Source organism: Pagrus major, chromosome 5 (genome assembly GCF_040436345.1).
Source record: "Pagrus major chromosome 5, Pma_NU_1.0".
Lineage (NCBI taxonomy): Eukaryota > Metazoa > Chordata > Actinopteri > Spariformes > Sparidae > Pagrus > Pagrus major.
This window is the reverse complement of record NC_133219.1, coordinates 11,814,679-11,886,767: the sequence shown is the minus strand read 5'-3', so window position 1 is coordinate 11,886,767 and position 72,089 is coordinate 11,814,679. Positions and strand designations below refer to the sequence as shown.

The 72,089-nt window shown below is 41.0% G+C and overlaps 1 protein-coding gene across 1 annotated transcript; it reads right to left on the bottom strand.

Moving 5' to 3' along the window:
* Positions 1–32,368: 32,368 nt before the first annotated feature.
* tmem161b (transmembrane protein 161B) lies at positions 32,369–52,491 on the bottom strand. Its single transcript, XM_073467064.1, has 12 exons — positions 52,309–52,491; positions 47,536–47,639; positions 46,328–46,408; positions 43,117–43,214; positions 42,845–43,001; positions 41,240–41,391; positions 41,075–41,135; positions 40,820–40,960; positions 39,091–39,204; positions 37,821–37,995; positions 35,782–35,878; positions 32,369–35,697 (listed from the first exon to the last, which is right to left on the bottom strand). The coding sequence occupies exons 1-12, from the start codon at positions 52,309–52,311 to the stop codon at positions 35,408–35,410; spliced, it is 1,473 nt and encodes a 490-aa protein (XP_073323165.1). The 5' UTR covers positions 52,312–52,491; the 3' UTR covers positions 32,369–35,407.
* Positions 52,492–72,089: the final 19,598 nt, after the last annotated feature.

Here is a 72,089-nt window from a genome sequence, read left to right as displayed (position 1 = left end):
GAGGGTGGGGAGCTTGTCTAATCATACCAGGAGGTCTACAGACAGATAGCTCTAATTAATCAACGGGCTCTCCTTAAAAAAAAAAAAAATCTTTCTTTCTTTCTTTCTTTCTTTCTTTCTTTCTTTCTTTCTTTCTTTCTTTCTTTCTTTCTTTCTTTCTTTCTTTCTTTCTTTCTTTCTTCCTTCCTTCCTTCCTTCCTGTCCATTTATGTTTATTTCATTTTGTGAAACAGCATATTAGTTTGTTCAGTGTCAACTGTTTATTACTGCGCCTCGGCCTAAAATGGAACAAAAATGACTTTATTTTTAAGCCGAGATCAAATCCTCACCGGTTCATCCTTACTTCATTTATTTTCAGTTTCCCACACTGCTCACAAGGATTTGTGTGAAAGCTGATAATGATCAAGAAAAAATCAGAGGGGTGAAATGGGAAAATCAAGGAAAAAATTAACATGCATGGATGCAAATAAAAATACACATAATTATTTGAAGGGGTAAATGTTTTGCACTGTACTCCTTCAATCATCAACATCATTACGGATGATAAAATAATACAAATCGTCTCCCACATGTGCTTAAGGCCTGTTAAAACTTTCACATGCTTATCATAATCACGTCTTGAAGTGTGGATTTTTAAACACTCCCGTCATTGTTATGTAAACAGCCTTTTTCGCATGTTAATCCTTTTATGAGCGAACGTTAGGGAGACGCATGACGACATGGGAAATGATTTGTAGAGAAGACGCTGAGGAGACTTCAAAAATTTGCATGTGTGTGTCTAGAGAGAGAGAGAGAGAGAGAGAGAGAGAGAGAGGTTCTTCAAGAATCCATAAATATTGCATTTCTTTGTTTGACGGATGTGTGACACATTTTCATGTTTCCTCAACAAATTCCACTGTCATATTTTTCCTTTTGTCAGTCATCTTCCAAACAGCAGATCCTGACAATTATCCCAGAGAAACTCCTGATCAAAACCACCTTATTCTGTCTGCTGCTCAGCTTCATCACACACACACACACACACACACATACACACACACACACACTGATTCTGCATCGCTCTCTTCTTCCTCTTGCACAATCTTTATTTGATTCCAGCTCTGTATATTGCACCACTCATCAGTTCAAATGCAAAAATTACATTTACAAAGCGTTTGTGTCATCTATATTTCACACGTTTTGTAATGTCTGTTTGTTGATGCACGGCGCGGTTATTACAGTGTTGCAGCCGAGTGATTGTCGTGAGGCGTCTCCCTCTCGTACTGTAACGAAGCAGCTAATTCACAGTCTGAACAGAGGAGGGCATTGTGCATTTGGCTTAATGTGGGCCCCTCTTAATGATGGACTTGTCAGCAGAATATTGGCTCGGAAAAAGTTGTTGAAAGGGTTTACCTTTTCAAGAATATTTTGATTTTTTTATTTTGATTTCGGGGAATGATATTTTAAGGCTAATTGATTCAAATTGAAGCAAAATAAAATCAAATCAGAAACTTTTTATTTCTTGATTAATATTTCAAGTCAGAGGCAATTTTTTCAGAGTGATTTGGTCGTTGAGCTGCTGAATTTCCTTTAAAAAAAAAAAATGACCGAATTCAAACTACAAGAAAAGCCTTTTTATCCCGTCAATCCCGCAGTGTTTGAGTAGCAGCAGAGTGAAAAATAGAGACAGACAGGTAGAGAAAGGCACTGAGGAGGCCCTCAGGCTACAATGAGGGTCTTGGGCAGATTGGCTCTGGGGCTCCACAACGATCCTCCCATCCCACACATTTATCAGAATAGGGTTAGCGTACCACACTGTGCCTACACTAACACTGTGCCCTCACGCAAACACGCACACACACGTTTAGACACCCGCCTACACCCGCTGTAAGCCTTATGGCCTTTTTAACGTCTCCTCGGTGCACCTCTTCCTCCCACTCTACTGTTATTAGCCTCAGACAATCAGACATACCTGACTCCACCTCGCGGCGTGTATATGAGTCAGAACGCAGTCTCGGTTATTTTCAAGAGCCTAATTGTTCTGTGTGTATGGCATCAAATTGCCACTGCAGATTCAAAGAAACGGTGCGGGGATGGGGGGGAGAAGACATTAGTAAGATATTAGTGAAATGTCTAAGATGGTGAAATCATTAGAGATTTTCCAAGATGGTGAAAAAGCACAAAGCAATATGTTTGTAAATACAGTTATAGGACTTTTTTTTGCTTTTGTTCTTGTAACTTAAAGCCTTTGCAGCTCAGCCTGAGCCCTGTGATTTTTTTATCATGTCATATATGGTCAGGGAGTCTTATTTAGCCTTACACAAGGCAAGTGTGGCCTCAGGCGCATGAAAAGAGAAAATTCAACTTTTGACAGCGAGTCAATCTCTCTTTCATTTGCACCTTGTACATCTCTTTGCTCTTCGGACCCTTTATGCTTATAGAAATGGACATTAATCGTACCTGGCAGGCAGCGAGTGGGATAAGAGCAGGGGTCTGTTGATAAATCCGGCTTGGTTCGTATAGTCAGACTAACAATGTCTACGCCGAGCCCTCGGAATGGAAAGCTATGAAATACTGTTTCTGTGTACCGCTGCTGTTCTGCATTCACCCTGCTGATTTATTATAGATAGGACACAGTGTTACTCTCTGCCTACAAGTCTGCTTTTCACATGCAGGTCAGAAATGAATGACCACAAGCATCAAAAAGTGTATTTGACAAGTGGTTAAAAACAGGTTTAACTCATTGTGTATTGTCCCAAAAAATGCTTTACCTTTTGGAGAAAAATCTAATCTGTTGTTTCACGTGCGTGGAGCAATTTAAAAACATAGAAACATTTTTTAAAAAGTTCTGATTTACGTGTTTTCTGCAATAAATATGAATGTGGAATCAAGATGGTAGTGAAACACTTTGTCTATTTCCGCGCCTGACAATAACCGCAGAGACTGGCAGTCTCGACACACCCCTTGTCCTCAGCTCCTACCCCCCCAACCTCGTCCATGCCCGCGCCAACCCACCCTCAACAAACTGTGGTCCTCCGCAGCACAAACAGCAGCACGTTGTCACACACCCCACCCTCGGTGTCAGCACCGGGTCACGGAGGCTGACGACGGGCTGTGTGTACCATCAAACACACATGTCAGTGTGAAGGACTGCCAGATTGTCAGTAACTCTTCTCATCCAACCCGAAAATATCGCATAGTCCAACACACCCCCCTCACGCACACACACACACTAACACACACACACACACACACACACACACACACACACACACACACACACACACATTGCATAGACTGGCTCAATATCCTGATCTGTCTGACCCTAGTGGATGTGGATCAGTGCAGAGGCACTGACAACTCAGGCTCTGGCATGCCAACAAGTCTGCTGTCGATGAAGTGATGCTTTGAATTAAAAGTATGTTTGACGCTTAAAAGGAGCTAACCTGATTTGACTGGCTAACGTGATTTGAGTGGGCTCAGACAGAGATAGAGTGCTACAGTGTGTGTGGAGAGGAATGGATCTCCGCCAGCCGGATCTGCTTATTCAGTCGATAATGGAAGCAAATGCAGCCAAATGAACCCCGAGGTTCAGCATGGAGCTAATCTGAAATGTTAACAGTTGCCCTTGCATTGATGCCATTCTAGGTTTTATCATTATGGTTATCTAATAGCCTCTGCTAAATGCTCTTGAGCAATGCAAGTATTTAGTGTGGTGATCACTGGCGAACTCTCAGGGTTTTTTTTATTCATTCAGTGTTCAGTATGGAAAGAAATGGAATGCTATTATGTGTGAGTTTTAAAGGTTTAATGGTTTGTTTTTTTGAGCGTTTATGTTCATCTCTACGGTCATATTTGTTTAGCATGGGATGTGTTCACTCTTAAAGCCAATTTCTTTTTTGTGAGAAAAGCTTTTGACGAGAGAGGCCGAGCATCTGTGGTGGTTTTTCAGAGGTGAGAGCGTGTCAGAAATGGTGCGGTACAAAATGCAGAGGTGTTGATTGGGGATAGAGGAGGTGAAGATCTGGAGAAAAAGATGTGCCTCTTAGGATGCCCACTTACATCTATGAAGTACCAGCTTCCAGTGTGTTTCTCTCACACTTTCACTGTTTGTGTAGGAAGTAGAAGGGTCTTTTGCTTTGTATGTAAAGCAGCTGAGGTGCTGTACACCCCCCCCCCACACACACACACACACACCCACAACCACCACCATCCTCAAAGAGCATTAATCATTGGTTCTCAAAGACGCAGTCTCTCTGAGGAGCAGTCACTCACCTCGCAATGACGAGACACACATGAAAGCTAGCAAAGGGGGGTTCAAGATAAGGTATGGCGAACCATCCTGCAGGAAGAAGGGGGAGAGGGATTTCCCCTCTCATTAAAGATCAACTGCTCAGCTCTCGCCTAACTAGAACTCCTTCTTGAAAGCAAACAAACAAACAAACAAGCACTCACTTGGAAGGAACCATAAAAAAGAAGAGGCTTTCCTCAGTAACGTCAACTCTGTACCTCCAGTGAACTGGATGGGTGCTGTCTCTGTGGGGTCATCGGTCACAGGTGGTCTCGGGGGGGGAAGCGGACCAAAGCCAAGCCTTCTTCTGCTCTGCTCGAAAATGCCTTCATGATCTCCAAGCATGAGGCCTTGCTCCTGAAGACCATCCCCCGCTGGGCCCTCTAATCCTGTCTAAAAGAACCAGGAAGATGGCTCCTCTGCTCCATCTCTGGCCTTTGGGTCCTCCAACACCTCCCAGTATATGAGGGGATTAGCAAAGCTGGCCCTGAGCACCCCCGCTGTCTCAGTGTGGAGCTGACCCTGGCAACCCTGTGGCCAGGTGGAGCTCTGTGATGGGTGGATACCGAGGACTGAATAAGCCTCTCTCTTCCCCTCTAAATGAGGTGTCCTGACGGGCGCCAGGTAAGACAGGTCACGAGGGGTCGACAAACCCCCGTGGTCTGACACAAAAAGAGGCAGAGGATCACCTGCCGCTTGCCAGATCAAATGAGGGCTTAAATAGGGGGCTCCTCTCTTGTCAAATCTCTCTCCATGAATACTCAGCGAGGCCAGAGACTACTGTATAGCCTCCCCCAGTCTTGGCCTCCTGTAGACCTGAGACCCTGTTGACTGCTAACACCCCTGTACTTCAGCCCAGGTCCCCTCGCAGTAGCCATCAAGCTCTTAATTCCTCCTCTCAGCCCATCACTAAGTACTGTGTGCATAATGGACCTATAATCAACCCCTGGCCAATGGAGCCTTTTCTCTCAGCGTGTCTGCACTCATGTTGAGCTCGCATGTCGAGTTGCAATGAGATGCTAATTAGACTTCATATCTACAGGGCTAATCTGTGTGTTCACATTCAGGTGCTTTTAATCCACTCCATAGCCGAGCAGCTTGCTAATTTGCAGGTAGTATTACCATAGTGGTCAAGGGAAAAGGGTAAAATTATCTTATGAATTATTATGATGTAGACACGTTTGAAGGTAGCTATTCTCATATACTAGAAGGCAGTAATTTCTATGTGTATATACAGTATGTTCTGTGGCTGTGAGGTTAATGGTCAGATCCTATTCTAGCTACCAAATAACCTCATCAAACTGCACCGCATGACAGGGTAAGTGAGGGGTGTGGCGATCTAGGTGCCCAACACAATGCCCCTTGTCAGTCAGCCTCATTCCTGGGGGTGAAGGGGGCGAGGGAGGGTGCGACGGAGGCAGCCACAGGCCATTGGGTCTCTGCGATTGGCCTTAATCCGCCAGCTAATAAGTTCAGAGAGGGGCCATATGCTGCGGTGCAATGTGTGGGGAGGGGAGTGTTGCCTCATGTTACTTACACCAGCCCGGCGCTTTCTCAGGTACCGCCCTCCCACGGTCTGTTCCTTTGTACTGGGGGATCAGCCCTCTCCACGCTGTGAATGGTCCGAATTGATTAAACCCCACCGTATAATTGTCAGCAAATCCCAGCGAATCATTTCCCATCCATTTGAAAAGTACAATGTGCGTTTCTCTTTTTCTCCTCGCCTCCTTTCTTCCTCACCATCCCCACCCCACAATGTCCTTCCCCTCCTGTTTTCTTCTCTTTTTTAAGGTCTCAGGTTTGTCCCTGCATGCCACTCTACCCTGCATGAGAGAGAGAGAGAGAGAGAGCAGAGGCAGGAGGAGGAAGAGGATAAGAGGAAGCAGGGGTGAGAAGGCATAGGGTATGCTTGGCTGGACAGTTGGCTGTAGATGAAAGTGGGCAAATGGGAGATATGTTTTAATCTGTGGCCCAGGCTAGCTGATCTGAGCTGGTACCTGCCTGGGCACAGCCTGGGCTGAGTCTGGTCACAGCATCAGGTCAACACCAGGCAGTCAAGGTTTGAAGGAGGCAGGGAAAGTGGAACAGACATTGGTTTAATAAATGTTGAATTAGTTTTTTTTCTGGAGTATTTCTTCTAGTCTGTCTTTGCAAGGAAACGAGAAAATCAGTTGCTTGCCTTACAACAACATTTGTTTACATTTAAGTGACAAATCCCTCTAGCAACCATAGTAATTATAATGTGAGCAAAGGAGGATTTGTATTTGAGGTTATTATTGTATTATTATTATAAACATGATAATGGAGTAGTACTACAAAGTAGTCATTTGAACCCAAATCACATTTTTTCCCTATCCCTTTCTGTAAACCTAACCAAGCCGTCAACTTCCAGGGTGTCTGATTTAGTGGCATCTAGCAGTGAGGTTGCACATTGCAACCAACTGAACACCCCTCGCCCCACCCTCCCCTACTGTGGCCAGCTAAAAATGCCTTCTCTAAGGCCGGTGTTTGGGTTGTCCGTTCTGGGCTGGATACAGCCCCCTTCAGTCCTATGAGAGCTGCTCAGTGGCTCATTAAGCCAAAGTAGCTCAACTTCTTGGGTTTAATATTGCCTCGATCATCATGTGGTCCACAGAGCGTGTGCACTAGAGACTTCCACCAACCAAGCCTTCCTGTTTAGCGCCTGGCCAGCTTGAATGGGAACAAAATGATTTAATTGTCCAGCTCTTCCAGACTTTAAAATGTTATCAGACCAAATGGCTGAAATTATAATAGTGAAATGGGTCATTTTGCATGGGTTGTGATCCTCAAAAAAAATTAATCCACCGTTTTACAGCTGCTTCTTTCACAATGTAAGCTTATGGGAAAAAGGCAGACTCTGCGGAAGAGGACCTGCTCCCTCTGTAGACATAAATGGATTAAAAGGTAACAAAAACACAACAATTCTTCGTTTTAGGTGATCATACACTAATGAAAACATAATTATGAATATGATATTACATTTCTGCCAATAGATGCCCCTAAATTCTACAAATTGGACCTTTGATCATGACATCATAAAATGGAGTTGCGGGGCAGATCCAAAAGTATTTTGTAAGGTAGGTTTTGTTTTTTAGGAGTGTAGTTCGACCTCTCGATTGAAAGGTCCAACTTGTAAGAAAGTTGTTTTTTAAGTCTCTTTCCCAGTTCGTCATCCCAAAACGTCAGTATTTGACAATCTGGAAGGGAGACTCAAAAATCATCTGTCTTACAAATTGGACCTTTGAAGTGAGCTTTGATGTGAACATGTCTTTTAGCATTCAAAACCAAAATATCCAGTTTGTATGCTTTTATAATATTACAAAACTACACTTTTGTATCACTGACCAGACAACAATCATCCCCTCTGACACTTGTCCTTCCTCTAATCAATCCCCCATTACAAGTACACATGTTCAACACCCTTTCATTGATCTGAGAGGTCCCCAGACGAAGGTTCAAGACTCTCTGACCTCAGTCATTTAACCCCTGGCCTTTGCTACTGGCTCAAAGCATGTCCCGATCTGGGGATTCAGTTTATTTCAGGTGCCTGGGGCTTCAAAATGTATCAGTATCAAGTTCACAATTTCTACTCTTGATGAGATATAGTAGTAGTAGACGCTTGCAATGACAGCAAGTCCAAATAATAATATTATTATCTAGTTTTATTTGATTAATATATTAAAAGATTAAATCCAGTATTGCCTCCAAAACGGCGGTCTGGAAAAAGCAGAGAAGACCTTAAATTAGGACAATATTGCAAAAATCTTTCCAAGGTCAAGAATGAATGTGACGGATCAATTTAAAGGCCCAAAGTTGAATTAAAGAAGGCGCAATTACCATGATTTGAGTGTCGTGTAGAGCAAAATGTGGGCTATCATAATGGATCGCCATGGACTGCATCTCCCATTGTTCTTGATCAACATCCCTTGGAGATCCTCTTTACATATATGGTCCTCTACATACAAGCAGGCCCTGTCACGAATCTCGTAACCTGACATTGATCTTCAACTTTGACGCTTGGCTTTCATTACTGGCTGAAGGGCGTTGTTTGTGAGAGTGATCTTCATGTAAAGTGCTCATAAACGATCACGGGCCATGCAGGCAGATTTATGATCATGGGGGTTACAAGGAGACGTGGGACAATGCAGCATCTCATCTAAACCCATATAAATAGCACAGTCGTGTGAGTTTGGGGGTTTGTAAGCGGTCATGGTGGTGCTGATGATGGTGATGATGATGTAGATGATGAAGAGGAGAAGATTGAGAAATACGAGGAGGAGGCTGGGGTGGGTGGAGGTGGAGAAGGGCAGCGAGTAAGCTGTTACACAAGAAGTTGTGGTTAAGATTCTTCTGGGTGGATAATGGAACCCAACCCGACTCGGTGCTAATTCAAATGAAAACCTCCGTGCAAATGCTCATACAGGACGGATACAAAACACATATTAACATGCTAATTCTGGATATAGCTCGTGGTCAGGTAATGCAGCACCTCTGGCCCCTTATTTCCATGCAGAATAGTTAACCTTGAGATCAACACTGGAAAATGCAATCCTCAAAGACTGTTTCTCTAAAGACCCTATGCAGAGTTAATTATCATTTTCCACTCACAGTTCTGCATTGTTAATGACTTCCTGTGCATATTTCTGTCCCTCTTTTCAAACTAAAATGCTTTTCCATCATGGTGCTTTATGGAGGCAGGTGCTGGGAATTCAATGACTGCAGTGTGCTCCTATTCTTCCTCTGCATTAAAACTAAATGTATTTGCCTATACTGTCACATCACAGTATATCTAGGTCAGTGGTAGCTCCCGATGACATTGACAATGGACACATGGTGTGACACTTTAACGCACGTGAATGCCTTCCTGATTATTATTGCTTCTCCGCCAGGTTTTTTGCTTTAACTTTCACTCCATTTTTAGCTGCTCATCATATCAAGGGTCATTAATCCTTCACTTGTCCAGCCTAAGTCCTTAATGATGTCCACTAACTAGCGCAGGAGTCCATCAGGAAGAGTCTCCCGGGAGTGAGGTCGTGGTGTTTGGTTCATGAACTCTGACCTCTAGTGACCACAGTGGTCTGACCCACGCATGTGCTCTCGTACCAGAGAGGTCATCAATGGGACCTTGTCAAGAGCCTTGAGCAAACAGATTAGACCCATTGTTTGTAAATAGGATGACCAGCTGCCACGCTGGCCATCACTACAATTATGTGACCGGTGAAGAAGAACACCCAGGCCCACTTTATCAGGAGCTCGAGTGGTTGTCCAAGTCATGAAAAGTAACCACTTGGTAAGATGTGCAATTTTTTTCACCTACAAAACAATTTTTGACAAATAGTTGGCTTGTTGTTGAGAAAAAGCAGGAGAGTGTAAATGTAATATTTTTTTCTATTTCAAAATACCAAATATAACATTTTGATTTAAGCAGTGTAATATTTTTTTTAATTGTAATATTTTACGCAAATTAAAGAAAAATAGCCCCTCAACGAAAAAGCTAAAATAGCGCGCACTCGATAGCATTACATGACTCTCACCAGTCACACATTAATCCCAGAAAATTAAAAGTCACAGCCAATGAGTCTTGACTTAAGTCGAGTGTTTCTTAGTGCCAATCATTCCCTCGGTAACCCCCCGCTCCCAAAACAAATAGCCCCCCTGCCATTTCTCGGGACACATCCTGCGTCCTCCCAGTGCTGCTACCACCCCACCCCCGACCCCTCAGAGGGCGCAGCGTGGCTGACCATATCCTCATTTGACCTGCATCTCCCATATGGAGAGAGGCGGTGGACGGATAGAGAGGAGACACTACCAGAAGGTCAGAGGTTAAATGACCGGGACTGTTTACAAGGCGATGGGGAGTTCAAACAGCAGACGCTTGTCCAGTCTTTGTCCTTATCCCGTTAATGACTCCATTAAAGACTACAGAGTATTTATATTATTTACCAACATTATTGGTCAACTGAATGAATTTATATATATATTTAAAAAATAATCTAGAATTATTGAACCGAATGATAAAGTTAACGAGTAGTAGAAAAAAAATATAGAAGGGCAGGAAAAAAAAAATTCAAAAAGTTCTTTCAGTCTGATGAATAAGCAGCTACCGGTCCAAACTTAAAGCTTCCACACCTTAGCTTCTATACATCTTCTCACATGGGTTATGAATCTGATTAACATGGGGTTTGCTTTTGTTTGGACACCCTGTGTTTACATAAAGAGGCCCAGTGGGACCAGCCCTGGAGGTCAGGGGGTCGAACCTGGGTTGTCAGAGAGCCTTGTGACATTTCTTTCCCACGTTTCCCGGCTCCCATTGTCCACGGCGAGGAGCCCCCGTTAACGTTTGGCCCTGGGAGGTAGTGTGGCGTGAGAGGGAGGCCTAGGGGTATTGGACCCTCAGCGGGTCCCTGGGAAACGGGCGTAACCAGGCGGGGCTGAGGCGAGCGGGGACAGCATGGGGTCATTTTCCGGCTTGCTGCCCCTCTAAAGGGCTTTGGAGCACAGTATTGGCCCCTGGAGGAGTGCTGGTGTGGAAGACAGTACAAAGGGCTTTGTCTGTGTGTGTGTGTGTGTGTGTGTATGTGTGTGTGTGTGTGTGTGTGTGTGTGTGTGTATGTGTGTGTGTGTGTGAGAGAGAGAGAGAGAGAGAGATGTGTGACACACCTCAGCAGGTTTGTTTGAGTAACAAAATGATTATTTTACAAGTTAGCTTTAAATTCTGGTCTGCGGTTTTATGAACAACTAATTGTGATAATGGATAATGAAGTTCAATAATGTCATGGTCATTTTAGCGGGGCAAGAGCAGCAACCAGTGATGTAAAAGAAAAGGCCAAGGTGTGTGATCACAAAATATACAGTGACGACTCAATACGAGCAGCCACATAATTTCTGATTATTTCCTAATCTAACCGCGCCAACGTAAGTAGAATGCAAAGAAGTTGGAATCAAACGCCTTGAATAATAAATTTGATTAATATTCTGAATGTGAGAACTAATTCCAGAGGTCACAGGATAAAATATTTGCAGTGTGACACAGAATTACAGCATTATAAATGGTAATTTCTTTAATAAAACATGATTTATTAACTGATTTAATCACTATAGATGGACTGTTGGAGGGCCGTCAGGTGTTTCTGTCATTCAGATATCGTCTTTTTTTTTTTACCTGATGATAAAACCTTTAAATTCTCCTGTGTTTGTTGTAGGTACATTCAGTAATTATGCAATATGTTTATTTATATCACAGCATGATCTTGCAATATTAACACACCCATTCCTTCTTCCTTACACCTTTCCCCACTAAGTAGATGCACATTTACATTTTCCCTCATGTAGTCTTCGGATGTCATTTGAAGCTAACACACCTAGCTATTGAATAATAAATAGACATCAGCAAAATGAATAAATAAAACATATCACCCTGCCATTATCACCTTTTTCTCTGTCTACATGCCAGAAAAAATATAACAGACGTTCCTACTTATAATAAGGTCATCCTTTTTTAATGTTGGCCTGCTCGTATCTTCGGGGTCTCTGACAGGTTTTCAGGAGTCTAGAATCGACGTGTACAGTAATGTGTGACTAGGGCTTTGTTGATCTGAGAGAGGTGCGTGCTCGCTAGCTCCGAGAGGTGATGGTAGAGAAAGACCCCTTAAATCCACCTCAACACTCACTCTCACACACACACACACACACACACACACCACCAACAATCCTGTGGAGAGCAAAGCATCAGAGGATCTTGAGGGGGAAACGGTCTCTGGTGTACAGTGCACTGAGAGGATCTGTGCCATTTCTCTCCTCTTGGTGCAGCTTGCATGTGTGGTGACGGATGGCAGCCATTTTGTTTTATGCATTAAAGATTCACTGCGTCCCCCTCGCGTCTTGATATTTTTTGAGGTCATCCCTGGAGAGCACGATGAAAACAAACATAATCCACACACCTGGGTTTTGATTTGTTCTCTTTCCTTTAAGAAATTATTTTGTTTTCCTGTCAAACATCATTTATTATTCATTAATTGCATTTAATTCATGTTTTGTTTTTTTCCCCCTCCCTAACACAAAGCCAGAAGTAATGATGAAGCTACAATCTGCTCAGGGTTGAGGGGGAAAAAAGGAAAACACTGGCAGAGATGGAAATTTCTGCACATGGAAAAAAAATGGAGAAGCATGGTTTGTTTGTCTCCAATAGAGCATGCTAGCTCCTGAGTGCTATATATAAAAGTTTCAATATAATGTCTATTCATCCCAGGGCTGAACGTATTACCAGTGGCATATCAGCCACAAGAACTAACCTGATAGAATCTCTCCACTCTTCCAAATCGCAGACAAAACATTGCAATCTAGTGGCTGATTGCAGCTATTTTCTTGCTTCTCTCCTTAGCCGAATTGTTTCCTGGCCCTCACGAATTGAGTTTATCAGATGTTGAACAATGGAATAGGGATGGTTTATCAGGTGTTAAACAACAGAATAGAATATTGTGGAAAAAAGGTCACAACTTTTCACAAAACTCAAAACCAAACTTTGTTTCAATTCCATTCTGAGAAGAGGGCACAAAACCTTTAGATGTGAAAAAAAAGAAAGTCCTGGGTTCTTTGGATGCACTGCAGCGTTTCCACACATCTCTTGTCGAATAGCCCTGACGCGTGGGAGGGTGCCATTTTATTTTCAAATGTATTTATTCATGGATCTGACATTTTAAACAACCTCTGCGTGCCTGCAGAGTTACAAAGCAAGCTAATTTTCTATCATATTCCATAGGTTTAAGGCTCTATCACGTTCCATATACTGTTAGATCTGAGCGCTATCCGCTTGCTGTCTTTCTCTCTTCGCCTCCTGCACTCCCAGACCCTGAACCTGAACTTGGGAGTGCAGGCATAGATTTATATGCATGCCCCTCCTTTGATGACAGGGTAAATATTCACACAGACAGCCAAGGTGCCCCCGTCATTACCCATGTGCTGTGTGTTTGCCCACCAGTTAAATTCTTAGGGGGATTGTTTGGTGAGATGAATGGGGCCAAAGTGCTGAAGGACGTATCGGAGTTCAGCAAACAAAACCTCCCCAGATTGGCTCAGCAACAGCTCGGTCCAGTGGGCAAAGTTAGCAGCGAGGAGGTGAGAAGGCGGGGGGTAAAAAAAAAGAGCCGTTGTAGGGTTTTGCCTGTCAATTAAGGCTGCCGTGAATGGCTGGGAGGTGGGGAGCGCTCGGCGGTGCTTTCCATCTCTCTGGTCCTGTTGGATCCTTGGAGATAGCCGAGGTGCCGTTCACCTCAAATAGGAAAAACCCTGTCAATATTCAACTATTTAATAACCCTGAATGTGCTGCTCACGGTGCCTTTTGAAGACTGTGGGGTCTGCATTTCCCTTTGATGTACATTCATTGTCAGACTCTCTATCTGAAATCTTCGAAGATGGAATTGGTGACATTTTCTCTTTTTTCATTCATTCAATCCAACCTCAAAGGTTTCCAGCAGTATTTCTCTAGTCCAAGATGCTTTGTTGTATGTGTGTGGGGTGGAGGGGGGACTCAAGTTGGCTGTAGTTCCCCACTAGGATTTCTATCACTGGGTAATGGAACACCAGGAGATTTAGGCAAGGATGTTACTGACAAAATATATATATTTTGATGTGCCTTGCCTGCTTAAGCATAGACCTCGGTGTCTAGATTGCTCCAATTTAGTTCCTTTTTCCAAAGTCGGAAACGCAAAGGTGCATTGAAGCACATTTACACACAGGAACCTTCTTTCTCTCCACACACACACACAGACACACACACACCCACACACACACCCACACACACACACACACACACACACACACACACACACACACACACACACACACACACACACACACAGACAGCGCTCAGTTGTTATTGTTGATTTGTAACATAGTTTACATTACACTTTTAATGCCTACATCCCAGTATCTTCACTTACTGTAATTATGTATTGTATGTATTAATATACTGTATTATATTATATTTCATTTTCTCTGTGTTCCACCTACAGGATTAAAATTGCAAATCTGAAAAGAGGAGGGGATCTGGATTGTGTTCTTTGGCCCTAAACATCACAGTTAATGACGTATTAATCTTGATTTGCTTAATGATAAAGTTAATTTGGTGGTCGAGGTTGTGTAAGCTGTAGCACCACTGTGCACTCATAAGGAACCCACCGATAAGGCATGAAGTTAACAAAAACAGCTCAAAAAGCTTTTGTAGCAGATTTTATCATCGTATCACCAGCAGCACAAAAAGGTGAACTCTGGATATGCTTCCTCTAATGTCGGTCAAGGTTGTCAGTTTTCCTCTAGGTTCTGGCTTTGCTCCTTTTACCTTTAAAAGCTTTTTTTCCTGTATTTTATAAAAGAGGGCGTAGCTGTTGGCTGTGGTGTTTCTTCTGCTTAGCTTCCAGCTTTTCATTCAAAGGGAGGCAATTCTCTTTCTGTTTAGGTTATATAATATTTTTATAATATTATATTTTTTATTATAAATCTAGAATCAGCAGACTTTGCTTATTTTTTTGCTGAATTTGTCCGTGTGTCTTTTTCTTATTGATACTGCATGGAAATCAGGTTTGACTAGCACCAATTGAAACTCCATTGTGGTACATATGATATGTCATAAATGCAGCACTAGTGTGTGTCATTAAACAGCTCCTGAATACAGTGCTTACAACACACACACACGCACGCATGCACACACACACACACACATACAGATCAATACTGAAGAAAAAAACTGCATTAATACTGCTTATTTTGCAGCTAATATACTCAAAACGTATCTGAGAATGACATGGTATGAGATTTTAGCGGTTGTTTTAAACGGTCACAAACTAGAATGGCTCTCAGTAGAGTGTATACCTCTGCCAAGGCCCAATCCCCTTGAATTCAGTCAAGCCTTTAATCCAATATTAAATAAAACACCAGTTTTTTATTTGGATCCTCATCAAATTGTACTAATTCATAGATACCAGCCACCTAAATATGCCTGATTTTTTACATCACGATCCATGCATTATTTCCTGGTATCCCTGCCCACTTTATCCAATCAGGACAGAGAACTCTGTAAAGAGGTGGTCCTTTCTGCTCGTGAACATGCAGAGAGCAAGATCCTCCTGTTTGCTGCTATGTCTGGCTATTACCACGTTCATGTGGTGACGTAGCGATGTGGGAGGGGATTGCTGACCGCAAAATGGATAGGAAGATAGCTTATACCACAACAACACTTCCAGCAGCTTTTAAAGAAAATGTGAAAAATAACGCCCTATCTTGCAACAATTCCTGGATCCGTCCCTTTACCCTGGATGCACATCAAAAGTTAATGGGGTCTAGTCTGGGCTAAGACACATCATCCAAGTTTGTTGTAAATCTATTCAGTAGTTTTTGTGTAATCCTGCTGACAAGCCAACCAACCAACCAACCAATGGACATGGGCAAAAACACAACATCACTGGCGGACTTAATTGAACCTCAAATGTGTTGAAATCTTAATGGGACTGTTTTCTTAGCAGTATATTTCAAGACTTTGTTTATTCATTGTTGGCAGACCAGCTTTTGTAGAAAGGAAAATCACTGCTCTCACCTGGAACGACCACAAAGGCAAAGCAGTTCATACTGATGTCTTATTGTCTGACCTACCAGACAGATTTGTCAGACTTAGAATTAATCACAATAAGCAAACTATAGTAGTAAAGTGAATTAAGGACTGGTGTACTTTTTCGCTGAAAGTATAAACTGCAGTGCCTCGGCTTGTAAAAAGATAGCAGAATGTTGAAGTTACGGCGATCGCATGAACACCTTTCTCCCTTCCGCTTTGAACTTGACCTCACTTTTACATTGACTTCAAAGGCTGGTTGTTACGCAGCGTTCTTCAGCTCGATGATAGCACCCGCTTCTTGACCTTTCACTTCAAAATGTACAATAAACACACAAAACGTGTTTATTGGGATGCTAAGACACCTGAAAAACTCAAAGCGAAACCCTGAGCCGAGGCAGTTACGATACAGTGTATGCAGTACTCGTGCAAGCAGAGTCTCTGTGAAATGAATAGCGTGGACTTTCCCTCACTATAAAGTATCTTTCAAGGTCTGTCTGGAGGAGGACATAACTATAGAGCCCACACTCCAGAGCATGCAGCTGTAATGTCTAACAACTTCCTCCATTTCTCCTCCTCATATTCGGCTAATTTGAGTCCTCCCGTCTCTCTGTGGTGCTGTGTGCTCTATACATCTTCACCCACCATTCCCTCACATTTTCACTCTGTGCACTCTCACTCTGGAGGACCTATACACTGGCAGATAAGAGGAAATGAAGTCTCGTCTGCACAATTTGAAGCGCTGCTTTGAAGCTGAATGTGAAATAGCAGCTCCGCTCCTCTCTGCTCCTCTCCGGCTGGTAAAATAAGGGCCCTCTCGTTAAAAGCACTTTACCTGTGCTCCCTCTATGGATCATTGCTCTCATTAAACAGATTTGGGGTTACATTCAAATTACAATTACTCCAAGCACTATCTGTTAATGGGCACAAGGGTTGAAAGAGTAAGAGAAATGTTTCTGACATTTCTTTTTATATCTCTCTTTGAGCCGGGTTGAGAACACATCAAAAGGTGTAAGGTGAAGCATAAACTAACCTAAACCTGAATGGGGATTGATTTCAAAGATGTGTAATATCGAACTGTACCTGAAATCACAGTCAGAAAATTTAAACTTTACACTAGATTTTAATCTTACGGTCTGCTGGAAACAGTTACTTATATGATGATTGTATTTTTAAAATGCGGAATTGAATTTTCTCTGCGGGCTGAACGGGTAACTGGAGCACAGTCTTGCCCTCGTGTGACCTTTCAGTACTTACCGAGTGAGTTTTTTCTGTGCTTGAATATGCAACACACATTACTGTGTGTCTGTGCGAGTGTGTGTCTGTTTGTCTGTGAAGTGTTGTATATGTACCACACTGTGGAGAACACCCCCTGGGTCCTACTGCACAATGCCAAGAAGAGCACAGGCAAGATACTTTCATCTGCTCACCACAGAGATCCTGCTGGGTGTGTGTGTGTGTGAGGGCATAAGTGTGGTGTGTGTGTGTGTGTGTGTGTCTGTGTGTGTGTGTGTGTGTGTGTGTGTGTAGTATTTGAATGGTAAATGAAGGAGATATGTCACCCTGGGCTCTGCAACACGGAGAGGAAATATACTTTTGTGCTGCAGATAGAGATGGAGATAGACTATTCCTAATTTGACACTCGATCATTCAGATTTAACAATATTTAAATGACTGTTTGCACTTTGCACCAAGTCTTTCTCAGATAAAGATAAACCTCTTTAAAACTCACAGACTCATTGCTTCCTCTGAGAGTTTCCTTTAGTTATTAACCTGCTGACTGCCTCCGGAAAAGAGAGCGATATTAAGTTTTTCATTAATGACCAAAAGAAAACCAGAAGGTGGATTTTCTCATGATGCACTTTGTGTATTTGAGAAAAACAGAATACACAGTAGGCACGCAATTTAGCATTTTGTGTGTCTTTGCGAGCATGCATGCGGTTGCACGCTCGCTGCTGCCATTGCATGTGTTTGCGTATGCCGTTTTAGTGTATGTGTGAGGGCCTCTCCTGGTGACAGCCTAGGGCAATAGCACAGGATGTAATCCCATGTATGCCTCCAGTCTCTTAGCTGCCTGCGTAGATGTGGAGGAACGTTTTAGCCCCTGCAGTGTGCCGTAGGGCACAAGTGCTCACCCTCCTGTACTGCTAACAGACAGCAGCTTCCTGCTGCAGTTCCAACACACTTTCCTCCAAGCTTTCACCATCTGTGTGAGGCTCTTTATACACTCCCTATCTGTGTGGCACAGTTCAATTTGGAGCAATTAGAGGTGGCTTAGGAGAGAGACATTTGCCTCTGACAGCCGTTATATTGAAGTACGCACACTTTCACACATTTGTATCAGTGTCTGGAGGTGAGGAGCACTCTCTTGCTTGAAAATCAAATCATGTGCTTAATGTATAGCATTATCTTGATTGGCACTTGGTTGTGGAAAAGCTAAGAAATGTAGTGAGTAAAACATGCTTATAGTGAAGCCAAATGTCGTGCATTGATTGAAAAGTGCAGACATCCTTAGTGCTCAATTCAGGATCAATGACAGGCAATCAAATTTAATTTGAGAAATGAATTCAAGAAAACAGCCCTGACATGAATAGCTTTATTCAGTAGGTGCATAGAAATTCTATCACTTGAAATAAACATCAATGGAAATTATCAGAGCTTTTTCTGTGTTCTAAAAATAGTCGAAGCAGATTTCCTGATAAAAAACCAAAACTAAGCAAAGTTTAGAAAAAGATTTGGGCAACCTTGGGCTGCGTCAGTGGAATAATCCCACCCATGCCCTAAAAGCATTCTGATGTTGGGTGAAGGTACTTCTCCACCTTTTGAAAGGAACAAACAGAAACTCAAGCCCTGAAATTATAGATATTAATACATGAGCACGCTATCCAGAGAATCTCTGGACTCACCTTTATCTCTTACATCTCTTATCATTTCTGAATCACGGAAAATAAAAAAGCCATTGTGTGTTCGGGCTGCTATACACCAGCGTTGTGTGTGCAGGTGTTGATTTGCGCCTTCTAGTTTTTGAAGATGAATTTTTGGAAATGAAATATGTCAAGCGAATGATTTTTTAAGCATCCCAGTCAGCAGGATAAAATGGTGGCAGTTAATGTTAACTCAGCATACTTCATATGTGTACCTGTCATAGGCCTGTGTACCATATGTATCATATCACATCCACATTGCGAGTTTGTAATCGTCACACCACTTGATATTTTGAAGGAGACCTGGGGACGATTTACAGCCATGTTTGCGGCAATCAAAACAGGTATTTTAAGCCAAAACAGAATCCTTTCCAAACCCTAACCAAGTGTTTTTTCCCCTTTACCTGTCCAGACCATAAGTAGAGTTATCACTGTCACAGTTTGAAAAAATAGTGAGGACCACAACACAAAACACACAAAGGCAGCCAGGTGTAAAACACAAAGCAAGCTTTATTCACGAAGCTGCTGTCTAAAATCTATAGTCAACAAAATAACAAAAACAGGCAGGGGCAAATCCACAAAAATCCAGAGAGAAATACAAAAAACAAAAGGAGTACAAATCAGAAACTCTGGGAACACAGGAAGGAATCCAAAAACACAAGACAAAAAATATGAGGAGAAACACAGAGACACCGGGAACAAAACACAGGACACAGGACTGACGTGGGAAAAACAGAACAGACGAACTGACAATGAGAGAAAGACAAAGGAATTTAATAAACAAGAGGCCATTCAGGGACAGGTGAAACTAATCAGGACAATCACAAGGGAGGGAAACCAACAGAAAGACAGGGAGCAACACAACATGGCATATGAGGATGAACCTTTCAAAATAAAACAGGAAACAACAACTAAACCAAACACCCAAACCATGACAATCACAGTATGAAATTGAAAATTGAACCTAAAGAAATGCAAAGTTTCAACATATCGGTGGTTTGCAAGAGTGTACATTTCCAACACTTATTCTGGTGCTTTTCATGATCAACAGTGTATAATTACATTCATTTGATTTTGTCGCTGGGGCTTCTGCCTTTTACAGTGAAACCTGTCGTAGCCTATTTCCATTCTGACTGTGTCCTTATCCTTTCAATTGGTTTATTATTACCAATGGCCTGACCTCCTGAGGTGTGTACCGAGAGTTCTGATGAGGTTGTCGAGGAAGGCTAGAGGAGTGACAGGTGGTCTTGCTGATAACTATCCATCCACCCCCTTCCATCTCACCATGGTCCAAACCTCAACCACTAATCTCATCTCTGATGTCCACACTTGCAACAGAACACAGTAGAAAGGTAGATCAATAGGTGTCATGATCGATAGGTCAGAATGAGGAATCACTGAAAGGTCAGCGCCGATCGATTCCCACATTATTGCACTGCAACCTCTCAGCTGTTGTGTGTTGGTCATTAACTATGAACCCCTGCAGGATGCCAGCACCCCTGCGTACTTTTAGTAACATCAACTAATCCTAATTATTAGTTCCGCTCTGGCTGGAGGGCCGGAAGACGACATTTTCTTGATCTGTGTGTGATGTGTTATGTTATGATATCTGCCTGGCCCTTACACCCCTGACCTGTCTCTCTGTGAGACAGTTCCTCGTTAGAGAAAGTCAGCTCGCCCCCTGCTGCATGTAGCCGCTGCCATACAACCATCATTAGTGAGTGACAGTGCTAGATGTGGCTGCCACACAGCAAGGTTCTCGGACCAGCATTCTTGAGCTCCAGGAAGCTGTCCTGGAGCTGTGTGGGGTCCAGAACATGAATCTTACACCACTCAGCTCAGAGCAGTCCAAGTCCACCATAGAGCTTAGCAAGACATCCACCTGAGCTCTCTGCTCTGTAGGGGAAGAAGACAGGATCACCCAGTTGAGCCAAATCTGATTTTCACCTCTGTCTAGACTGCTGTGAAGCTCTGATGGAGTTTTGACTGGCTTTAGCAATCCAGTGTCGTGGGGGTGACAAAATGGATGACAGGGGTCAGCTTAGGTGAGAGGCTCACGGAACGTAGCTCTTCTGTATTTTTAGACATCGCTAATAGAGACGTGACTAATTATTTTACAGCAGGTGATCATAACACACCAAAGAAAAGCAAAAATACAATCAACTTTGAGTTAGCATGGAAATTAAAGCATTCTACAATACAAATTGAACAAATTGAAAACCAGATACTGACATGCATGTTCAGCCCTGAAAAAAAATCAGGCCTGCGCCGTGGCCAACCATCTCCACAGCTCTTTTTTGACCCTCTAAACCCGTTTTGTCCAGCACCTCTTCCCTGAAATGGCATTAGCATAAATCTCCAGCCCATAGAGGTAATGATGGCGTGAAATTATGGCTGCCTCAGCAGACCTTATTCCCCTCTCTGCTCTCCCTCCCTCTGGGTCCAAGGCCCCAGCCTTCGACTGGGACCATCTCCCATGCCTTCTTTCTCTCCTTCCTCTCCCTCTCTCTTCTCCTTTGCCTCCTAGTTCCATTCAAAGGGAATGTGTAACTGAATTTGAAATTGAGTGCCCTTCTTTCAAGGACCACAGCTAATGAGACGTTTTGCCTTGAAATCCAGGCTGGATGGGGGGAGACCCTGATGGGTGGAGATGATAGCCACCCTGTACGTCAGGTGTAAAGCTGTCCGGATCACTCACCGCTGAGAAGAGGGGAAGGGGCTTTCTATAGGGGTGAGAAATAAGGATAAGCCTTTATAAAATGAGCACCCTTCTCTGGGTCACCTGGGGCTGCCATTGTGAGGCCAGGAGCCGACCTGAAATAGTACGCCTGTGTGATCTGCATCTATGTGCAGAGAGACCAGCCAGACCTCCCCCTTTTGCATACATGTATTAGGAGCTATATTGAAAAAAAAGAAGCCCATAAGGGTCTGGAGAGAGATAGGAGGTGACAATTAGATTGAGATGGAAGAAAGTACACTGGAGTGGGTCAGAGTGAGTTGAGGAAGGATGGAGTGTGAAGAGATGGAAAGGGGGTCGGACCCATAGAAACAGGTATACTTGACAGTTTGCGGTCCGGGGATCATCCGTGAGACGCTGCATGGGTGCAATGATGAAAGGAATCGAGAGCTTTGCGTCCTAGGGGTTCTCCCTTTAATCAGGGGCCCCGAGGAGAGAACCTTGCAGCCTATGGGCCCCTGGCCGCTGCTAGCCACTGTCATGCTAATGAAAGAGGCTCAGCGTGTGAATGAATGGAGAGGCTAGCTTGTTACCAGCGTGCTAATTAATGCATGCAGCAGGGGTGTGCGTGCGAGAAAAAGGGTTTTATGCATTTTAATCAGGTGTCTGTGTACGTGTGAGTGTGTGTATGCGTGTCAGGATGACAGGGATTTGAGGCATGGAGTGAGACGGATGTGCGACCGGGATTAAAAATAGGGGCTCAAGAGTGCAGAACACAGCAGATGCATCTTGGAATAATGTAGAAATAATTTGTTGGAAATTACCCGAAGTCGAGACTGTGACTCAAGTCTGCCTCTCCTCATCTTACTGCTCTGTAATAATACATCTCTCAGCTTCAAAGTACTGCTAAAAGCACCCTCGTGCTAATTTAGACTGCACTGGCTACTCAAAAAAGGTGTGCAGATTGTGTGTATTTTATCATTAACTGATCAGGAGCTGTAATAAATTATTTCTATTGTTATAGTATTATTCATTAATGCATTACATTTACATGACTTCCTCAGCTGCAGCCTGCACCGTCTCCATCATTGTGTGCTGGAAACAATCCTGTCTGATTTACTTTCTCACAACTAGCTACGTCACATTAACCACTGTTTATCAGTGCTCTTGTGTCTGTCATGTCCCAGACTATGTGACAAAAAATTATCCGTGGAGATCTGTTAAGGGTCTCACCCCAGACAACCCTTTCTGTCTACGCGACGTTCCCACGGACGGATAGATGGGGGACTTGTGGATGGCCATAGGAGCAGCATATGGCCCGAGGCGGCAGCATTGTCTAAGCTGTTTGAGTAAGATAAAAAAAAAATCGCATTGTTGCACGTGTCACTCAGACAAGACGTAGGGGCGTGTGTCAGGGCAAAGGGAATGCCTTCGAAGTCCCTGACCTTTTAATTTGCTGGTGGCCTCTCCCACAGACCTCTGTGTCGGCCGTACAAGCCCCATTCAATTATTTGGGACTCTATCAATCTCATCGGTATTGACAGGGGACATGTTTGCCAGGTTCATTTTGACTGATGTAACCCAGGAGGAAAATCCATACGCAGACATTTCTTTTTTGTTAAAAAATGCCCACACGTATAAGAATGGTTCTGCTTTAAATTAGGTTAAATGCCGTGAGGTTACAGCCTGCGAGAGAATCACCACAAGGCCTGAAATGTGAAATTGACAAGAATTAAAATTATTTTCTGGAACGTTCACATGAATATCTCAGAGGGTGTGACCCAGTACAAACGTGATACACTGCTCTACTTTTTTTTCCCCATCAATCAGTTATCCTCAATTTTTAACAGCCACTTGGAGTCATTTGCAGTTTAAGATCTTATCTTTTGCTCAAAGTCAAAATATCATTTAGATTTGATCAAATAGTGGCGTAATTTTAACAGCTGCTGCAAATCAATTATTTAAAAACATGTACTTCAATTACCAGCTGCAACAACCTTCATGCATTTCTGTTCCGTCCGTATTTAAGGCCTTTACTTCTGTGCTGAATAACAGAAATCACTGTAGGTCACTGTCTCACGTCATATGTGCGACACACACTGGAGCTTCCTTTATTTTGTTCCACCAGCACTGCCTCCTGTATCCCATCCTACCCCCAACCTTGTCCACCCTGTAAAGTGCCATTATAAAAATGTCAAGGGGTCCCTCTCTCTCGTCCTGCCTGTCAAAATCATGTGCCATTATGCAAATCAGCGTGTGAACACACACTCTCAAAGATTTACATAGCCTATATGGGCTATAGGCAATGGTGAATTCAGATGATTACAGAATTAATCTCAGAGATACATATTGCGTGTGAACATTTATGAAAATAAGGGAATATTTTACATTTGCCCTTGAAGGTTAAAGCATTATCGCTGCATTAACATGTGTGTGTGGTAGCTGCGGCTCAGGAGGGAGAGCGGGTCGTCGACTAATCACTGGGTTGGTGGTTCGATCTCTGTCTTTGGGCAAGCTGCACCCGATGGGCAGGCCAGCGCCTTGCATGGCAGCCACGATGCCAACAGTGTGTGTGTGTAAAATGGGTGACGGAGGGCAAATTGCAAAATGCTTTGACAGTTAAGGTAGAAAAACACTAAATAAGTACAGTTCATTCACCACCATTTTTAACAACATAATGTCTTTGTCATCTCTGTCCAAAGGCAATTTTTTTCAAATTAAACATTTGTATATTTACAGTCTTTTGCCATTTTTTTCAGGACAAAAAGCAATTGTTATGATTAGATATGATAGAATAGACTTTATTGATCCCTCACTGGGGAAATTCACTTGTTACAGCAGCTCAGTAGTTATAAGCAGAGGGAAAAACAGCGATTCAGTGATAGATAAATTAATAAAACAAGACAAAAACATGCTAAAATAGAATAATAGGAAAATAAAGTAAAAATATTAATAATAAAGACTATGTACACTATTGTTCTTTCATATACAGATGTGACTAAGAAGGACAATTGCACATGATAATTGCACCCATAGTAATAGTAATACGCACATGGTGTGAAGCAATATACAAAAAACAAAACAAAAAGCCAAACAGCTATGAATATAAGTGCCTATAATGTGAATATAGGTACATCGCATCGGATTGGTTGACTGCAAACTCTTCAGAGTAAGTATCATTTTTCTTTAAAATAGTATAGATTGAAAGATCACCAAGTCTAGAACTTTTTAAATGAAAATCTGAAGCAAAAAGATAGATGAACAAATCCCAAATCTGTCCGGCCTTCAGTCCAATTCCACTCAGTCCGACACATGCTCAAATTTGAATATATTCTCCAAGTTAAGAGGATTGTCATCCATTGATACTTTTCATTGAAGAGATCATGCTAAATGGTCCAGTGCCAGAACCCTCTTAAATTGGGTTTAAAGTGATTTTCTCGGTGACTATTAGATATAGAAGTGCATACAGTATGTGATTTTATCCTTTTACATTTCTTAACTCTTTCCTCTTTCACTGGACTTAAATGTCTGTGTTTGAATTGCAGTGTCTGGAGTGGTTTTGCGGCTCTGCGGAAATGGAAATAGTATGCGTGAGAAAAGAGGGAAAGAGGCACATGGAGAAATATGTAATTTTTGGTTGGAAAGCATGAATGTGCTTGAAGTGGAGGTCAGCCCTATAATGTAACCATTTGGAGGGAGGATCATTAAAGCCATTTACCATGACTTTCACTGCATGGCTTCTTAAGTAATGACAGAGGTCTTCCTATCGAGGGCAAGTGAATAGAGTTACGTGTATCCTTCTGCCGCACCTGTACTATACAGAACGTTTCATTGCAGGAAATCATAGAAGGACAGATAACTGCTGCTCTATGACACATCAGGGTATCCATTAGCTGCAGAAAGAGCACGAGAGAGAGAGGAAGAGAGAGAAAGAAACAGAGATTGGGCCTTGTGTTTTGACAGCCCTGAACCAGAATATTGCTCCATTGTTTGTTTCTCAGAGCAGAGGAGTCATGGATGTGGTTTGAGTGACAGTGAGTCCGATGTACGCTGACATGTGGAGCTGCTTCACATTTCCTCTAATTGCTCCGCATTGCCCGAGCTTGGCACACATGTAGAGCATGGTAAGAGGCGCCTCTTTTTAGGTCGAAACAGAGGGTGCTGTGATTTGGCATACAAAGAGAAAAGCAGGCACGGGGGGTAGAAGAAGAGCAGGAGGAGGAGTAGAAGGGCTTGAAGAGGAGGTATTCTATTATTCCTGATAGACTACTCTGAAGGACAGAGAGGTGATGGCCTTGCTTGTACAACTCTGTGGCATAATAATGTCCTGCATTAAATCTCCGGCCAGTTAAAGCAGATATAGTGCCAGCACACCAGATATATGACATCAGGTCCAGTCTACCAATCAGGTGTCAGCTATAGGTTTTGTGGAAATAAGCAAATGCAGAAACAAAGACGTGGATGTGAGGGGGACAATACAGTTGCATACATGGCATTGGTTTTGATTCATGGTGTGCTGAAAAGCACGGAGATTGGAGGAAATCCTTGTAAGGGAGGGAAAAAAAGCCTCTATCCTTGCTGATGCTATTTTAATTAAATAGTTGCTAGGTTACATCGCACAGAACGACAGGGGTGGGTGGTGTGGCACAGGCGCCCGGGTGAGTGGAATGGTGTGTGTGTGTGTGTGTGTGTGTGTGTGTGTGTCTGTGTGTGTGATGGGACATGTCCCTGAACAATGAAAGCACATCCCTTTTTTCCACACCCAATCTATAATAAGGATTTCAAATGTGAGACATATTGACATGAAATACAGTGAGAGCGATTTTACACTCTCTAAAACTCCCTCTCCCTCTCCGTCGCTCTCTCCCCATATTTGTCTGCCTTTTTCATTTTTCTCTCACAGATCAGAGGGTGGGGGGAAGCCCCCTTTCATCTCTGTGACAGTGCTTTTCACCTCCACTGGTGACTTACCGAGGACTAGTGCTCCCATTGCACCCTGGGATGCCAGACGGTAGAGAATGCCACGGGCCTGTGTGCCCTGGCAACCGTTCCTGTTTCAGATACACCCCCTCTCCGACACACATACACACACAACTCCTCCAGCGTCCTTTAGCTCTCCACTCCCAGCCTCCATCCAGGACTCTGACCACACAGAAACCCAGACAGGGCACTGATGGATGGGGCTGGAGACAGCAGAGAGTCCCTTGATGTTGGAAATAAATCTGACAGGCCCTACTGGATAAGGCCAAGCATAATTTTTCTCATTGACTTCAGGCCGAAGGGTGTGTGTGTGTTTGTGTGTGTGTGTGTGTGTGTGTGTGTGTGTGTGTGTGTGTGTGTGGGTTTGTCCTTTTTTCCACACCCTTTTCTTTATTTCCACCCTCCCTCATCTCCACCCCAGCCCTTCTCTCATCCTCCACTTCTTCCCTCTATGCCAGCAGAGATAATGCCATAATTTACAGCTCTGCATTGTAGAAGATGAATGATAGTTGCTTTTTCTTGCTTAATATGCATTCACCACTGCCAGATAATAGTCTTTTTGTAGGAAGAATAAAAGAAATGCCTTCAAAAGGAATTTTTATGTTATATTCTCCCCCTAATGTGCTAAAAGTGATATATAATTCTCAGTCTTTCATTAGAAACAAAATTGATAATGATGAAAGTGTGCTCCGTTTTTCTATAGCTGTTCCTTTTTCATATTCTTGAGTGAAATATTGCAGGGTGAAAAAAAGTTAGCTTTTCAGTTTTTTTTCCCCTCAAAGTCTCCTGAGTGTATGTGGAGCTGGCTGGGAAAGAAAAAAAACACACAGACACACACACAAATAATTTCGCAAATGTCTTTTTTGCAAAAACATTCACTCTTGATGCATATACAGCATAAATATGTATTCCATGTCTCAGTCACAAACAGCCTTTTCTCTTTTTACGTTCACTTCCATGTCTCCCCAGCCGACGGAGCATTCCAAGAGACCGGGGCTGCAGTCTGTGTGTGTTTCTGCACCGAGAGAAGCCGGGAGCCCAGTGTCCAGGGGCCACATTCCCTCGGGACATCTCTAAATGACCTGCTCCCCTCCTCCGTGGTTCCAGCAGGTCGCAGCGAGAGGTCAGAGGTCATTTGAAGCAACATGGTGTCAATGTGTGACACTCTCACAGACAAACAGGATCAAACGGCAAATTAACTCTCCGAACAAGGTCATGGTTCGAATTTTGTTTGAAGGATTGACAAGATTCCTGCGCAATTGTTCACGGTTATTTAGGTTTTGAATTTCCTGTTTCAATATGACAACAGTTGTTTATTTGGTTTTTCATTTCAGCTCTCAGAAAGTGTAAACATATTTTGTTTGAGATGCACAGAGTTTAAGAAACCGAGAACATACAGTTTAAATGTGTAAATACTATGATGAATGCCTTTTTTCTCTTTGCCAAGTCAAATCCAGTCGACCGAGGATGACGGTAAAAACAATTCAAATGACAAACCAAAAAACAAGATATGGTCAGATAGGGTATTGTTATTGGAGTGTCCCTTAATATCACAGAATATGCCATCAAGAGAGAGTAAAACATAAACACAATGCTCTGTTTTTTCATGTCTTCCAAAAGAAGCATGCAAACATACACTGCTTGTGTATCAATATCATCAGATGTGTTCACAGTCATGCGGAACACATACATGGTATTCAAGGTATAAGCTAACTGACAGGCTGAAAACACATGTCTCCCTTTATCCAGATCAATGTTCCGACTTCCCTGCCTTTAATTCCAATCAGTTTTACATTTCCTGAAAGCAGCGCCAAGTTACATTGTCTTAATTAGGAACACAGCCTGGCTTTACAAAAATGTGTGGGAGGACCTGCAGGTTGAATTGCTCCGTGAATGCAATGTGCATCATCAGCCTAATAAAATATAACACTGAAAATTAAGTCTGTTGGACCTGCGGCACACAGAACAACAGAATCCCTGAAGCAAAATTATGCAGGTTTCAGTTGTGTGTGTGCGTGTGTGTGTTTACATAAGTGCATTTGCTAGAGCGTAGAGCCACAAAGGAGGCGATTATAGAAATGTGTTTGTTACTGTATTAATTCTTTCTTTCCCGCAAAAAGAAAATGTGATGTAGGCTGTGGCTCCTTTGTCCTAGTTTGAGCACCACGTTCGCCAAAGTGCATCAAAGTGTCAGCAATTCAAACATGAAAAATGGATGAACACAATGGTGCATTTCTCACAATTTTTCTAATAAACTGTCAATCAAACTGCACCGTGAATGACACTAATATCATATGATGCAGCATCCCATATCAAAGATCTCACCGATGCTCGTTCCCCCTTTGGCTCAATCTGAGGCCTGTCCTCCCCTCTTATTATCACCACCATCACTCGGACATGAAAGGAGAGAAACAAGTGCCGCACCATTGCCAAGGAGAAACCTTGATCTCGGAGCATTTGCATTCGCCACCTAGTTCCGCTGGATGTATGAACGCGTTACCAAGGTGCTCTCTGATTGGATGGCACTGAGAAGCTGGCATTCTTGCTAATGCTCAAAGCAAAGCAGGCTCTCCCCCTCCCCCCTCCACACACTGTCACACTCATTTGGTGGCACTAGGGGGCAGTCCACTCTGTTGGTTGTTATTGTTGAGGAGGCATCTACAGGAGGATTTTCACCAAGAGAAAGAGGACACAGCAAGAGCTTAAATATATATATATATATATATATTTATATAAATCATTTAGTCATTCATGTCAGTTTCTTGAAAAATCTATTAGGTTTCTGTGAGCTTAATGTCCTGCTTTTTCACCATGAAAGGCATTAAGCTGTGTACAGTCGTGCTGCTTTTGCTAATTAATTTGGAATGTACCATTAATTTGTTCAGCACACTTTTACAGTAAATCATGTATTACATAAAGAAGACACAGAATATGGAATTTGCTTGTCTTGTTGGGTTAATAATACTCTCAGAGGAGCGCTAAGTCTAAAGTTAAATGCATCTCAGTGACACAATACGAGATAATTGATAGTAATATATCTGGTGGTGTAAAAAAGGCTGATCTAAAACTGTTAATATGCAGGCTAGTGTTTCTGCTTGCACCTTTTGAGAGAATGATAAGCTGCACTCTTATCACAATACATTTCAGTTTAATCCTCAATAATAATGAAAAACGATGCCGGGATGTATTAGGAATAATAACACTAAATATAATCCATATTAAATTTAAAAAAGGGGGAAAATGTCACTGTTGGTTTACATTAAGCGCCAAAGAGAAGCAATTCATTTAAGCACTAAATACATGGACACACACACACACACACACACACTTCTGAAGGAGCTATACAGTGGCAGTGTGTATAGTGTCTATCAGGAGGCTGCTGATTAAAGGCCCGCAACAATGAAGCATGGAAACCCCAAAGGAACAATGTTCATCTGGAGATGAATTAATGTAAGAGCAGCGGTGATTACCATGAGGGCAGTCAGCCATTTCATATTTCCAGCAACGAGGCAGTGGACCTCAAATTTTAACCATGACGAGATTTAAATGTACTTTGCTTGGCGAGATTTTTTTTTTTTCTTCGCTCATTTTTCCCTGCTTTGCACTGATAACTGGTTCATGTTTAACTCAATTAGGTCATAACACGCAGACAGCTTTATGGATGAACAATATTTCCCATATGCGGGCGTTGTGAATGATGTATGGGTCAGAAAATGTGTGAAAAAATAAAATCCTCCAGAATGCTACATCATCTTTAATGCTGCCCATGTATCTTGGCTCTCTATGTGTCATATTACACTGGATGATACACTTGACCCTGTATATTTGTCTAACATGATTCGAACAATATACCAACTTTGCGCTTTATTTTTCATTATTTAAAAACAACCTTCTCCCCCTCATATTTTATGATGATTTCTCTGAGCTTTACCCTGCAGCTTTTTTAAATGCAGCTTGAATACACTGTGACTTGTTCCTGTATTTACTACCTGCCAATAAACTGCACTGTTATCATAATTATAAATAAAAATTGTAACAATTTTGAATAATGTGGTAAAATTCTTACGCTGTTTTGTGGAATTTATGGAAAAGTTTGAATATTGGTTAAATGATGCCAGTCGACCCACTGCAGCTTAAAAAACACAATTTTAAATGTTTCGTGCTACCTTCTCAGCTGTTGTCATGGTAATGAAAAGGTGGTAATTGCATGTATTACATTTGAGGTGATTGCTACATGCTGATCTCAGTCAGCCAATCTGTAATTGGCACTCAATTCAGCGGGGGGCCGTCTCTGGTTTTGTTATCTTTGTCATAATTCAGATGTATCGTTGTAAAGAAAGTACAAAAAAAATTGTTTAAAAAAAAAAAAAAACAGGTCAGAGGAGTTCAATCAATGAAGAGTGTTCTCCTTTAGGCCTTCAAGATACAAGGTCAGGTCATTCATGAAGTATAGCTGCTGCTTTTCACAATCGACATGAGGGTGGGATCACCATTCTGTGTCAGACAGAAAGCCCACTATTATCGAGTCACCCCTCCAGAAGTTTCTTAGTTCTCCTGGCTGTGTTTGGGACCAAGGGGTGGGGGTCTTCCTGAAGCGGAGCTCCACGCCGCTCTACGGAGAGAAGGACCCTGGTGAATAGGCCCCACTCAAGAGGAATAAAGGAACCTCTTCACTGGTTTGTTTTGGAAGCTGTCTTATTGATCTGTCTACCTATGAATGAATGCATTGGCCCAGTTTTCCCGCTCTTGTGGACAATGGCACTCAAGGCCTGTATTAACTGGCCCGATGTTATTCCCAGAGAATGATGTGCATTAGGAGGAGTTTGGGAACGTTTGTCATTTCATCCCTTCATCTACTCCACTAACCTTTCCCACAAGAATAGAGAAGCCAAACTAAGAAAAGCAAATTGATGGTCAGTGACTGCTTAAATCAATGAAAGTTTGTGCAAGGACATATTTCATGATTTGAGTGATCCTGAAACACAATTACAGTATTATTGAGCACCAATCAAATACTATTAAGGCTAATAAAAAGGGTGGAATTATAAATCGTTTCCGAGACCTTGGGAAACAAAAACGGAGCCAATGAAAATGAAGAGAAAAGCTTGAAGTACAAAGCATTGTTTTGGAAAGAGGATCTTATCTGCTTTTACTGCTCAGTTACAGGACTAAACACTAAAGCTTTAAACAGTGGACATCTTTGTGAAATATTTTGCAACTCGGGATCCTACACGTGAATTAGAGTTGGCAAAATCATCATACATGAATTCCATGACAAGGCCACGCCACAAAAGAAAACTGCTCTGCAGTTAAAGGAGCCAAAAGAATATATAAAAATAACACCATTTTATTCAAGTTATTCAAGTTTTGCACACTGATTCAACAGAAAAATGTGCTCATTGTCCTCAACCCCATCTCAGGGACGTTAACTTCTGTTGACCTGATTTGGTGGAAAAGAGAGAATGAGATTCAACAAGGAACGACAGACTGAGACGATTTCACAAACGAGTCTTCAGTGAGGCATCATTTCTGAGGCTGTTAGTTGGTCTTTTGTATGGGACAGTGTCATCAAACTTCCGCAGGAATACTGACTTGCTTTCATTTTGGTAATTTATTGAGCCATCAAACTCAAAGTGAATATGGATATATTAAATATCTAAACTTACTTTCTCTCTTTAGCACTTAATGACTGTGACCCATACATTCATCTGATATTTCTACTTCTACAGGAGCCGACTGTCATAAAAAAAACAAATGCTTCGATCATTGCCTTGAAATTACCAGTAAGAGCCAAAGGCATCGAAATCTTCATAAGTGAACCCGTGTCCCTGTTGTCCCACTGCTCAGGACAATTATAAAGCTAGTGGAGTGTAAGGATGAAATAAAAAAGGACATAGTAAAGAACATAATTTATTTAAGACAAAATCAATATTTCATGTATTTACTTCTGCTTACAAAATCAGCAGAAATAAATACATGAAAGAACAACAATGTGTTTAATTTACTTTGTGAACCGAACAATGAATAATAAACACTTTGAGTGGTAACAAACAGAAGAACCAACGCCTCATCGGGCCACTGAATTCTGAGTATCCCAGCTACTTTATAACGGACCATACCATAAAAGAAAATAATTAAAAAAAAGTTTAACTGTAACTGATTTGTCAAACACATTTTCAAACCTGACTTAAGCCACCATGCACTCCAATAACAAAATAAAGTGTTTGCTGTTAAAATTAGAAATGTTTACAGGCCTCGACATGTGTAATAAATACAAAAACAAAGATAAATCAATCGATAAAAAAACAGTCATTAGGACAAATTAGAGCTTGTTTGAAAGATAGATTTAACAGATGGTAGTACAAGTAATGAGTTTGGGGAGGGCAAGGGGGTGGTGGGGTGGGGTTAGGGGTGTTAAATCAACTCACCATACAAATAATTTTCATGAAAACAAATCTAAAAATTAGGCAGGATTGATACATTCATTATGTGCATATTCCCCGTCATTTAAAAACAAACAAAACTAAAGCTAAGACTTTTCGACATCAGGAGTTTAAAAATGTGATATGGTGCTGCTCGACTTTGTAAAATGTTTTCTGTTCAAAGTTCATAGAACTGGAATACATAAATTACAGCTCTATTGACAAAATGAAACCACCAGATTGTGTGATCTGTAATGAATCTGGCATCACGTACCTTACATTCCTGAATAGACTGGACAATCATATTGGGCGAGTGCTTCACAAGCACAATGTTTGTGCGTACATTTACCCACTAAAGAGTTACAGTATGCAAAGACACTGTAAATACTGTGAACCACAGCTTGTGATTCCCCTCTTTATCAGGATGGATCTACAGAAAACAGAAGGCCGCAGAGTTGTAGTCCAGATGTAGTTTCAAACACTTGCAGACACCAAATCTACAGACATTGGGACAAGGGAACAGAATGAATTGGCACCATTTAAAAAAAAAAATCTGAACTTTTACAAATTCACAATTTGATCCGTTAGAAAAAGAATAAAAACAAACAGATTGTTCTCAGATAAGTTTAAAAGCAATGGATGAGTAGAAGTTAAAAAAAGGAAAGCAGAACACGAAGGCTGTAGCTTATCAACAGTAGTTGACATCATCTCCTCCTCATCACAATGCCCTTTCAGGTTACAGCTGACCTACAGCAGACATCCTACACATGCAGACAGACACATGGACACAAGCACACACCTTGACAGAGCCCTAAGTGCTGTCCTCCCTTTAAAATCATTGCTGCTGCTCAAAAAGAGCTTAAAATTCTCTCATAGCTTCTAAAATGGCTCAGATAAAACCAGGGAGGTCACAATGCAAATGAAACATCACAAATCTGTTGGAACGCCTTTCATTTAAAACCTAAGCTTGTCCTCGACGGCAAGTTCAATTAGACACATTTAAATACATCAGCTTCAAGTCAATGAGATGTCTCTTCATGAGTTTAAACATCTCCTCTTCCTCCTCTGCAGGTACAATTCTTCTTCATTTGTCCACTGTCTTAACCCCGATAAGCTGCATGACAGCTCCACCCAACCAGCCATTCTGGGAACATCCACAGGCTGCTCCTCCCTCCTCCTCCTCTTTCAAACAGAGATGCATTGGTCCTTCCCACAAAACTTTAAGACTCTTTCTCCCACGTTTGTGGTCCGTGGCAATGGAATTTAGACATTTGAGTAATATAAGCTATGTTGCTTGAACGCACTTGATTTAAAGTTTTTGATCTATAGACAAACATGGGGCACATGTATGGCAGTTGTCGGCTCCCTCAAAAACTAAGAAAAGGAAAAAAATGTTTGGGAATTTTACACTAATATGAGCCTCCATGAATATCTTCAGATTCAATGATATTCTGTGACCTAAATATAACCTCTTCACATAATATTACTAGGGGGAATTTGCAGTATCGTGTACTGTGATATGGCTGGAATATAAACACACAGTACCTCTGTAGGTGTCTGGCCCTGCACATATGAGAGTATGCAGTTTTTCCTGGACAGATCTATGATGTATTCTTATCAAATACCAGTTTAAATGAGCCTTAGCGATTATTGAAAAAGGGGGAAGGACAATAGTCTGAAATCTGACTCCTACTGACATATATGAAGCTGTAAGGCCCCGATTACAGAGACTCATCACTATAGGCGAAGTCGCTCTAAAAAACGCCTTGGGAAAACCTCCTTTGGACAACGCAGCGTGGTACACCTGTGGATCCAGGCTGCGCAGCCGACCATCAAATGTGAAAAACGGGAAAAGCGGTTAAACTTTGGACTGAAAAGTTAATACTTAAACTCTAAAAATCACTAGAATAACGCAGTGTGCAGGCCCACCATGCGCGCCGTACCACAGGAAACCAGTAGTTTTGCTGGATACACGTCTTGGTGTGATCAGCCTCTAAAAGGCTGCATTTAGAGGTTTCCAAAGTAAAAGATGTTATGAATCTGAAGAAATTGATGGATTACATGTGACCAATTGTAAAAAAGTTATATTAATTTCAATCACCATCTGAACTACAGTATTTTTCCTCATATCATTCAAATTTCATACAGCAAACTGGGCCAATTTCTCACCACTATGCAAATACACCACTGACACTGATTAATATTCTTAAAACTCACACTTTAGTCTCGCTGTTATTAAGGTTTATAAATCTTGCTCTCCAAATAAAAAGGGAGTGTAGTAAAAACAATGACAAGAGTTCACAGAGTCATCTGTGGAGGAAGCACAAGTTGAACCAGGAGCTCTGATGATATGCTCAGTCATTGTGAGGTGGTCGGAAGGAGGGAGGAGGGAATGGAGGTGCTGTGGAGCAGAGTCATCAATAGGCTTCTGTTGCCCCCAACCAGTTCTTTCTGATCAGGCCCAACACACAGTAACCCAGTGGGTGCCTGGCTGCCTCTCAATGGCTGGTGATGCTATGCCGCCATGAGATACTGATGGTAGAAGAGGCCAAAGAGGGAGGTGGAGAAGAGGCAGGCAGCAATCCACCAAGCAAAGAAGGAGAAGAGACCCCGGAAAAGCAAGGGGCTGAAGACAGTCCGCAGGCTCCCCAGAGCCATTGACAGCTGGACTACCGACGCCCGTGCTCCTGTTTCTGCCACTGAAGCTGGTGTTGGGGCTGCTATTGGTGCCTCGCCCATCACAGAGTTTATATCATGGGTGCAAGGCAGGTCTTCTTCAGGATAGACCCACCATGAGTGTCCACCTGTAATAAATTAGACAAAAGATTAAAATACTTGACAGCAAAGAGATCTTCTAAATCGGATTCAGTTAGTGTTGCGTGACTTACCTAAGGTTTTTAGCAGCAAAGTTGTATGCAGCAGCATCACCAATGGTGCCACATACTGTAGTGCTATTACACACAAGTAGTAAAAAACACGTGCAACCTGGGTGAAAACAGAAAAAGAACTGCATTACGATGGGCTTTTACACAAACTGTTTAACAAGTCATTTGCAAGATTTGAAGGTTTAACACCGAAATCTCTCATTTGATTTGTATTTCTCCCAAACAATCTCTTCACACATTATCTAACAGAGCCTGTGGCCAGTAACAGTTTTAGCTTTATCTTATCAAACAAATGGCATTTTTACTGACGATGGTCGCTGGATGCGTCAGTTCATACAACCATCACGTCTAAAAATAAAATTCAACTAACAATAGACGCTCTCGGCGGCATACCTGTATTTGCAGCGCCATATGTTCTATTATTTGATCTGATGTATTAACTTTTGCATCCCAAAGAAGAATACAAGTTGTTACATAGCAGTAGACCAAACTGTCTGTACTTCCTGTTGGGGACAGCTTTTACAGGCAGGCTGATAGGAGCTGATGTGTTTGGCCACAAGTGATGCCAGTCCTAAACACACTCACTGATAATGTATCCAATTTCCAAGTGCACCACAGGTAGGCTGCACGCCACCTGCATAATGCATTTCCTGTGTGCAGATGACTGAGTTTTGTGCTCTGTTCCTTAATTCACAAAGACCGGACTGTAATTACCTCCGCCAAGGAGGTTATGTTTTCGCTTGTGTTCGTTTGTTGATTGGTTGGTTGGTTTGTCAGCAGGATTGCACAAAAACTACTGAGCTGATTTCCACGAAACTTGGAAGGAGGATGGCTCTCAACCCAGAATAAAATCCATTAACTTCTGGTGCGGATCTGGAATTTGGTGCGGGTCCAGGGATTTTTCTCACTTTCTTTAACATTGCGAGAGAGGGTGACTTTTTAGTTAATTTCTAAGGGAATAATGCATGGATCAGGTGTATTTAGGTGGAAGATATCTATAAGTTATTACAATTGGATACGGATTCAAATAAATATCCAGATCTCATATGGATTAAAGGAAAAGATCACCCAAAAATGAAATTCAGTCATAATCTACTCACCGCATTGCACCATTCTCTTAAACAGCTGAAGTAGATGGGGACTTGTTTTACAGCAGAAAAAAAAAAACAACAACATAAAATCGCTCCATACAGCTTGTCCAGCGTAATCCAAGTCTCTGAAGGCGGCTGAGATTCAAAATGGATTTGAAAAGATGTTATTTACATCTTCCATGCCCATTAGAGCCTGACCGACATCAGACAGGGTGCGCGCTAACACAACCTCAGCAGCTAGGGTGAAGATTTCATTTTGTAAAAGGGTGTAAATAACATCCTTTCAAATCAATTTGGGATCTCTGGGCCTCTGAAGACTTGGATTATGCCAGACAAGCTGTATGGAACCATATGTTGTTTTGTTTTTACGTTTTAAAACAAGTCTCCATCTTCTTCAGTTTAGAGTTTAGAAGAATGTTGCAACTCTGTTTTGCTGTGAAGCTCCAGAAATGTTATGAAACTTCACCCAACTTTCCATCGGCATTGGGATGAGCAGAGTATGACTGAACTTTCTTTTTTGGGCGAACTGTTCCTTTAAATGTTTTGTTTGATATCGGATTAGGCTTGATTGAATTAAAGGGGAATACTGGCGGAGGTATGCACTCTACTGAGTGCCTTTCTACTTTTTGTGTCTATATTTGCTTTCAATAAAGGGGAATTGATTTACTCCGTGATCCAGCAAGGCAGCTCAATCTTAGTTTCATGTCTCACATGTTTTTTATCTTAACATTAATCTTATATAAAACCAGGAGAATTGCTAATTTCCGCCCATAGTCAGGCAGGTAGATACTATAAACCATGAATGACTGATTTTACCACTGCTCTGCCTTTTAATCCCTTCAACAGTACAGCATGTGTTTAACAAGATAATGGTGTCATTTTATATGTCTAAATCGATGCGGAATTGCAGAGGAGGATAATAAGGATTATTTTATCTTTAATCATATTTACCATCTTCTGCAGGTCAACGGTACTTATCCGTCCTGCCTCTTTCTTCATCTGTTCCACACCCTTCTGGGCCAGGTTGAGGTAGGCCTGCAAATGATGTCTCATCATAGCAAGCCGAAGTATACACATCAGTATGATGGTCCATAACCGCAACGTATCATACGTCTGCTCAGTCATCCTGATATAAATAGAAAGAAAGACGGGAGTGTGTAAGAGAGAGGACATGATGGAGAGATGACAGCCTTTTCTGGCCTGCAAACTCAATATCATGTATCTGCTCCATCATTTGGATAGTAGGCAGAGACAATGAAGACAGGCAGGAAAGATAGTAGGAGCAAAAAAAGTCATAAACTACTCAGAAGAGAAAGTACAAGAGGGTGAAATTGAGAGATAAAAAGGTGAAAAGGGGTGTACTGTAACATGAAATCGGGCTCAATCATGTTTGACCTTGATGGCATCACAGTCACTGTCAGCATCAGGAGAAAGTTTGACACATGACATGAGTTCAAACTTGCAACAAATGAAAGATATTATCTTAGATGGAGCTAACAAGTCACAGCATTTAGAGAGACAATAAAGAGCTTTCCCTGTTTACAGTCTAATTTTATCTCAAGTAGACGTGTGTATTGTCACTTCATCTACGAGATGATTACATTCCTTATCTCGCTGAATGGTTGTAAATTTCATCTTCATAACTGCTGCTGCATTGTTTACAATCATTTTCCAGCACAATAGCCAGTTACTTTTATTTTCAAAGCTTTGCATCATTGTCACATCTCTCTTGTTTGAACTGCAGCTCGCTCGATATCGAGGGAGTCTAACTGGCTTGCCTACCAAGTACAGATCAATCAAAAATGACAAGCACATACACCTATAGCACACTGTTGTTTTTAAGAAATGTTTAGACAATCTCATACATGAACTACAAAGCATTTTACAACTCATTGTCCATGCTTAATTTTCATAACTATAAGTAAAGAATGTATTGTGAACTTAAAAGTCACTGAAACAAAAACGGCTACTTCTCCTACATTTAACTCAACAATAAAAAGGTTAAACATCTTTAGACTATGGCTGTACATGCAAGTTATTTAAGACAAGATAGAACTTTATGGAACTGAAGGATAATCTTGTGACAGCGAATGCTCATAAATTACAGTAACATAAGAATAAAATACAAAAGCACAATAGACAAATAATAAAAAAGTGTAAGAGGAGCAAATTGGACAACAGTGCCGAGTAGAATAAAGGATAATTAATTCATTTTACTTACAAAGGCACACTCTCCTTATCCAGAGTGGGGTTCATTATATAGTCCTTTGTAATGGGCTTCACCCACAGCAAAACCATGATAAGAGGGGAAAGGAAGTTGATATGAAGCAGGGTCCTATAGAAAAGGGGAGGTGAAGGAGAAGATGTCGAGTTAAACCCAACCAAACCAAACATCCAACAATTTATCCAAGATTCATCAATGACTCCAATGTATGAGAAAAAAATACAAAATAGCTCAGTAAATTCTCTGCTTTTTAAGTCTCAATTCTGAAGTTAACACAGTGAGAAATAAGGTCCATGCGATCAGTGCAACTTTCCCAGAGAGGGGTGAGAAGATAACCAAGGCTCAGATTTGGAAGGGCTCGGAGATAATCCCTGCTAGTGACAGGGTCTGAGGATGTAAGCTCATGACAGTTAAGAGGGGGAATGGAAGAGGAGGCCATTTTGGAGAGTCTGCTGTGCCAAAGTGGATTATCTGGATGCGACTTGCACCCTGCTCTACACCCCCTATCATGGTCGTAGACATGCCACCCAGTGAGTTTTGAAATAGAAATCCACCCCAACTGAGGAAGTCTTCAACTGACTCACAGGGTGCTCTCTCTTCTATCTGACAGACTCGGAATAGGAAGAGACAAGTACAACTACACTAGATGTGGCTTCTTGGTACCTATCAGCACCATGTTTGTGGCCAATTTGACCACATCATGAATTAATTAAGCCTATCCAACAGCTTTTTCCATTATCATGAGGAACAATTCTTTATCATGACGCAAAAATCATTGTATGTGCTACATAATAACTTATACCACTATCAAGATAAACGCTGAGGTTGAGTTCAGAAAAAGGGCTACTAAAGAAGCTACACTAGAATTACTGCCATGTGGTTGTATGCCTTTATTAGTCAAGTTGCAGTTTAAAGATCCATGTCTGTCCAGACTCGGGATGGGACAATAAAAGATTTTGTCGTGGATCGTGATAAAAATCTCTAAACAAGTTGATCATGGTTAATTTTTATTATTGGGATAATGGAGATAATCATGGCTATCCTCACATGAATGACTTGAACAGGCTGTCTAGCTTTCTAACATACAATCCTGCATTAGTTTCTTTATTTATTTTGAATTGCCTAAGCCTGTCACCGTGGCTGAAGGCACATTGTATCCCCCACAAAAACAAATCAGATGTGTGGAAGTATGACAGATTCCAAACTATAAAACGACAGGGAGTTGAGGTACCCACCATTTATTTATCCACTCTTTGTGCAGAAAAGATCTTATGATTCATGATTAGCTATATAAGGTTCTTTAATTGATAGTTTTTTTATAATAAAAAAAAAATCTGTGTCCCACCTATGCAATATAAATATTTGTTTCCTGAAAAAAAATGTAAGGTTAACATGCTTCCAGTATGGTGTCATTGTGTTTAGTTCCGTTCGCCGACTTCCTTCCTTACTCTCGACTGCCAGAAGTTATAGTTATTAGACATTTTAATGACGCAATGTTACATATTATATCTTAAAGACTATTTTTTTGCAAAATGGACACTGCACTATAAATTATTCCTGACCAGGAACTGGTCTAAGAGTTCTTGTTTCAACTAAGATTGCCATGACCCTCCACCTTTTACATCCCAATTATTAAAGAAGAAGAAGATTCAAAGACATTCAAAGTATTCAATGAAAAATACATGAGTGACCATAGAGGTAAAGACAATTACTATAGTGGACTCACTGTGTAAATTTGCATGTGGTTAGATTGAGTGCATCTAGATGCATCTGGGCCAATCGTAGACCAGGGAAAGTAAGAAATGCTCCAATCAGGGAGCAGAGCAGGGCCAGGATCAGCTTGAAGGTGAGTTTAGATATGGGACCCCTGTGAAAGAGAAAACACATAGTGAGATACTATTGTAGTTTCACGAGTCATAAAGAATTCATGAAGGCAGAGACAACAAATATGATACTGTGAGAATACTGATTTTGTTCTTACTGGGACTCTAAGCCCTGGTGCTGCAGGAAGTGTAGAGCACTGTCAGAGAAGTTTGCAAAACCTGGAGATAAAGACATGTTTGACAATGACTCACTCACGGGTGACAGAAGTAATCAATTTTGGATGTGACTAACAGGGTCATTAGCGTTAATGTGGAGCACTCACCTGTCTCCAGACCAAACTCAAGGTAGTTTTCAGTGACGATGAGAATGGCCATGGCTTTGACAAAAAAGAAGAAAGCAAAAGTAATGCAGAGTGAACGCTCGCCTCCTTCCTCCAGCTTGAAGTAGTGGGCCGTTAGAGAGAAAAGGGTTTTACTGCGGGAGCGAGTCAAGGAAAAATATCTGCAGAAGCACACAGGCATACAAAGCAAAAACGTCTTGGCAGATGTATTCTCAATGCTTTTTACAAATTCAAGGGAAGCAGAAATACGTCTCTGCAATCAACCAATACAAAACATTTAGAACACAGTAACACACAGCTATTAACGACAGGAGTGTGTCGTCTTTAAACAAACAGTTTGTGCATTTGTACAAGCCCCGTGTAAGCCTTCCACCCATTAATGCTGCACAAACCCTAATAATAATAATACTCAGCATGTGCAGGTACAGAACGTGTGGCACCAAAGCCAGTCATTGATGCTTCAAAGTATTTTTCTCTGCCCCTAACGACACTGATCAGAAGGCTAAGGACAGAACATGTTTCTAAGACACAATTGTCAGTTTTTCACTGCTTTTTATACGATTTCCACATTGGTATTCACTCCAATTGAGTCTTTTTTATTTTCTAGTTTCTTCTGTTCAGTATAGCTTTTCAGCTGTATAAACACTCACCAATAAGTTTGAGCCAGCACGAGGCTTCAAAGTGAAATAGGCCTGTTTGACCGATCATGTTGCAGGCTATACAATTAATATATTGCCTATTTGACCTGTGAACATTGGCCAACGGTGAGGATATGCAGTCACATTTATAAATTTCAGTAAAAAGGGGGGGAAAAACCAGTTACCATAAGATGCAGATACTTGAAGAGCATGCTGCTCTCGGGTTATCAGTGAAGGTTAAGGCAGCAGAGCTGATCTCCAGGGCAAGAGTCTTAAACATATCATCAGAGCTGAAATAGGAAAACTGAAATCAAGTGTCCCATTAACACATATATTGAGCCAACATATTCCCTCATCTTCTTCTTCATAGTCCCATTTCATCTGTTCCACAGTCTGTCCTTTTCCCCAAGCATATCAGTCTGTTGGGCTGTGAAAATTGGGCCTCCAATCTCAGACGTAGGCAGGAAATGACACACCATCTGACCGCGGTGAGCTGGGGCCTGACCAGGAGCACTGGAAAGATTGATCCCTGCGGTTGGTGGCAAGGATAATGCATATTATTTAACTGCCATTCAGCGTAGCAAAATGACAGGTAGCTGTGGAGCATAAAGGTGCTTGGAAGTCAAGCCAGTAGGAGCTTTAGTAGTCATTTTATAGTCTCTCAACGTCACTGCAGCTTCCATGCAATCAAGCTGGAACGATTTAGTCTCTGAAAGACAAAGAAGTTTTAACCGACGACATACAGTATATAATATAGGATAGGACGGAAATGTCTGAGTGTGGAGGAGAATCTATCGACAACCTCAAAAGATGCTAACCGGCCCACAGACATAATGTAATGTACAGCAACTGTTTTTCAATTTAAAGAATAGTTTACACCAACACATGATGAGTCAGTCTGAAAAGAAGAAAGGCAAACAAAGATGTACAGTCACTGACGTAAGGATACATGACAAAAGCGAGCACCAGCAGGCACCAGACCACGCTGATGTTCATCTCTCCCGAGGCCTGAGCCACACTGTAGTACAGCTCTGTTATCAGGTAGACCACCGTTGCCGCCACTGTGAAATCCACCAGCCACTGGAACTCTGGGAAGTAGTGCAATGCTGCGGGCATAAAGAGCTTAATTAAATCCAAACATACACATCACAGTGTATAAAACAAGGGTGTGATTGAAAAGTTGGAAGTTTACTTTACACATTCGTCCTCTTAGATTCATACCTAATGTGTCAACTTCTGTGATGCATTTCGTCTCCAGCTGTAAGTCTATGTCCTTGGGAACTGTTAGCGGCTTATTGTCTATGTGACCATTGTATTTCCTGGGACAAAGACGAGAGAGTGCGGACACAACAACAAGGGTCAGGGTAACAGAAACAAGCAACTCCAAAATGTGAGTAAACAGAATTTTAGACCATTCAATATATTTTTTAACCTTGAAGAGACACAAACTTTAAAAAACATCACGCTAAAAAGTTGAGCTGAGCAATATATTGAAAATATACTGTTATCGTGATATGAGACAATATGGTGATATGACACTTATGTTATGCCGTATGCATTTTTAATTGGTTTTATCCCTTTTATTTGTATTTATTCTTATTGACATTTTGTGCATCAATTTTGTGTTCTTTGCCTTCTTGTTTAAACTTCTCCTCAATCTGGGCTTTTGGCTCGACTGTTTGGCTTTTATTCTGTTAAATTGTCCTCCTGAGTTTTCTGCTTTTGCCTTGTCTGTCAAAGCACTTTGTAAGCTCTGTTTTAAAAAAAATGCTACATTAAAAAAAGTTAGTATCATTATTTACAATTAGTATTATATCATCTAAAATTTTAGGATGTTGTTTTATGGCTTAAGCGGTTTATAAAAAAGCTGCATTAAGGTTAATTGATGATTTCAGTACTCACTAGACAGTATTGTTCTATACTTGCCTTTACCTACTTAGTCATTTGTATCCAAATTACTGATGACTATTCATCAAAAATCTCATGTTGTTAATATTTCATGAATGTACCAATACTAATACTACTAATATTCTACCCTTCAATATTGTCATAATATTGATATAAAAAGGTATCTGGTCAAAAATACTATGGTATTTGATTTTGTCACCCAGTCCTTGCTTTATTAAATGTTTCTAACAAGATACTGATGTGATGTGATATAGGCTAAGACCATATTGCCCAGCTTCACAAAAAGAAATTCTTATAGCGGGGCAGGTTTCTACAGAAGCCCTAAAGGGCCATGCATTCATACATTTTATTTCCTCCGTTTTCCCGTGATAACGAGTTAATTTCATTCGTTTTCTCGAGATCTCGAGTTATTATCTCGAAATAACAACTTTGTTTTCCCGAGATAACGGGATAATCTCGAGATATCAAGATAACGAAACTTTGTTTCCCCGAGATAACGGGATAATCTCGAGATATCAAGATAACGAAACTTTGTTTTCCTGAGATAACGGGATAATCTCGAGATATCAAGATAACGAAACTTTGTTTTCCCGAGATAACGATATAATTTTCTCGAGATCTTGAGAAAACAAAACGATAGTGTAGTATATTAAATCATTGCAGGAAACATCATTTAGTGTAGCAATGTCAGAGGAGCAGGAGCATATCGATCACCACGTCACATATCTTTTCAATCAAGGCCTGACACAGGCTGAAATAGCATTATGCCTTGCTATTACAGATAATATACACATTAGTGTGCGTAATCTAAAAAGGCTTTAGCTATATCGGCGGCGCAATCTAAGTGAGCCTGATGTCGTCGTTAACTACATAGCTGACCAGCTACGAGGTCCCGGGCGTCTCCATAATCTCAGGCCTATCATATCACAGTCATTATCTCGAGATCTCGAATTAATTATATCGTTATCTCGGGAAAACAAAGTTTCGTTATTTGAGATCTCGAGAAAATTATCCTGTTATCTCGGGAAAACGGCAGTTGTTATTTCGAGATAATAACTCGAGATCTCGAGAAAACAAATGAAATTAACTCGTTATCTCGGGAAAATGGAGGACATAAAATGTATGAATGCATGGCCCTTTAGGGCTTCCGTAGGTTTCAGCAGACATTATTGTTAAAGTTTTGTCTCTTCATGCCTTGTCTACAAACAAAAAGACATATCAGTTTCATTATTTTCTAGTGTATCTACACTGAATCGTGAAAATAAGTCAGATGGTGATCTGAGCTGGAGAACTGTTCTTAACCTACAACTTTAAACTGATTTCCTACCTCCCAAACAGTCATTGTGATAGTGAATCCATCACAGGTAAACCCTTCCTTGTTGTGACGTTCAATGCAGCTCCAACACCCTTATTTAATAGTTGGCAGAGGTCTTCTTACTTTTATTACAACCAGCACTACTGTACTTTTCCATGTTCAACAGGGGCAATACATATGCAGTGCTAAATCCCTAACAGCGGGCCAATGCGGAGCTGTTCTTTGGGCTTGAAGACCTCATGGGCCTCCTCTGTTCTGGCCTTTGTTTGTTCAGCCCTGTGTGCGCTGTATTCACAGGACAATACCACTGTAAGACTCAAGGGCCAAACATGCCCCGGACAGATTTCATCTCCGAGACACCTGACAGGAAAAAAAGAGGCTCAGCTTCACCCCTGACTGCGGGAGTCAGACCGTTAACAAAAAGAACGGAGCTGCATGGCACGAGCTGGCAAAAGGACAGTGGGTCCATCTTTTTCTTTAAGGGATTACTGAACATGTGGTGGAGCCCTGACCTGCCTCATACAGGGTCAGAGAAAGGACTGCACTACAAAACCGCCCTAAGTTAGGAGCTGGACACCATGAGGGACAATAAGGATTTACTTTCAATGGTCACTTCAATTTAATTCACATTTAAAAGGAGAGTACAAAGAAAACGGCACTATATTCACATGATAAACATATGGCTCCACTTCCACCTGCAGCCCTAAAAATTAATAGTATGCAAAACATTCCTGAAGAAAAAACCATCTTCAAGATTCAAAGCTTGGCATCTGACCACTTTGAAGACATACTGCTGTTTGGGAAACTTTGATTTCAGAAAGATGCAATCCTTTTAAACTGTCATCCCCTAAAATAGCCTAAATAGCAATGGTTCCATAAAACAGGACCAACGTTCCTCACATCTACCAGACAGGGCCACTTCTAAGCCGAGCTGCTCTGAGCCTCGATGACGAGCCATAAAGGAATGAAACAACAAAAACAGACTTCTGTCTCCTTACTTCAAACAGGCCTTAAATGAGCCACATAAACACATCAGCTTCATCTGTTTGCTGACATGCCTGTGGTCTCCATCCATCTCAAATATCTACGTCTCATCTTTTCTTTCCTCTCTGATGAAAGGGGTACCTTTCGTACCTCCCCTCTGCCGCTGCGTTTCCCCAACCCCCAAACAAAAGCCCTTCTTCATTGCAGCCCTCCCTTCCTACCTACCTGTCTTTCCTCTTCTGTCCTTTTTGTTTCCCAGCTAAGCTCCTCAACTCATCTTCCGTGGGGTGCTGATACCAACGCAGACTGTGAACAAAGAAAAGGAGAGGGACGTAGAATCAGGCACAGAGATGGACAGAGGAGGAAAGAGTACGAAAGACACAATAAAGCAGATACTTCCAAAAAATGACTGCAGTGTTTTATTATGAAGACATACAGTATAAATTAATTGATCATGTTGATCCCAAAGCATGGACAGTGTAGGTTAAGTGATATGTAATAAAACAAGAGACACATTTGATAATCACTTCTCTGTTCACTGCCATTTCGTGCAAGAATAAAGGCAATTTTGCTTACTGTTGGAAGCATAAAATGCCTTTATAATCACTCTTTAACGTAATTAATTAAAAGAAAAACTGACATTAAGTGTTGCTTCTCTGAACATGACTCAAAGCCTAAATTTGTAACAGCACACACACACACCAGACATTTCTCTGTGCTTTACTTTATATCAGTGACTTTGATACGCATCTCAAAAGCACTTTATAAGAAAAGCTTTATAACAGCAAGGTTATCTGTCCTTAAAGACTGAGATTGAACCAGGAGCTAATTTCAGAGCATCCTTTAGAAGACAAACATTTCAGGCACCCTCCTTAACTTTGTTTAGAAACCCTCTAGTCAGCGCATCCTGAGAAGCACTCTGTGAGGCAGCGGAGGGAAGAAGGAGCACAAGCTTGTTTTTCTCCATGCACATTTATTTATTATGGAAAATTAATTAGTAAATATTCTGGAGGGAGACTCCGGGCCACATGCTTGGGGGTAAAACTTTTTGAAAAATGTATCAACAGTGCCCTGAAAAGGAAACTGAATTAATTATTCAACATGTTCCATGAAGCTGTTGAAAAACATATGTGGCATTAATTAGAGGAAATGAGGCTGGCACTCTATTTTTTAAGCACCGTCCTCTCGGGTCAGCACAACATTTGGATGCCCTTTGGTCTTTGCTGTATGATTTAATGACTCTTTTTTCTTTTTTTTTAACCCTTTTGAACACTCTGTCGCCTAAGTAAACATTATGATCTGCATTGTTGTGGACCCTTTTTGAAAAAAAAAAAAAAAAAACTTCTCAGAAGGCAAGTTAGAATACGTCTTAAAAAGAAACTGTTGCATTTAGAGAAAATATCTGAAACAGCGTGTACGGGATGCTACATTACCTGCCACTGCAGAGTAGCCACCTTGCGAAGGAATAATGAGGTATGATTTTCTGAATTACACTGGCCATTACCATGGTAACCACCAGCTGCACTCCGATCACACCCTGTGAAAATAAGATGGGGGTTTGAATCACAGTCAAATAGTAATTAGACATGCTATAAACCAGTAACACATACAAGATAACTATAAGATAAATGCTGAAGCATTACTTCTAACTGCAATTTGAATTTCAAAATTCTACTACCAATCTCAGATCAAACATCTTGGCATCACATAGGCACTCATAATCTCAAGTGCTCATGTGATTAATACAATTCTTTTACCCTCTACACACCAACAAACACACTTGTTTATACACAACACATGTTTCAATAGGGACCACATACAGTGTGTTGTCCCAACAAACATCAGGATTTCAGTGCTGAGAGGCTGGTGATTACTTGTAATGACAGGCTTTGCTTCACTGATGCACTATCTAACAACACACACTGTGCATATGAAGGTGATATTATAATAAACAACTCTTTAACACTGCCTCTAGTCTTTCAGAGGACAATTCCTCAGCAGTACAATGTGTGAGTTAGCTCTTAATTGACAGAGGTGAGGTGATAGACTTGGTTATAATGGTGCCAATGGGCCTAATATGTTGCCAAGATATCTGGCAAGAATATTCATTGCCCTCATAATACTTTTGGTGACCATGTCTCCTGAACTTTCCTACAGTTACACCATCAGACTTAAAGTTCTACTTGTAAACAAAATTGCTTTATGCATCGCCATGAAATGAACTAAGAACATTCCTGGTCCCAGGAGGATAAGCGCTTTTAATTTGCAAGACTGCATTGCTCTTTCGTGTAGGTGACATGTTTGATACTCAGTCAAACTAAAAATGATACATTGGACCATCGAAGATTCAAAGCAATTCTTCTTCTAGCCCTGTTTTACTTGCAGATAGTAAATACCATTTTCGACACATCAGCATTAATTAAGTTTAATTGTAAGGAATTAAAAAAATAAAATAAATAAATAAATAAATAAAATGTTTACTAAATCCCACTGTCAGTAGCATTTATCTGAATGGCAGCCTCCGTGTGCCCAGGAGAATGAACAGCCAGCACTCCTGTGGTAGGTACCACAAGATTTAACAACATAAGGAGCTCAATATCAACCCAGCACACTTAGATCAATATTCACTTAGGCTTAAGAGGCCAAAATCATTCCCATCATGCTGCGCTTTTATCTACACTGTAGGGTAAGGTCTGCGGGTTGGCCTATCTACTCGGCAATCAGCAGGAATCATTGATATCTGTGCCTACACACATTTGAGCAAAAAGAAGCAATTAGCCAACTAATCCCCAATAAAATATCGTCTCTGTTCCAACAACAGTCTTACATCTGTGCTGGCACCCGGGAATGTACCAGTGAATCCACACAAACTCATCCTCTGGACATACAGCACAGATTCCAGTATAGTTTGTTTTCTCAACATGATGTTTACACATAAATAATATTAGGCTAAACAAGTCTCCCTGTCCTCACCAAATTTCACTCAATAGAGCCACCCTAAAAGGGCAATTTAGGGGTAATTTTGAGAATTGTTGGGTCAATCAAGAGAGATGTTTTTCACAGAATGGAAAATTACTGTAGGACTCATTATTTTCCAAAAATAAAACCAAATCTGCTGATGTTCAGATGCTGAAAATGTGTCTTCTCGGTCGGTCAATCAGCGGGCAGTGCTGGGCCCATCCTGCCTGCATGAACCATACCCTACTACTTTTAGGGCCTAGTCCACACGTACACAGGTATTTTTGGAAACAGGGTTTTAAAACAAAAGCAATCTCCGTCCATACTACCATACCTGAAAACGCATATCACATGGCCATTCACTTACACTGGGCATGCGCATGCCGCTGTTAACAGGAAGTAGATTGTGCACTCTGTGGTTGGTTGTTACTAACTCTTTAACATTACCTACTTACATTTTACTTTTAGTTTTTATCATATATATTACAGAAACCAAGGCAATTTTTACTGAAAACAGGACAAAAGCGATGAGGCAGTAAAACAAGACTGCTCTTTACATAATTCTCCTGGATAAGTCGGTGCGAATTTCATTAAAAACATTATCAGTTTTTGTGTCGAAAATCTCTGTTTCTGCCTGTCTAAACATTAACACTGACAAGGAGGTTTTGGAATATCTTCATCCTGGAATGAGGTTTCCAAAAGGTCTGTTTCCAATGACCTAAAACAAGGTTTGCATGTGTATGAAAGGCCAAAATGCAAAGAAAAAGCTATGTTTTAACACATACCTGTGTACATTTGGACAGGGCCTTAGTTATTGGTAATGTTTATAGTGACTGTGCTAACAGTGTCAAGAATGATGCTGAAGAAGCCCATTCTTCTAGTTTTTTGTTAGTCCAACCTTCCACATCTTTATTCAAGCTCTTTAAATTGTCTAATCGTGTCTGATCATCTGAATTTCTGCAATGACACGATGGCAAGAAATGGGGTATTGGGGGGCAGTGCAGATAGTTGAACATGCTAACCTAAGCTAACTCATACAACAAGCATACAGTCAACATACTGAACAATACTGCACATCATATCAGTAAACATAAAGGTTAAACCTATGTCAGACTGCAGTAGGTGTAGAAGGAGGAAGTGAATGACACCTAAAAGGAGAGATGGTGAGGCCAGACCTGTGCACTAGACCTAGATTTTGGATTGGTCATGGGGATTCCCAGCGTCACCCAGCAAGGGGTAAGTCCCGAATGCTAAAGTCAATACCTCACTGGAGTCACAGAGGGGAGAGTGGGTGCCATTAATTTGGCAATCACACTCACTGAAGATGTGACGCGTGACCAAACACAACCTTTCTGACTCAAGACATTTCTCCATGTGAGTAACGGTCCGGCTATGTAGGTCAAAAGCACACAGCCTTCGTTTGGTGGATGGTGACCAGTCTCTGCGGGGGCCCTGCGAGGATCCCAGGCTTGGGGGAAATTGAGCCAGCATGGACTCTCTTATCTTGCCCAGTCCGCTTGACCCCCTCCACACAACAACCAAATGAAATCTGTAGGGGGTGGGGAGTGGGAGCTCCAGTGATAACCACCATCCATAAGAGCTCTAACACCTCACTACTATTTCGCCAATGAACTCTGAAGCAGTGAAACCCCTTATTGATCGATGCTGCCCCAGTTTCATTCATCTTGACTAGTCTTGGTGTAGTTAATCCTTCTCTGATCAATTATTGGCCATTGGAAAATTAAGGACACACTTCCTAATAGAAATATTGAACAAAACTGTATATGCAAATACTAATATTGAAGTAGCATTGTCACAATACTGGAATTTCTAACCTCTAATACAATACCTTGAAGTACACTGGATATTGGATACCACAGGGAAAACATGACACCACACTGAGGGCATGCGATTTTAGATTTTTCTTAAAAGATGAATAAAACAAGACTTGTGTACTGTGTCTAAAGCACAACAGCATCTAAGTAAATTTACTTCCGACCAGTCAGAAGAGTGATAGAAGGCAGGGCCAGTGTGGGCACTGCAGCGGAGTGTGTGTCAACTCACTGTCGGAGAGAAGAGAGAGCAAGAAAGTGCAGCTGGTACAGGTGTACTGATACTGCGGAAATTAATATTGAAATCTTTTCAAATACTCAGACACATTATGCATCGATACACTTTGTATGAGGCTGAATGATATCCTGAATATTTGTCATGTCTGCGATATACTGTAGATCAAGAATGGATGCCTCTACCTGCCTGGCAATCGCTTCCACAATACTAATACGAGTTTTGTCACTATTCTTGTCCTTGATGTTGCAACATATGATTGCATTCATCAAATCTGTTTGTATTATCTGAAGAATAATACAAATCAACATACATAAATGTTCATAAATGCAAACCATAATACAGATACAACGAAGACAAACTCCTTGATTGTGTTGGTGATCACCCAAATTGTTATATTGCCTTCCTTCCTGTACTTTTTGAGGATTATTGTTTGCTTTAACACAATAAAAACATCACGGATGCCTACTCTTTCTCTCTGACTAGTACACAAATGTAAAGAAAAACGTGCTAACAGTGCAGCTATTGATACATAGCAATAGACAGCATACAAACATTTTCCAGACAGGTTTCATAAAACCCTTGACATAACAGTAGATTTAACTATCATACTGTTCAATAAATGCTTACAGAATTACGAATAAGTTACACACTTTAGTTAGACTAAATGAAATACAGTACAGTACAGTTCGTCTGAGGGCATCCTGAGGTCAAACCTCAGGTGGGTAAACACACCTTGACTTCTCCTACAGGTACCCCGCTGCAGGCTGAATGGCATGCTAACTGCATGATGATGTGATTCATTTCTGATATATGTGACTTATCTTTAACCTCCCCCTCTGCAACACCAGCTAATGCCAGGACTCCCAAACACTGCATGTGAGTTAACACCCCTTCAAACACTAACATTATAAGCTGTTAACATCACCCGGCTACAGGCTTTTAGCTAACGCTAGCTATGTAGCTACACTGTCTAGCCGGCTACAAGCAGTTGCTATGGCTAGCAAGCTAAGCTAACGTCCCACTGATCTCACAACAACAAATTGCTTGAACATATAAATGGGTCAGTAACGTCACAGAAGATATCCATATGAAAACTGTTACTAGCAACTAATGCACCTTCAATAAAGTGCGACAAATTAGAGAAACCGTTACGTTCAGGTGCTCACTGTCACACTCACCATGTTGATGCAGTGCAGCTGAAACGGACTCTTCCCCGGCAACACTGAGCACCCCGAGTCGGAAATCAAGCGGCGAGGAGCACATAAGCCCTTTTTGCGATGGTTGTGCACAAAATGAAGGGGTTTCTCATTCAAATTGTCATCGTATCCTTGCAGAGATGGGCTAAATCGTGAAAACTCAATGGATGCAACCTCCGCTTACAAGTGTTTTCAACTGCAGTAGAGGTCACGCTAAAATTTTGGGTAAGGGGGTGTCCTCAAATATGCCTGTACACGTAGAATAGAACGTGAGGATTTAATTATTTTCCCTCGCATGCATTTAATTAAAACTGTGGACATCAAATGTATTATATATGCATGTTTGCGATGTTATTTTTGAATTGGACTTAAATATTGTATATACTTTGACATTTTGAACAGGCGTAGGTAAGACCGCTATACGTCTGCATTAGGACCACCGCAAACGGAAGAGAGCAAAGAGTCACCAGCACACATGACAGATCTGTACCTGCATCAGCTGTCTGGCAGTGGGCAGTGTACATCAATGACAAGAGGCGAAACAGTCTCCTGGTTTCTGCTTTTCTTGATCTCTGAATGTGATTATTGGCAGAATATATACATTTTACTTTGTGTCTGTATCAGTTGGTAAACGAACCAGGCACTGTAACCATGTCTACCCCTGACTGAGGTGACTGTTAAAGGATGCTTTGCCCTAACAGTCTGTCGCTATTATGACATTATTAATTAACAAAGATTCATTCACTCATGTAAGGTAAGTCAGAAAAGCTACAGACAATAGAAATGCATAATTTGTGCTAATCAACTTAAACATTTTAGAGACTCTAACACAACCTCTGTGCTTTAAAACTAGTGTTCACCAAACCAAGTGAAAGGACCAATTTTTCAACTTCCATGATCACATTTCATGTTAAATATGATTGCAATTTATATTTAGCATGAAATTCCATACTATGTGCATTATTAGTTTATGTGACCATTAAATGCCAAGTCATAGACTATAACAAGAGTATTATGTCTTTCAATCCCTTTTACTCTTTGAGTCTTAGGCACTCTTTGAGTTTTGTCAGAGTCTATGGCATTAGAAAGCAAGATAAAGAATAAGAAATGAGGCTCTGGCGGTGTTATGAGTACAATAAGACATAGTGATATCTGCATCACTTACAGCATTAAAATACATTGTATGGGAAAATACATTCCCATACAACAGGGAATTATTAGTTATATTTTATAATAAATCAATATAATAATAATAATAATAATAATAATAATAGAAATGGACTACTTTAAAGTGGAAATAGAAAACTTCCCTCCTCTAGCATTTCCCTGTGGTATTACTGTTGGCACCACTATCGCAAAGACAGCATTAACAATATGGCCGCTGCTAACAGCCTGGCAAAAAACAATGTTAGAATCCTAATTTGACCTTGAAACCTCGATCTCAGCGCTATGAAAAGAGTAAAACACCCTTTTGCAGTAATAAGTAGGCAGGTTTTGTAGCTTATTGATCTAGTAGGAAGGATGTGTGTTTTGAAACATCTCAAGGCCCACTGGTAAGAGGAAACGCATATTAGCGAGGGACCACGCTTTGACACAACACCGCAGTGCTCTCCAAAGAGTGAATGCTCGTCCGTTCTCTCTTGTTATACCTCGTTTTCTATCACTCGTCCTCTTCAATGTCTTGCCCTCCTCATCTAGCGGGGTTCTATTTCTTTTGCAGTGTAGAGTTTCCACAGTTATTCCAAGTGTTCCACCGTTATCTGCGGATAGCAACCAGGAAAAGCAATGGCTCTTCCTGTTTTGGTTTGCCCAATGGCAGATGCGCTTCCTTTGTGCTGTAATTGGACCTTCATATTTTCTGAACAAATCCAGCCCAGTGCCAGACCAAATAGCATGGTGAAAGCGAGGCTTGTAGGGAACCGATCTATACATGGGTGGTGTAGTTTTTCTTCAGCCGTTACACTGTGCAATCAGCATTTACTTCAGAATGAAGAGTTAAAGCAAAATAAATACTTTCAATACTTAATTACATTGTAGGTGGTTGCCCAAACTTAAAAAATGTAGGACTTACACTTCCTATGAAGTATTGTGTTCTTTTCCACCTCTACAAATGAGATTTGGTGTGTCCCATAATGCACTCAGGTGGTAAATGAGTGGAGATCCCAATAAAATAACACTGAATGAACAACAACTATTTATTGTCAGTGGCATTGTCAGTAAAAGGAGTCTTTTTCCTTTTGCTTTTTCCAATAAAGAAAGAACGAAAGAAATTAAATGAGAGTTGTTCTTCTTATGCTGTATTTAGGGGAAAAGGAGGCACACCAAGTGTCAAAACCTAATTACATGCATTTAAAAAAAACACAAGTATAACAAGCAGCATGGTTGAGACAATCACATACTGAACACTGTGTAGAACAACTGTAGACACGGAGTGGCATGTACATCAACATGTGTGTACATAAGGGCTAGGTTGTATTTGCACATGCGCATACGTTGCCAAGCCCTCCTCTCTTATTGCAGGGATACCTACCCCACCCCCTTGATGCATTGTACCAGCCCCTCATGGCATGTAGACACAGACACACACTGCAGGACTGTGCCTCCACACTGTCTCAATCTACTCCCTTGCACATTTCCCCCTGTTAATTAGCATTCTGCCCTGCGGCCTTGGAGGTATATCTCCCTAAATATTGCTGTTTAATAATGATGATGTCAGCAATGAATCCAATTAAGTCAAAGCGATGCTGTAATTCACATGAGAAAATGAAAATTACATCAAGACACATGAAACCTCTACGATTTTGAAAAACAGGACGATGTTTCACAAAAGTGGCTCCAGAGAGAGACAGACGATGTTTTATTTCAGTATCTGGGTTATTCCATACATTTCACACTGATTTCCTTTTCATTTATAATTGAAGGGAGTCTCGTACTGTACATTCTCCTCGTTGTATTCGGTATCATACTCAGCACTATTACTGCTGCTGTTTGAACTCTATTCTCTCTGGAGCTCGTGTTTTTTTTTCTTCTTTTCACATTCACTGTTGTCTATTCTTTTTAGTCGGGCTTGTTATTTTTAGATGAAACATAATAGCCAGGATCTTCAGTGTACTGTGAGAGTCTCACACCCCTTCCTAGCGTTTAATCCATATGACATCTCCTCCGTGCCTACTGGCTCCTTTGAGTTTCAACTCACAAGCCTTACAATATAAATAAAGATGATGAGAATATTACAGTAAAAACCTCAGCCTAGTCAATCAAATAGACTCATTGTTCAATGTCACGATTCATTTTTAATGGCAGTTCTTTTTGTGAGTGAGTGCTGGCGAGCATTATACATCGTTTCCTTCTTTTATTAATCAAACAACAGTTTGAAATGTGTGTCACTGATCTCAGCAGCATACCTCGAAGCAGAGGAGGAAAATAGAACAAAAATCCATGTCAACTCCTCACCAGTAAGACTGAAATTGGTTCAGAATGTAATTCTCTTTGGTGCAGCGCCTCCTTCTCCATTCTCTGTAATCTACAAGAATGCAAATTACAATGCAAATGCAAATACTACTGAATAATTTATGTGTAGCGGAGAGTTCCTTCACAGAAACCGGGAGCTTTTTTTTGCTTAAACAGAGTAATGTGGCATCCGGAGCACACATTTGGTTAACCGCAGAAATATACCTTAGAAATTCACCGTGTGAAATTCAGCTCAACAATTTAGTGAAGATTTGCAGATACTAGGATTAACAGGATTAAATGTCTGAGATGCATCGTCATTTCTGAGTATCTCAAATGATGCATTCTGCTGTGTGTGTTCACTAATGATGCAGAACAAAATCAAGCTGTGGACACATCGAAAACAAATGTTTCTTCGTCTTTTTGCTCTAACATTAAATTTAATTTTACGTCCTTGATCCCTCTTTGTTGCTGATGTGTAATTTGGCCCACTCTGGCCGGACGAACCGGCAACAGCAAGCTAAATTTTACTTGACGTTACTATAGGTTATAGCCAACAGCAGTTCAATTATTATTTTTTCCAACATTCATTTATTCCCACGTTCACTGCAGCTGATAGCTAAATACCTCCAACATACTTTATGCAAATGTCAATCCAAACCACTGTTGACATTAGATCTGATTCTCAGATACTGCGGTATGCAAGGCCTTTCGAGGACCCCGTTCAATGCATCAATCTAATTTCTGCAAATCAAACTGAAGCACATGCAGACTGCCTCCGTGTTTTTTGTGGAGGCTGGGAGAAAATCACACCTATTACAATTAATGACATTCATATACACTTGAACACATACATTTTATGTTTTTAATAATAATATATAAAAAACGTGTGTTTCTATCTGAACGTGTGGCTGTATTCAGTCGTCTCCCTCAGCGGTTTTTCCATCAGGGATTGTAATTAACCAACAGCATTCATGAGTGGGCATGCTCATTTAGCCTGCGTCTGGGCTTAGACAGCTTTAAAAGGATGAAAGAACAAATCCTGGTGGAACAAGGCAATGTATGCTATAGCCAAAGTGAAAACACTGCACACAGAATAACAACTACTCCAAAACTTTGCATGTACGTTTTTTTTTTTTTCTTCTTTGTAACATTATGTTGTCTGCAACTTCAGTGTTCTCATGGGTATTTTTTCTGTAGCTGACATGCAAGGACATCGCTCTGTGTTAAAAAGTGGTGGAGACATAAAGGCTCAAATGAAAACAACATTTGTTAAACGGTCTTCAACTTATTCAGTTTTTTTTTTACTCATGAAATGTAATGAGGGGAATGTATGAGGTCAGAGTAGATAATTATGATTATGAATTAAAAATTGCATAAAGGCACATTACAATTAATTTAATCTCATTTGTTACTTTTTTAGCATTTTTAAAAAAATTGTGTTTTTAAAAAGTGATGGCGACATAAATTGGTCATTACAAAAAGTGGTGGGGACATGTCCCCAGCGTCCCCGGTGCAAATGACCCCTATGCTGACATGTTTTACTTCACAGAGACACTGTAATACACTTGCATCTGACTGACTTGTTTCTGCGAACAACATAATGACAAGGAGAGGATATTATTTTTCTTTGTTTTAAAAGCAAATGTTGAGTTTTCCATAGATTATGAACTTGTTTTATAGATATATATATTTGTTTCAATAAACAAAGTGAAGTAAGTTAAGTCTGTGTATACGATGATACTAAACACTTGACATTATTGTTATTAGTTCCACATTGGTGCTCTTAAAAAATGACAGAAAATCGGTTTAAAAAAATATTTACAGTAATTTACAATACATTTTTCCATAAATATGCCATTCTATGCTGATTTGAATATAAAATAGTAATTAATTCAATGCTGTGTAGGTGATGCTGACTATGTAATAAAATTTAAGTGCTAAATCATAATTATTTTCTGGAGTTTTCTTATTGAGATGAATTCGTACGACCAATCTCATTTTGGGCCTCTCCTGAATTGTTCCAAGATTTTGATATTTCATACTCAAAGTATCCCGAGCTGCCGTGCCTTTGTAAAGCAATAAAAGAACATATACATTTTAATTTTGCTAAATGTGATATTGAAACTTTAATGCTGTATTTTCCCTGGACAAAGTTTAGGATTTTAAGATGCACCAAAATGTGCAATTTAGATCTTTTAAGAAAAACATGGAGCTAATGTGATGAATACATCAAAAGAGGCTTTAGGCTTGAGTTGGGTTTTGCGGTTGTCCATTAGGATTAACCATGTACCACGTGTTTTTTTTTCCTCGGTGTCTCAGACAAAGAAAGTCAACAAACTAATGATGCAGCATTAAGCACAGTGGCATATGCTTGGCATCACATTAGCCTGCGGTTACCGTCAGTGTTGCCGCATGTCTGAAATCCACAAAATTATGAATTGTCTGAGTGTTAGGTTGAGTGTCATCATGGTTTGTTTCTACTGTATAGTGTTGTTTTTTATTTCCTCTATTGTCTGTCGAAGTCACAGGGAAACACCAGGTCTCACCAAACACAGCAGAGCACCACTGCAGCACCAGAAAATATTAATGCAGATTTCCCCTCACCCCCCCATTCAATTGAAGACTGATTTATATCAGAAATAGGCTACATTGTGTGAATGTGTGTGTGTGTGTGCATACAGCAACAGACACACTGAAAAATAAAGGCAGAGCTAGAGGGAGAGAGAGAGGGGGGGAGAGAGAGAAGCTCATTATAATCAGGCAATTATGCTGGCAGAATTAGAAGCGTCCTTATTTTCTCTTGTGGCAGCCTGAGTGTGGAGACGTTTTTTTAAGTGACTGCAGCCTAATCCATGGATATGACTGACTATCCTGTGTTAATGTGGAGCATCTGTAGTCTTGTATGACAACAAGATCTGGAGGTGAAAGCCTGTGATTTTGGCTTTTTGGAGAACCAGTGATTCAAGCGAGGCTCCCCAGGTTCTGGGCTCTAATTTGCATTGATGACGATTTTTTTTTTTTTTTTCTTTCTCTCCTGGTTGAGGTTTTGGCTCAGCGGTAGTGAGTGAGAGACGAGGGCAGTTATACACGCCTACAACTCAGGACCATGGCTGTACACAATCAGTGTCTTCCAAACAGTGGTATATAATTATATTGCATGTTTTTTTAGAGATGTTTTATTCAATTTCATGTGGTACAGTATGTGCATTGCTGTTATTGTAAATGTCATTGTTAATGTCAGTGACAAGAGTGTGTGTGAGAATGTGTGTGTGTGTGTGTGTGTGTGTGTGAGAGAGAGAGAGAGAGAGAGAGAGCATTATGTATGCTTTATCCCTAAAACTGAAATACATTTTTTAAGTTCATTATAAATGTAAATGTCTCCACAACATCACAATTCAAATGTTGTTAGAAATATAGTTAAAACATTGTGATATGATTGATTATTCTCATATAATAAAATGTGTCAGAAATACAATGAAAGGCTCATTTTGTTCATCTGTTTGTGAAAACTCTTAAATCCATTAAATGCACTTTTGTATTTACCGAGTCAAGATTTGACACATATGTGATTGTGCACCAACGGCATGTTCTCACTAAAGACTTTGACCTTAGGTCAAGGGTATTTGACCACCATTTGACTCATGACCTCTACTACATGTCTTATCAACTCGCCTGTTAATGTGTATTGATCATCCCTCCTTGAGACAGAGAGAGACTGAAACATATTCATTTCAGGCTTTTTTGTGGAATAGGAGGACCTTTTTTTCTTAGTGTAAACATGCACTTTAAAAAAATCGAAAAATAAAAAAAAATCCTCACTTTTAATTTTTCTTTAAAAAAAGACATAATGGCAATTTTGTCCTTGAGTATTTTTGCATGGTAATTTAAAATATTACAGATAAAGAGACATTTTTCATGTCAATCTTGAGGACACACACAGACCCAACACCAAATGTCTCCCACCCATTTTCTACTTACAAAAAAATGTTGAATTGTGGAATTTGGCAGTCGGAATTGTCTACGTGTGTGTTGGTGGGGGGGTTTAAGATGAAGTGGGATGACGACTCCCTCAAAAGTTCTCAGGGAAGTGCTTGTGTCTGGCCATGGAGCAGGCAGCTGATTTGGGATAGGGTGTTAGCATAACAAAGGGCCTGAGCCTGTGAACTTGGGGCACCTTTCGACCCTGGCGCTGTGGGGATGAATAGTCTCTGGGCCTCCCCATAGAGCACCCCCATGGCTAGCCTGATCGTGGCTAAATTGTTAATCAGGGTAATTTAATATAGTTTTCAATATGCCTCATCTCTCATCGGGAAAGCATTCACCGCCTTCTTCCCTTCCCGCCCAAAAAAGGCCCCCCTATTCAAGCAGGCGAGCCGGGCAGCTGCACGTCTTATAGCCTTCTCAATTGAAATGTTCAAACATCAACAACACGAAGGCCTCAGCCCTGTGTTTGCGCATGCATATGTGTTTGTATGTGTGTGCATGTGCAGTGGTGTGAGCCACTCCTCTGTCTTTCTTCCAAACTTGAGCATGAAAGACTATTCATGCATGTGCAAATCTGGAACGCACACATACAGAAATACAGAGTTAGTGAATAACGGTGTGCGTCCGTGGGTGAGAGAGGAGACAAAGAGGGCAATAACAACCGTACTGTTCTTGGCTCCTGAACCACAAAGTGCGATTCCACATATTTACTTTGACCTGTGCTCAGAAAATGAGGCAGTGTCTTTAAGCTCTGACATGACAGACATTCTCTGGCACTTCTCCTCTCTAACCTGGATGGGAGTGAGGTCACCGTGAGCAGTAACTCTTGGTCTTAGGACAGGTGACGTCAACGTGCTCGCAGCGTCCAGTAGCAGAGGTGAGTCATTGGACCCAGGGCCCTAGTTTTAGGCAGTGTGAGTTGGAAACACTCATCCACCCACCCACACACACACACACACACACACACGTACGCTCTCGCACATGCACACACACACGGGGCCCGGGTCCTGACTCTGCTGTCTATAAATACATACTGTAATCGAGAATGACTCAGACACTTCATGGCTCTCTGAGGGGACGCAGAAGATGGAGCGAGGGCAAGGAGTTTTTGTGTTCTTTGTGTGTGTTTTAGGTCGAAGCTCTGAGCAGGCATAGTGGGAGAAAATGGAGGACAAAGAACAGGAAGTAGGGTTTTCCCAAATACTGCGTTAAAATACTGGATGACGCCTTTGTCGAACTTCTTAAGATGGCAATCACAATATGTTATTATATGTGCACACTATCGACATATACTCTTTTAAATTTAAAAACACATTTTTTGCAACTTTGTGATTTTAAACCTCTACATTATGCCTCTTTGTTTACATCCATTAATCACCTGCTTGATTAAATTTGCAGTCTAAGAAACTGGAGACTGCTCCGAGAAAGTCCCAGCCAGCACGAGAGGGGTGCTAACTGCAGATGATGCAACAATAGGATATTTCCTTGTGGCATGCAGTGGTTGATTTTTTTCTTCCCCAAATTTTCCCATCTTTTCTGTTACTGACGATATTTTTGTAGAAAGAACAGACAAAACTCCGGCACTCACAGATGATTAGCCTTCTATCTTATTGCACATAGTAAATAAAGGAATATCTGTGAGTGTCTGAGTTTTGTCTGTTCTTGTTCTCACCACTTGTGCACCTGTTTAAGTTTTGTACGTGTTGTCATTTTTTATTACTTTTTGTAGACAACCATGTCTCTTAAAATTCTTTTTTTTTCCTGGTCAGACAATAATACGTGTTGGCATGTAGACAACACAGAAAAATATTGATGACAGTGTACAAATGTATGTGCGAACGAAAGCTAATTAGCATACCACCTAGCCATGAGCAGGCCGTGTGCTAACAGACACTATGAGGAGTCTCAGACCAGCAGACCGCGTTCCCTTGTGGGCCATTGAATAGAAGTGGCCTGCTCTTGTGTACTCTGCGTCTAAGGCTGTATGTTAATTTACGCTGTTTGACTAGATGATAAGTCATGGCTAAATCACCAGACTGCACCCCCCACCAAACCCAAAATCCAGACATGCATCTATGGGAACCAAGGACCCTAAGTCAACACCACACCAGACATATTCACATCAGCAAGACAAATCTACTCCGCTAACAGAACTAAAGCTGAGGAAGAATTATTTTAGCCAGTTCATTTTATTCATATCAGCACTTATTGTTGAAAAATAGTTTTTTTTTTTTTTTTTTTTGCTGGTTAATTTGTTTAAACAGATAACAGTGCCACAAACTTTTTGACATCATATCTGTAAAAGTCATCCTCATTTTAACATTTTTTGCTACTCTGAAATGGACTCTCTACTACACACATGCCTGTAGTCCAAGTTTCGAAGTTTGGATGTTACTATGTTTGTTGTGCAGCTAGTACAACAGGAAATAGAATTTATCAACATGGAAACAAAGGTATTATAGGCCCCTGGGGGGACAGGGTCTAACTGGGGTCAGGACTGTGGGGCCTTGTCTAGACGGGCTGCTTTTGTGGTCGCAGGGTTTCAGCCTCCATCTCACCCTTTCAGTGAGAGAACTTGACCCGCGTCGAGCTGCCGTGGGACTCGGAGACAGGGAGACGTGGACTTAAGAGACAGGGGATGACAGTGGAAGAAGAACATTTTTGGCAATTAAGTAGTGCAGAGACTGATTTTTTAGATTTTGTGTGGTAAAGGTTTATTATTGTGAAAACTGACTTTTGAACTCTAAAGTTATTTTTAGTTTTTCACCACAAAATGGACTTCAGTTCTTCCTTCAATGCTTGATTTCTACATTCTTCCACTTCCTCTGTATGGGTGTACCACTCCACACAATACCTAATACAGCAAATATTTAGTCACATTGAGTGAAAACCAACCAATGACAATACCAATACGCAGGAACACCAAAACTCCCTTTAAACACCAAATTCAAATTAATCCCGCCTACTCTCTTAGCCCCCGTCTCGGTGTATGTGGAGGGTGCAGGGTGCTGCTGCGGGGCATGGTATAATTGAAAGGCTGAAAAAGAATACTGCTTGTTTAAACCAACCAGCAGGCAGCGAGGGCATGATGGGGAAAACAAAGCCGGAGCCCCAGGAGTGGGTGACACGATATCACTAATGGCGGAGCAGAGAGGAACACTGCCTCTGTTTTGTTACCCTTAGTCCTTGTGACAACCAGCAGGTTGAAGATACTACACAGTACAATTCAAGGATCCAAATCTGAAGTTTACACAGCTATATTGAGTTGGTTCAATGAGATCTAACGGGGCTCCTCTGGGTTTTTTTTTTTTATATATATCTGAGATATATTCTCAATCATCAGTGTAATTTCAAGATCAGTACACATGGTACAAAAAGTAATTCATTTTGTATTTTGTAGCCATGATGGCTCCATAAGTGTTTGTGTAAATTGAATTCCATAATTTCCACCTATGATGTAGTTTTCAGGCTGCCATAAATAAATGAAATCATTTGCTACTGCACTTGTAACATAACCTCTTTATTTCCTCACTCTCCTCCATGTAGTATGTAGTATCTATATACTGTAAATAGCTATGGACCGTAAGTGATAGGTGAGTGAAAAGATTGTAGAGCATGCCAATACAGTATTCTATTTAAACAATATTGAAAATCTGCAATGTTCCCTGAGACCTTTCCATTTCACATCTCTGTTGTTTTTTCCTCCTATGGATGAGAGTTTGACACGAGCTATATCTCAGCAGTATATGCTACAGCAGCTGTGAATTCCCTCAAAGCAAATCACCAGGCATGTCTGTCTCTTATTGACCCACATCAGGATTCCCCACCCACCACCTGCAAGTCGGCGGCTCATTTTAGCCAGCAATAAATATCAATGTTACATATCAATAAACCCATCAGAGAGATGGGTAGAAATAGCAGGGAGGAAACGGGGTTAGATTGAAAGGGGGATGGATGTGGGAATGGAACGGGACAGAGGTAGGAGAACGGAGAGAGAGAAGGAGAGTCAGAAGAAAGAGAGAGAGAAGAAGAAAGTGAAGGCTGCTCGTCTGTTTCGGCCCTGTGGTCTCGTGCCTCCTGGGATAGCCGAACACTCTGTCAAGATTCTGCACTTCAAAATCAATCACTCTCGACCGAGCACAAAGAGAAAGACGCACACAACCACACGCATGTGCACACTCTCACTTACAAACAAATATACATTCGCATGTTACAGGCAGTGTCTTCTGTCCTTGTCCGGCTTCAACATGGCAGCCTCAGCACGTCACAGCAATGTGTGGTAGTGGGCCGTTGTGGTTGCATGACAAGAGGAGAGGACGCCAGATCACCAACATTCTCCAGGAACAGAGATGGTACAGGGCTGTAGTACCTGTTACAGCTTCCAATGAGATGCAGAGGTCATCTACGTGATTTCCCAACCAGGGATATTTGTACCCCAAAGAGTATTTTTACAGTTACCTGTGGGTACATTTACCATAAAACCAAAATCGACATATACAGCAGAGAAGTCTAGACAGTTAAAGCTAAAAGCAGTGCATAAATGGTTTAAACAGATTGCCAGAGGTAAGGGATAATCAGTTGAAATAAACAGTTTTGGATAAATGGTGAAGAAGCTAAAAGCTGGTTGACATTGCTAAAAGTGGTGGATAAATGGTTTACAAATATAGCTGTAAGTAATGAATGAACAGTTGATTTAGTTCAGCCTGTTCTCACTCCCAGCATGTCAAATACATCAGTTTGACACTGTAGTTACCCCCATAGAGTCACTTTTTGAAGTACCCCTGCAGTGCAGCTGCACAAAGAGTGAAAAAAGTCTGAGTCAGAGGGTGGTTAGGGTGGTTGGATACACAGGACACAGAGAGCCGAAGCCCCTTCCGGTGGACCCCATGGGAGAAACCTTGTATTGCAGTGAATGGAGAGAGACAAATCAATTTTTGACCCCGCTTGAATTGTGCCATGCATGTGTTTGTCAATTTAAAAGATAATTTTTCAAGTCAAGAAAGTTGCAGTTTTTCGTAAATAAAGAAAAATACCATCTAGTTTTGTGTTAAACCGCTCAGTGAACTACATTGTCTTGCTCAACAAACACCAACATGGCCGCCATCAGCACAGAAAAACCAAAAAAGATAAAAAATCACAGTAAGTCTGGCTATATTGACAACTGCAGTTACGTGAAAGGAGAGTTCGTCAGTTTTGTGAGCTGCTAATATACAGGACCGGCTCTACAGTGTTTGAGTTACAGGTAAGTACAACGTGACTGTTGGCTGTGTAGTCTTTATAACTCTGTATTTTCACAGTCTTTATTGACTTGGAAAATTATCTTTTAAATTGACAAACATCATATGTGTGATTCATGACACAATTCAAATGCGATAGAAAAATTATTAGTTTCTCTCCATTCACTATCATACAAAGTTTTTTCTGGGTTCTTTTAGACTCCCCAAACTTTTATTGGACTGGATGGCTCAAATTCTGACAGGGAAACGAGTCATTTTGCGGGATATGTAAAGCTAAAAAAAATGGTTCCACCGTTTTACAGATGCGTCTTTAATAATGTAAGCTTATGGGAAAAAGTCTCTCTGGGCCACAGTACATCACCTGACAATGTAACTACATGGTTTGGTCACTACGAAAACTGGCTTCAATGCCTGGCGCTCTTCCTGGGGCCTTGTAGATCAGAGGCTGAGTAGAACAGGTCAGTCACAGGGGCAGTAGGAGCATGGCTAACTGCTACAGCCATAAAACCAACTGTGATGCTATGCCTGGTACAGCATGCTAGTAGCAGAGCAACATCTCCTTTTGGCAAACTGAATGGCAGGGGTTAAAGTTCCCAAAATGACGTCGCACTAACGGGTCATGAGAGGACACTCCCATACCAACGCAACACCATGCGGCTTATTGCCACAACGCCGGATTCTGTCTGACTGCAGCCTAAAAGGGTGAGTTCAGCATTGTAGTTTAAAGCTGAGGGCCACCGACCAAGTTTTCGTATTTGACAAATTTTGAATGACGCGTTGTATAGTGACTTTTTTTTCTGATGGATAAACAGATGAAATAAATAGCTTAAAGTAATGTATAAACGGTTGGAACCTGAGGTATGTGGTAACATAATGAATGCAAATTTGACCAAAGTAACCTCGACATTGACAGTTGAATGGTATGAAAAACATTTTTTTTTTCATATTGTGAATATTGTTGAATAACATTCAGTTTAAAAAACAGTTCAAATGAGCACTTTTTGAACATGACAGGTGGTATCAATGAAGAGGTACTTTTTTTGAGATGAGGAACCACTGATTTACAGAATAAGTTATTTTGCTCGATGTATCTGATGAGGAATGAAAAGTCCATCAAAGCCAGTTAATTTGTGACTGTATGAAAACATCTGCTTTTCCACTTAAGTCCATTTAACCCCCAGCAACCTTGAATAATCCAATCAAACTCCTTTTTTCGAGCACCAGATTTCAGTTGTGATCTTCTGCTGCTTTTTGAAAGCTACATTTTATAGTGCTGTTATACTATTCAGCCAGCAGCCTCTTTGCTTTCCAGATCTTCCGAGGGAATAACCAGAGAGTTAAACACACACCAAAGGTAGTTTCAGTAAGACCTCATTTTTCTCACTGTGAAGTTTGCAGACCTGGAGTTCTGTATCTTGTCGTCTGTTGGGATCATGGGGCGGATAGTACTTGTGAATCTTCTCCTAAACAAAATAAGATAACACAAAGTCCTGCTATCTGTAGATAAAAGTGAAATACCGTGCTGTCTAGTGGAAAAAGAGGAGGGAGACAAAGAAAGGAGCAGAAAAAAAAGTTCTATCACATAATGGAGTTTGGAAGTTTTATTCTTTACTTTTCCCTGCCAGAAGCTACCAAGGTCATGTTCCAGAGCCAAAACAACACCTTAATATAAAAAAGAGGTTTTTGTTCAAAGCTTCTGCGTCAATAGTAGATTTCTTGCATTTATTTTTTACTGCCTTCAGGAGATCAATCTTAAGTAAGTGCCATCTGAGATCTTTGTGGTTCCCAAATGCTCTTGGCTCAATTCAATTGTACTGAAAGATGTAGACAGCTGCATTATGATTCCAGGAAGACCTATTTAAACTGTGATCCATGTCTTCACATGTTTGAATCTGTCTCAATTGGATTTCACTTTGCATTCATCCACCAGCCAATGAAACACAATATGACCTGTGGTGAACATTTTCTTTCTAGTATTTGTCAGGATGCAAAACCATGCTGTACAGTACATCTAACACTCTATAAATGGTTTTGCATGTTTTCCAGCCCCAGATCTTGATGAGACATATATTCCTAATCTAGAACACAAGTTTAGTAAAATGTAGTAGAGTTCTTGTCTATCGGGAGAGAACAGAAACAGGCTTGCAACTAATTTGAGGCTCTAATTTAAGAAAAAAAAGCATGATCTTAACTATTTCTAGCTGCTTAAAAAACTTAGCCAATAGCGTGGGATGTACGTTACTGGCTTTTATACATCCATGGCAGTGTCATAAAATAAAGAAAGCATTAGTTGCATGGAAAATTAACATACGCTCCAATGTGCTGGATAAGTTATCAACAATTTTAATGGTTTTCCAGGAAGTTACAAACTCTAAAATACAATTTAAAAAAACCTTTAACCTTCCAAAACTGCTTTTAGACCTTGTTGGGCCTGATACGGGTGTATAGGTGAGATATGGAGCAAGCCACTCGATATAAACACTTGAACAGGTTCATGGGAACGCAATTTCTACAAACAGGTTGAGATATGTTTATATCTGTTTACACCCACAGAAAACAGGCTTGTTACATTGTGTCTTTTTTCTAACCTGAGTCTTTGTGGCTGAGGTAGACAACCTGGTTCGAAGTGTCCTTGGATCAGATCCTGAATCCTACATTGCTCCTGTAAGTGTATGTATGAATAGCTTTGTGTATAGAAGGCGCTGTAATGCTCCTCATGAGAGGGTCGGCAGCCTCGCCATCACATGCCATCAGTATATGTGTGAATGGGTGAATGTGGCATGTGTTGTGGAGCTATATAAATGCAGTCCATCCACCATTTGTGTTATCCAGCATGTTGCACATGGTTGCACATACAATACTGTACATGCTAAGAGGCATGAGAGTAGCATACAGTGTATGGAACATGTGAGACACAATGGAAACAATGGATTAGCATTGGTGTACTGTGCTTTTATGGAAAGATTGTTTGTCCACCATTTCACCAGTTCGCTCCCGTGGATACACAGGAAAAGAAGCACTTCAGTAGCTGGAGGATACTGTACAGATCAAGGCTTTAGTTTAGTTTTTTTTATATCGTGGTTTGTGACCTGACCCTCCAAGGGGTAGCAACATAAATCTAAATGGTTACATATACCACTTTTACACTTAAATCCATTTTTTTTTTTAATGCAGGTGCATGCACCCGCTAAAAATAGTCAATTAACTCCTTTCACTTTGCCATTGGACAAGTTTGCCTTTCTGTTTTCTTTCCCCTTGTATCTCAAGTTCGTCATCAGGAATGACAATCTGTTTGGATGAGGCCTTCAGTGTGTCATGGACAGAAACAGAATATGAATCTGTCTCAAGTGGCTGCCATTCCCCACCTCTCTTAAGCCTTCAAAAAGGGGCGTCGTCACACCCTGATTGGCTGGGAGGGGAATGCCCCAAGCTGCTTTCACTCATTAATTAGGAGCCACACCCTGCGCACAGGTGATCCGAATCTACTGCAGTCAATCCAGTGGGACCTTGAAACTCAGCTAAAACTAAAAAGATAGCAAGTACTACATAATGCTACAATGCATTCCAAGTAATACTGTCCCAAACTGACAGTGAGTTAATGACGACAACGTGATCGCTTCAACGCAAAAAGAACAAACTTTATTTACGATTCAGCAGGAAGGAAAACGCAATGCAGTGTCATAAAGGGAGACGGAGAGACGCCCTGTGGCTACGAGTTCAGTGAAGAATACAACCAACCTGAAGAAGCACTTGAAGGATCACCACCCTGCTATTAATGCCACAGTAAGTTAGCTAATTGTGTCCTAATTCATCAAGCATATAAATCTGCTAACGTTAAGTCAGTGTTGCTGGGCACTCGGCTGTGTTAGCTTGCTGCAAATTTGTTAGCATGCCATGTTGGCTTAGCCTGGTTGGAAGAAAGTTCCCCTCGCTTCTGGGCTAACATCTGCTAACGCTCGGTTAATGTGCTAGCTAGCTTCAAAGCTTGTGAGTAAAGCATGCAGGGCTTGACCATTAATGTAATACAAGTGCAAGACAATGTCAGTGTTTTGGTCGGACAAGTGAAATGCTTTATCATATATTGTGACGTTCCATTGAAACATGGAGGGGAAGACCATGTTGGCTTTTCAGACCTGTTCTCCTCATGCATGAAAGCCTAATTGAATACATTTAAAGAGAGAAATAGAAAAAAAGAAAGGTTGACTAAACTGTAAGGACTTTTTGGACTAAAACTGGACTCAAACATTTTGAGTTGTTAAGTATTTTCATCTGAAGACTAAAGGGCTGTTTACAAAAAGAACTATAAAAAACCCAAGTGGATTGCGGAGTCCGCACCACAACTGTAACCAGGACAGTCATGAATGATATCGTCGGGATCGCTTTCAGAGCGATTTGATGAACGATAGAAACACAGGCAGTCATCAAAATCCATTTGGATTTACAGGGCCATCAATTATTTTGATTTTGGGGCCATTTTTCTACAAAATAATCTTGCAGGAGTGCTTATAAAACTGGTTTCTAACTGCAGCCTACCTCTTTTATGTAAGCTTACTGCTGGCATCTATCAAACATTTTTGGATGGTCTGTTCTAATGACTCTTAGTTATTCAAACAACTTATTGAACGCTTATGTAATATCTATAACTGACGTTCATTTTGTCTTTACTGATGTCCTCTTTGACAATTGCCAGAATAATTGATGTTGACTCGTACAAAAGTTAGAATAGAATTGGTCTTCAAAAGACAACTCTGGTAACAGAGTGTTGGATTCTTCTAACTCCTCTTCTCATCTTTGAAGAATTTCATAAAACCCTATCCTTCTGGGGCTTTTGGTTTATTTTCTCTCTGTGTTAGGTAGGCTATAAGGTCATCAATATCCATTTTCCGAAGCTGCCGACAGAGCTGGAGCGTAAAGTGCGTGCTTGACGACACTGTCTACAGAACTTTTTTACTTCGTCAGTGTAGATGCTGACATCCTTACTGTTATAGTCATGGTTATAGGTATTGTTCTTGGTGTGGACGGCCGGTAAGACTCAAGCTAAATCTAAAAATGCTGTAAAAATTAACACTGATCTGTGTCATTGCCACTTTTGCTGTGGATAGAAGAAGCCATCGGAGAACATGAAGGAAATATCAATCAGTATCCGATGGCAGTGTATTTCATTACGTGGGCTTTTTGTTCCAGAATATTGGAGTGAAGCATTTTCTGCCAGCATCAGGAATGACTGGATATCTTGCACAAGATTTTGTGTTGCATCCGTCATGTTGATGCCAAGACATGTTGGAGCTATTTTAGCACTCCCGGGACACTTTTTATTGATGTTTCCTGTATTTTGCTAGTTACCTGTAGATGTGACACTGCTGGCTGCAGGGCATCCTTTGTCTCGTCACAAAAGCCACTAGCAGTTGATGCAAACATCATTGGACATTCTTGGAAAACACACCATCTCGCCTGTCATGCTGTAACAATCACATCAACAACTTGGTGCAAACATGAGGTGTAAAAATGTGCACAGACACAGCCATCACCTTAGATTCCTGTCCCATATGACCACTGACGTGTTTGTGTGAGCTCGGCTGTCTGTGTTTGTGTGAGACTACAGTATGTGCGTGTCTGTCTGTCGGTGAGGGGATAGGTGGAGGCCATCTTTCATCTCTCGCTGTGATCAGATATTCTACATGATATGATATGATGATACAGGCCCAATTAAGGGATGGGGTTGTGTGAAAAATGTGATGACAGGGCAAGCGGAAGACTAGACTGTGATCTGACATCTGAGAGGGGGGGAAAGACAAGGAAGAGAGAGGGCGAGGGAGAGAGAAAGGTAGAAAGAGAATGGGTAAGGGCGGGGGAAGATAAGGGGGGACAGACAGGACTGAAAGACGGTTGTAGGAAAGAGGGGAAGAGTGATGCTGGTAAAGGAAATGAAGATGGGGTAAGCGTGAGAAAAATAGTGAGAATGAATGTTAAGTAGGGAGGGACAGAGAATTAATATGATTAGGAAGGAGAAGGGAACATGGAGAGGCACATAAAAATGGATGGAGAGTAATGAAAGATAGAATATGGAGAAAAATTAGGCCTCTTTCCCATAAGAAACAATTTGTCAAATATTTCATGGATCCTACTTTTGAGCCTTCTTGTTGTAGAATTTTAGGGAAACTTTGACAAAGAGACAAAAGTGAGATTTTTCTTTAAACCTGACATGCAGCAAGGAATGGAAAAGGCAACAAAAGGTGTCGGAAAGAAGCACAGAATCGTTCTATTTTTTAATTGTTGTTTCATATTTTGAACAAGTGCATTTGATTTGACAGACAGACACTAGTACACCAAAAACACGTACGATCTGGAATGGAGGCTTCTGGGTACTGTCTGAGATCTGTTTCCCCCACATTTCGTAAGTCTGTCTGGATAAACTACAACTGTGTCAGGTGTATGATTTTGATCAGGACGCACAACGCTTTGATCACACTGCCAGCTTTTATCAGCACGCATGCTCTTTTCATAACCAAATAGGACCCAATTATGTCAAGCACATTGTTCTTTACCTGGAGTGCCAAAGCACTACACAGCAAGGAGGAAAATAACTCAACTGAAACATCACTTAAAGGAGGAAAAAAGCCTTTATTTAGCTGTCAAAAAATATACTTGTTAAACTCAATCAATTACATGAAATAAATACAAGTTTCAATGTGGGGAATATTTTCAGTCCATTTTCTACCATCATATTCCTCCATTAAAAAAATAAATACATTGGTATATTATTGCACGGTCACACAGGTAACAAACTCATATAACCAGATGACAGAAATAAAGAGTGCAGTGCAGGTCCAAGTGCCGTCGAGAGTAATGTGAAGCTCCGATGGCTGCCACCTTGAAGCACCTGTCTTGATGAAATCCAGGCTCCTCTCTAGTCGATCAGGAGGATTAATTAACCTAAGAAAGAGAAATATGAAAATGATTGAAAACAATTCAAAGACATCTTGGAAATCTCAGTTTATCCATTAACTTCTATTAAGTATTATTACATCAAAGCACAATGAAAAAAAAGAAGAAAAAGAAACCTGTTAGTTACAGTTTACCTAAAAAAAC

Coding starts and splice junctions, on each gene's coding strand:
- tmem161b (XM_073467064.1), bottom strand. Junction 39,205..40,819: donor ACCACATGCAAATTTACACA/GTGAGTCCACTA, acceptor CCTTTTCTATAG/GACCCTGCTTCATATCAACT. Junction 35,698..35,781: donor TTTGCTGCTAAAAACCTTAG/GTAAGTCACGCA, acceptor AATTTATTACAG/GTGGACACTCATGGTGGGTC.